This window comes from Thermobia domestica, chromosome 14 (assembly GCF_964235325.1).
Source record: "Thermobia domestica chromosome 14, izTheDome1.hap1.1, whole genome shotgun sequence".
Classification (NCBI taxonomy): Eukaryota; Metazoa; Arthropoda; class Insecta; order Zygentoma; family Lepismatidae; genus Thermobia; species Thermobia domestica.
The window spans coordinates 35,975,505-36,047,593 of record NC_137467.1 but is presented as its reverse complement, the minus strand read 5'-3'; the positions used below and the strand labels follow the sequence as shown (position 1 = coordinate 36,047,593).

General features: G+C 36.2%; 1 protein-coding gene across 2 annotated transcripts; it reads left to right on the top strand.

Moving 5' to 3' along the window:
- The first annotated feature begins 44,676 nt into the window (after window positions 1–44,676).
- LOC145669629 (uncharacterized) lies at window positions 44,677–71,398 on the top strand. 2 transcript variants are annotated; one of them, XM_081737866.1, is made up of 2 exons: window positions 44,677–45,254; window positions 69,882–71,398. In XM_081737866.1, the coding sequence occupies exons 1-2, from the start codon at window positions 44,902–44,904 to the stop codon at window positions 71,236–71,238; spliced, it is 1,710 nt and encodes a 569-aa protein (XP_081593992.1). In that variant the 5' UTR covers window positions 44,677–44,901; the 3' UTR covers window positions 71,239–71,398. The 2 variants fall into 2 exon arrangements, with proteins under 2 accessions (XP_081593992.1, XP_081593993.1); XM_081737867.1 differs by lacking the exon at window positions 69,882–71,398 and adding an exon at window positions 57,517–57,642.
- The last annotated feature ends 691 nt before the right edge of the window (window positions 71,399–72,089 follow it).

Sequence of the window (72,089 nt, the reverse complement as noted above, 5' to 3'; positions counted from 1 at the left end):
TAATATACAATTTCATTACCAACCGTCTCACCTACATATCCATTCATGACTGTTTATCGCATCCGATCTTTCTACTTACCGGAGTGCCACAAGGGTCGGTATTATCTCCTTTACTCTACCTCTTGTACGTCGCTGACATGCCCAGGCTACCTGATAACGTTCATCTTTTTCAATATGCCGATCACACGGCTTTCCTTGGACTCGGAAACACTATCCAACAGATCAATACCGTTCTCCAGCTTGCTATCGATCGTTTCAGTGCCTGGTGTAATCACTGGAGACTTACTATTAACGCAACAAAAACACAGGCCATGGTCTTTTTACCTCCACGACGCACTTCCAGAGTTCGCAGAAACCCACGTCGCTTATCTCTCCATGTTGATCAAGTGCCGCTTTAGGCCAAAAATACAGTAACGTATCTGGGAATTACCTTTGATCGCCATCTTACCTGGTCGCAACATCTAAAAACAGTCACTACTAAAGCCTATAATCGCATCAATCTTTTGAAACGTCTTACTGGTACTACCTGGGGTCTGAAGCCACACACAATCCTTAACACCTACAAAGTTTTCCTCCGACCTGTTTTGACATATGGTTTCACTGCCTGGATAGCCGCCCGAGCTCAGTACTATCATAAACTTTTCATCTTAGAACGCCACGCTTTCCGTACAGCTTACCGCATTCAGCTCCCTAGCCCTACGCAGGAACATTACCGCCATATTACTTTTCCAACTCTGAAATTTCACCTTGAAAAACTACGTCTAACATATATCTCTAAACGCTTTCAAACTCGCCACCCATTACTTCAAAATACAATGCATTATTTAGCAGTTCATCCCACACCTTACACCTACTATTATCCACCACTCTCTCTACTGTTTACATTATATCACTATACACTTCAACCACCAGACCTGACTTTGCGATTCATATCAGAATATGTTGTTCACGATCATCTTCCTCTCATCCATCCATCATTTCCCGCACAGTTATTACCTTTGTTTATTAACTTGGGCTCCCCGTGTTCTCATCAGTGCCTAGAGCAGCCCCTAGGCTGAAGAATAAGCCCATCTGTCTCACTAACATAACCTCAAGTGTTGTATTGTGTACTTCACTTCGCCTCATCCTTCATGCTTATTGGAATATTTTTGAAATGTTTTGTATTATTATTTCTATTCTTATATTTCACGCACATTTTTCAATGCACGTTTTCACGTATTTCTAATCATTGTGTTATTTTGTATATTTAACTTTGTTTTTTTCACCTCACCAAATGTTAAGGATCAAAGTTCCTTAAGTTACCATGTTTCCTTCATTTTGACAATTTGAAGTTAATAAATATTTAATGAAACACTTAGTCCAACAACAGTAACCTTAGCCTATTGTATCACTGCACCTCATTCCTAACAGAGGGCATAACCCTCTTAAAGGTGGCTAGCCCTTGTGGCTAGCAGGGGAAAAAATCGCGAAAAAGAATAAAAATCATAAAAAGGGGAGAAAACGAAGAAACCAGTAAAGGCACGCTAAAGTGATTCAAGTTATTCCGAAGGGACATAGAAGTCTGCTTGATCAAGCCTATTTGCAGGGCGAGGCCGGTCGCAAAATTCTAAGTCCGAAAACTACATCTTACAGAAAAATTCAGCGCAGCGGCTAAGTCCACACATACCTGATTGGTATTGGAGACTACCGGAGCACGTCTGATCGTCTTGGAAGGCGGAGAAGAAATGAAGACCGGAACTGATCAAGGCCGTTTTCGCCTCCTTATATAATACCTGCCCAAGGTCGACCTTGGACAGAAAACGGTGGGAGGAGGTGGAGTGGGGAGCTACAAAAGAGAGTGGAAGGAGGGAGGTGGGGGCATGCTTCGAGCAAGCTACACTAGCGCCATGATTCAACCTGGTGGAGAAATGGCTAATCCAACCGGCTGTATTTGCTACAGAAATGCTTCACTAAGAATATTTTTGATATTACACATTTATTTTATTTTATTTTGTTATTCATTTTTTTCACTTCATTGTTTGTAACTATTGTGTTACTCAAATTACAGTACGATTTATATTAATTATTTATGCATAATTTCCTCAGCCCTGAAGCCCCTTCTGTTGGCTTCAGCCGGCTAGAGGCCTATGCAACCAGGTTAACAGAAGTAAATAACCCGTTCCCCGATACAACTATCCCGAACCTCCTCCATCCCGTCAATGCCTCCACGTTCTCCCACAAGGAGTGCGGAGTTCACAATCCAGGAGTCGAAAGCCGGCCATCAGGCTTACTCGCCTTATGTAACAATATATATCTTCCGTCACCCTCCCCTAAGCTGCACCGTCAAAGTAATATGATAGAAATTATCTCAGGTTCGAAGCACATCTATGTTGAAAATTTGATCGAGATCGGTCGGGTGGTTCAAGAGATTAGGAATCACAAACATAATCACTTTCAATTTTATAATATAAATTTATTGTTATAGTATAATGATATATCGCTCAATCCTCGACGTACCGTATACCTAAGAAGGCTAAAAGTTATATTGATAAACAATTATTCAACATATAAGCATCCGTCCATGAAATCAAACTTGCGGTCAGATGCACTACGGATGCTTGAGTTTCGGAGCCAAGGCCATACCCATGAAGTCGCATCTATGGTATACGGAATTACCAATGTTGAATACTACATTTCTCTTTAGTTTTGGAAGAAGAACACTAATATGCTTAGAAATGAAATGAAGTATCTAGTTTAACGTCCCACAATTATGCACCAAGGCTAAGGGAGACGGCGATGATGAGAAATGACTGAAATTATGGAATGAAGAAAGTATTAGGAAACGGAAAACCTCTAAAAACCCACGCACACGGTGTTTGTCCACCAAGAAAGCTCATATAGCGCAAGATGACACCTGTGTGGCTTGAAAACAAGTAATATCTACAGAAAACGCGAACAACCAATTCAAAAAACGACATACTGTTGCTATATGCTACAGGAGCAGATCGATTCACACGGATTGTATAAACTACTGGGAACACATACACTCAAGCGGCATTTTCGCTGAAGCCAAAAAATTCAAGTAAGAGACGTAATGATTTTTTCCCTTCTTTTTTTCTTAAAAAAAAAAACAAGTAGTACCGGTACTTGTGCAAGATTTGCGCAAGAGTTTGGTCTTGGTCTTGGTCTTGCAACAGGATTCCTGGTCTTAGTCTAAGACTCTTGCGCTCATCACTAGTGTGATGTAAAAGTAAACGGAAACAACCGATTTTAGTGTCTGATCCATAGTTTTGAGAGTCGCTGTCGTGAGTAGTGATACCAATGCACTTTAAGTCCAAATTGAGACACCATGTCTTTGAGGGAGATGAAAACTGTTTATACAAAGTACAAAGTACAAAATGACCGAAAATAGTGCCGAATGTATAGTTTGTGGGGTTTTAAATCTTATTGGTGACTGCCGATGATATTTAAGCCGAAATGCAGCCAATTGTTTCGTATGAGTTTTGCTGTCTTAGATAACTTGAGAAACAAATCGCTGAAAAATCAAACTTCATTTTAAACTAATAACTGCAAGAGCAGGGTTAGTTTATCACAGGCGAACTTTCCCTCCAAAATATTAATTTAATTCGAATATTTGTTTTCCGTTGCTTCCAGATATTTTATAGTCTTATGTCATTTAGAAACCTAACACTCTATTTCTGTTCAGACATAACCCAGTCTGTATCTTTACAACGATTTTATACGAAAGAAAAGTCTACGAACCTATTTTGTCGTAGAATTTTGTAAACTATAATTTTCCTCATGACTATTTTCTTCGAAAAATATGATAACCCTAAATGCAAAACTCATGGCTTAAGTCAAGAGTAATTGTCAGGATATACTGAAGATATGAAAATATACATCTATACAAAAATCCTATTTGTTTGCAATTTTTGCAAAGTTTTCATTCTCTTTCTTTTTTTCGTTTTATTTTTTCATCTAAGCTTTCTAGGCTTACATCCATATGATAATCATTAGCGTCGTATTCTAGATAAACATAGGAGTATTCACAAGCATCTTTTAGGGAGTAAATTGTGCCTATGAATTATTTATTTTTATTGGGGTGAATAATTTTTCATTGAGCCTCATTTATGATTTTATGAACGCTAACTATATTGTAAAATTTCTTGGGTAGAGCAATAAAATGTACACGGGATTTGGACTTTCCCTTCACCTTCTTATTATAAAAAAGTCTTTTATGTACACAAATTATAATAAGTAATTCCTCTAATATTTAGGTAAGATTAGATAGGAGCCCGGTGACCAAGCGTCGTGGGCTTTGAGGTGAGGTACTCTCGGTGACCATGCGTCGTGAGAGGGGTGTAGGTAAGGTATCTCTCTCTCGGTGACCGTGCGTCGTGAGAAAGAGGAAAGGAACCCGGTGACCAAGCGTCGTGGGTATAAGGATGGTTACGTCTCGGTGACCAAGCGTCGTGAGAGGGAATTTAGGTGTTTCGATCAATCCGGGCCGGGAAGATTGATGTTGGTCGAGACGTGCAGTTCCTTTTTATCCTGTATTGTCGGCTTCCTTCGTTGATTCTCGTCTTTCCGACTGTTGGCGATGGTGATCGACTCCTCTTCGGGATCGTCGTTTTCTTGTTTGTGTTTATAATTAACACGTGTAGTACGCATGGCTATTGCATGGTACGGCGACGTGGGGATCCTTACAATATATTAAGAAAACAAGTTAATACGAATAATATTTTAAAATAATTAATTGTCATATTTAAAAGTTTATACACTTTTCATTGAATGCATGGGACACGTAGTCGGTTCCCACCTAACGAATAGTGGGATCTATGGTGGACAAGAACCATGCTCATGATTTGCCAATGGATTCTTCCGTTTCCTCCTACAGTCATTCTCATCATCGCCGTCTCCTTTATCCTACATGGCATAACCGTCGAACGTAAAGCTGAAGAAATGTCATTTCATTTATCTTTTCGTTCAAAAGAGATATTTTTTAGAGAGAGGTGCAATAGGTTATAGATTGATTCTGTCCAAAAAATAGGGAGAGCAGGTTGCCAAATAACCAGTTACGTATTCGACATGCAAATTAGTGTAAGAATTCATTATTTTGTGGTCGTCTTCTCTTCTACCGTTTTGGGTGCGAGAATTATCCATTTCCGTGGATTGCACTCTAGCATACTGACCAATGACATTGCTGGATCATTAAGTTTCTTCTTTTTCTGGCAATACCTAGTTATCATGTTAATAAGTATGTATGTTAAAGTCATTAAGTAATTTTTGTAGAATCGATTGAGAAATTGATGGAATTAGAGTTAATGTCTCTTTCAGTTCCAATGTTAAAAGAATCTATGGACAAACAGCTTAACGTGGCATCCAAACCATACGAACTTTCGCCGCAAAGTTGAACGCTTGTCGAAGGCAGTTGAGAAATTGGAACTGAGAGAATGTTGAGAAGTTTTGGCAGTGCTAACAGTTTCCACTTCTTGAATTTTTGGTACTGAGTAAAATATTTAAGAAGAAGATTCATGATTCTATAACATATATACTGAATATAAAATTATCCAATGGGAAATTTATTATTTTTCTGTAATATTTTTGTACGCAAGAACTTAAAGAATATGTGGAAAATGAAAAATTACTGGAGCACGAAGACAGAAGACAGTTTCGCCGTCATTCTCGATTTAACTCCCCGAGCTCCCTCGTGGATAAGCGACTTTAGCGGGAGCTCATGTGGTTAGGATCCTACACTGAGAAAAAATGTAGGTGCCGTACTTTAAAACGTTGATTACATTCGTAATTCCTGTAGTTTTTGGACTTAACGTACAACCGTATATAACATCCTGCATCAAACGTATAGCTGAAAAAGTATGTATTATACGTACTGTGTGCATAAGTGCAATGACGTCAATCGTGTGACGTCATCTGCAGTAACAAGTATATACGGAGGTGATATCTAGCTTTGTGACGTCAGGACCGTATGTAGCATGTGGGTTAATAATGACGACACACACTGACTATCAGGACGGAGCATAATTTAAGAAAGTAGGGAATATACGTTCTGTACGTATGTTTCTTGCGTTCAATCCCGAGACAGCATCTGTATTGTACTTATGTCCCGTACACATGACTAGACACAGTATACGTATTGTACGTATGTATTATACAGATTTTCCTTATGTTCCACACAGCTTGCCCAGATACAGCATACAGAATATCCGTATGCACATACAGAGTGCACATATGTAGCTTACAGACTGTCTGCATGCAGCATATAGATTATACGTATGTCGCGTACAGATTGGCCATATGTAATGTATGGATTGGATGTATATAGCTAATAGGTTGTCCATATGAAATATACGGTTTTTACCTGTATGGCATACGTATTGCCTTCTTGTAATATATGGATTGGACATATGCAGGATACCATTATTAAAGTGCAGCAACATACTGCAAAATGCATGATACCTTCTTACTGTAACGTTGTCAAATATTGTCTTACTCTGTATGAAAACAAAAATAGCTTAAAATATGGTTGATCCCCTTTGTGCTAATAATAATAAAATTAACAATACTACACTTTTCAAATCTAAGTTTGGAGCATTGAAACTGTCCAAAGAAATGTATTTACCTGCAGGGTGTCCTATAAGTTTGGACTTCCTGTTAATTCGTTGGAAAGCTACTGCAAAGCCAAGTGTTAAAAAGTGGCACAAGCGTTAATTTTGAAATTATAGGCCAAAGGAGGTTAACCATATGTTAAACTATTTTCGTTTTCATACAGAGGAAATCAATATTCATATCATATGGCTTGTAGTTAGCTAGTTGCAGCACTTCAATAATAATGCAAAATGCACAGCCATATACAATCCTATATTCAAACTCAAACAAGATTTACGTACAATAATTTCTTAAGCTGTTATCATCAATTACTTGTACGATATAAATATTATTTTAATTCCTTCTTTTCCTTAATAGTATCCTCTTCCAAAGTGCAGTTGTTACCACAAGAGGCCTGAATAGAATTTTCCGGAAATAACTTCTCTGTACATTTTAATTAACATGTAAGTTATGGTTTTTTAAATGTCGCAACAATTAAAAGTATGGTGTCAGCCGAAAACGTGTTCGCTCACAAGATAATTCCTACTCAGTACTCGCCATTAAAAATGCAACACCAAGAAGGAGAGAGGAAGTTCCCTTGCTGAGCTAATATTAAGTGTAGAATGTTCTTAAACGTCCGCTATATTCGCTGTGTGACAACGTGGTAACAGCGGAGGCGTTGTGCAGCCATCGACCAAACATATTTATCCTTCCCTGCTCTAGACATTTTGCAAATTTGCACTTTTCTGGATTCATCCTTCTTAGTGCAACATATTAAGCAACGAGCAGTTTAACAGTCTCATACATTGCTTAAAGAAAGAGCAATGATTCTCAGAATTACTCAGAATATATATATAGGGGAAACTATACAGTCGTGGGCACTCTGATAGTGATGGGCACTTTTGCCAATTATTTTCAAATAATAAGAGTCTGAGCGCCTGTAGTAAGCTATTGACGATTTTCAAATGTTGGTACGCCTTTCTTCTTTACGCTCACAGTTTGTCAATTGTCTTTCTTCTTTCGTGTGTGTGGCGGGGTGTAGAAAGGTGCGCGATGTGAAACATTGTGATGGTTGTTGACCATTTCTAAAGAATTCTTTTAATCAGATAGATGTACTGATTAAGGTTTTGTTTTATTATAAATCAATTGGAAATTGAAATTTTGTGTTTTGAGTGATTATTAAACGATAAGAACACTTCATGCTAATGAGATGTAAGTCTAAATAGAGTATTGCTCTCAAATCATGAGGTGCTCACCACTGTATTTTAATTTAATGGAACATGACAGTGATGGGCACCTAGTGCCCATAACTATATTTTACTATATGCATTTTTTTATCGTGATTTTAAGCCTAAAGTGCATTTCAGGCTGTTGTGTTTCTTGCTCGAAAATTTCATGAAATTTAAAGGTTATTTAACAGTGATGAGCCCAGTGCCCATTACTGTAAACTCACTATGCCCATCACTGTATGTTTATATTGGATTAAGCCACGGCCTCTTTTGTTATACAAGTCAGAACCTTGAATATGGCAACTGCGCAAATCGTCCTGCCACAGACTATCCACCTTCAACAGTTGGCAGTCCACAGACTATTTCTCTACCATTTTAGCGAGGATCCTCCCTTTCTCTAGACATTAATGCTGAGAATTTGGGCAGCCGGCTGTGCTGGGTGGATAGTCTGTGGAAGGCAAAAAGGCGCAGTTGCCATTTCTAGACTGGCCTGTATAACAATAAAGGCGGCCGTGATTAAGCATAACAATAGAACTAGGCTTATTTTATAGAGACCCCTTTCTGGAAAAAATGTACAAGGGAATGTATAACTATGATCTCAGTATAGGGCCCATTATAATCAGGTTACTTAAGTAGGTTTAAGTTTGTCATGTATCTGATTACATTTAATTTTAGGGAAAAGGAGGAAATCTGCACTCTTACCAATATGAAAGGAAGGTTTCGACGCTTCGACTCAGCTAGACCTAGATCATGATCCCAAAACAGAACAAGAAGGGGAAGCACTGCACAAACGTCGGTGTGCGTTGGAAGTGCGAAGCCTCTTTTTTTTCATATTGCTAAGTGTACAGTTTCTTTCCTTCAAAATTAATAACAAGGCCTATTAATATTTATCACATATGATTACATTTAAAATATAGCTACAGTCCTCGCGCTAGGAGAAACGCCAGTGACTTACGTTGTGGCCAAGTACAGTACTTACACGTGAAGTTATGGAGTATGAAATAGGCTTAAATGCTATTAAGCTGAATTCTGTGAAGTAATGGCCAGTATCTATCGGTGATTTTTGCACTGATACCTCGGATGTGATTACTCAGCACATCATTTGCCACTACTGTTAATACCGGCTTTTAAGAAACTAATCACAGCGTTTTCACTCAAGTAGCTGCCCAACTTAGTTTGCGGTGCTGAGTGAGGACTGAATTATTTCCAAGATTATTTAAATACAATTTAAATGAATCAAGTTTTCGTGATTTGACTTATGAGAAGTTTTGTGATTTACTTGGCCCGAGAAGTGTAACCAAATAAAACAGTTTACAGATAAAGCTGCAAATGGCCATGAAGAAAAATGTGAAGATTTTCGCCTTTTCTGTAAGATATCTGAAGAATTTTCTAAAGATGAAACGCTCATAAAAATCCACACAAATGATGAGTTGCCGTCAGATGAAGCCTCAAACTCACCAAGATTATAACAGAACAGCTTGAGGAAGCAAGCACTTCTCTACAAGTTGAGGTGACACCAGAAGAGCAAAACAGATCTACTGACCGGGGTAAAATGTATCCAATCAAGAAATCAGATATGCCGCTTTTTAAGGACTGTTTGGTATGGCCAGAAACGCCAAAGCGGAAAGGTCGCAATATTCAAAGATTCCTATTTGTAATAACATCAGATAAATGGAAAGAGCTGCACAAAGAGAAAAGGAAAACAAGAGAGGGAGAAAGGAGAGAGAGAGAGAGAAAAAGAGAAGTTAAACAGTCAGCACCAGCTGGGAAAGTAGAAAAAGGACACGAAGATACTCCTAGTGTTAATCTATTTTCTTCTGAACGTACAGGTATAACTGGGGCTGATGTGGAAAAATTACCTTCTGCCCCTCCGGCTAAACGAGTGCTTTTTGGCGAACTGCAAGAGAACAAAATTGAGGGAGTTCATTCTTCTTCAGCATCCAAAGAAGATTCAAACATATTGAAAGTGAGGGTGTTGGAAAAAAAGTACAGAACAATTAGAAAACCGTACTTTTTTCACTTTCTGGATTGTGTAACCAGTGTGGTGAGAGTGTAGGACCTCGTTTACCAGAAATGAACTGCAAACGCTGTGGACAGGCTTTTCATAAAGCTTGCCTTCTTGCTATGGAGAAGTCTACGGTGATTATGTATGTTATTGTATCCATTGTTTGCAGATCTTAGACGAAACTGAAAGTGACAGCGATTAGGCAAACAGAGTGCCTAATTTCATAAGTTCTTAATTTTTTATTAAAATTGTTACTATAAAACTACAAAATATCAAAACGAGATGCTGTATTATGCATTTATGTAACAAAGTAATGTATCTTGACATTATTAAATAATTTTAGAAATTTCTGCACAGGTGCCCATAACTGTAATCAAAAGTGCCCAACTCAGTCTCTGTAGGGCCCATCACTATAAAAGTGATAGTACTTTTTTTTAAAAAAAAACTATTACACGTACCTAACGTTACATTTCAGTCCGATATCATATTTATTTTAAAGCCCATACTGTAACAATATTATTTAACAAATATTAGATATATATGGCCAAACGTATAAAAGTTATAAATTAATTACTTAAAAAAATGCCTTAAGGTGCCCACGACTGTATAGTTTCCCCTATATATATATATATATATATATATATATATATATATATATATATATATAGAGAGAGAGAGAGAGAGAGAGAGAGAGAGTAATTCGGGGGAAAATGCGCATATTAAGGTATTTATTAGTACTGCTCCAAAGAGAAAAGGACAAGCCAGGTAAAAATTACGGAGAACAAACTTTGATCCTTCCTTTATTATAATATATTCACCATTGGTAGACACATGTATCATAGAGTAGGTAATAGTGATTCATAGACAAGTATATAAAGTGTGCATTTTACCAGAACATTGGGGAAAGATGCACATATACGGGGAATAAGCACACATGTACGGCTCAGAGTATGAATAAGAACGTACATTAAGAAATTCGAGCAAAGAGAAATATCTGTGCAATTGTATAATAAGTACATAAGAGAAGGAATATGTATACTAAACAAAAAAGTAAATAGACACTCTGAAAAGTAAAATTTGGCAAAATTGCATACCATTAAGGATAAAAACAAAAAAACTTTGATAATGTTACTCGTATTATTTGTTATCTAGAAATCCGTGACTTTCTTTATTTTGTTGAATATACCTAAGTATAACACGAGCACACAGATTGTGTTCTGTGACAGGGATATAGAAATGTTTATCGTGGAAATGATTTGCATGTATTGTTGAACCATGTGTTCACAACCAGAGTAGACAAATTGTTCGTAGTGCACAGTCAGAAGATTGGCGTAGAGTACATCATTGTTAAAACGTACCACAAGTAAACCACATACTGGTATCGGGAGATCGTGTAACACATTTTTCATGGCACCATTGGAGACATTGCGCACACCGAACCCAGTCACCTAAACGAACAGAATCTGGAGCGAAGTAATAACGACGACAAACACCACAATAGTTGTTTGGATCAGTCGTGGCACTACTGGAATGAGCTGCACATGAGCCGTCTGCAGAGCGTTTAGTTTGATGTGTCGTCTGCACTCCCAACTTTGAACCTTTCTTTACTTGAAGCCGTTCAGGTGTCTTGCGCTTCTTCGTGACGAGTGAAGCAAGATGACCTGAAGATGTCAGCGCTTGTGCATTTCGTGGAGATGTTCGACGTGCACCTTCTCTGGATGGGACTGGACATCTGTCAGCAAAACGTCTCATCTCATGTTCAGATGAAACAGAAGAGGTGGACTCTGGTGAAGTAACCAAACTTTCTGCTGTTGGAGGTTGAGTGAGTCTTGGTTCATGTTCAACCTGTGCTAAGCCTGTAGAATAAAAGAATACAAAAGAGTAAATACCTGAACCACAAACTAAGCACATGAAGAGCCGGCAGCATAATGTTCTATTGGACTGGCCATGATACTTTACTTAATAAATATTTCCGTTGTTAATACAAGGCAGTGAATAAAATTCTTCACGCTAACAGAAGAAACCTCCAGTTCTACGTAAGCAATACCTCACATTGAAAACTTTGTTGGGTCTGTAAATATTAAGGACAATACAAAGATTAACACAACAAAAACTTTTGCTACCAAATTACAATGAATGAAATAAATGTCATAACTTAAAGTCTATGTCTAACATCAAGATTTTACTAAATGTAGATATTGGTGAAACATATGAAACTAGATATCGAAATGGTGGAAGTGTAAAATATTGTTTCACGCATATTGGATAGGCAATGAAGAGTGCCATACCGTAACGTATTGGATGTTCGTTGGTTGATTACAATTTGACGTCCCTTGTCAGCACTGTGGCTAAATGAGACGGGGACTACTGCTTAAAGTGGCTTCTCAGAAACTTCTCAAGATAGCATCCGAGGCTTTAAGCTCCCAGCGGGATTTGAACCAGCAATCACGAACACCAAAAGCGATCACTCTAGTGGTGATTTAGATACAAGTCAAAAATACAAATAGAGCCTAGAGAATAACGTTTTATGCTACCATTACTTATTATCATAGAGTACTCACCACTAGTAGATACATCTCCAGCTTCAGTTGCAGTATCAAATGCGCTAGCTGGCAGAGCGTCTGGGTTCACTGGAAATATTCCACAGGCTCGGAATCCATTTACTGCAGCGCCAACATTAGCAGCCTTTCCCCACACTTCAGCAAACAGATTACCAAACACATGTTTAGTGATTTTTCGTCCTCTGTTCTGGCGAATGAAAGAAGCACATTGGTCGTTCCAGTACACTTTGAGAGGCTTAAATATTGCTCTATCCAGTGGCTGTAACCAATGAGTTGTGTGACTCGGCAAACATAACAACGAAATCTGATTGTCCATGCAAAATTGAATAGCTTCGATGTTGTTATAATGAGTAGTGTGTCCGTCCAACACTAACAGCACCCGACCAGAAGGTTTGTGCTCACGAAAATGTTTCAGCCAAAGTAGAAAGGTTGCATGTGTCATATAGCCCGACTCAGACATCACCACAACTGACCCAGGGGGCAGCCCATCCTGGAATTCTTCGCGCATTCTGACACCTTTGAAAATAACAAATGGCGGTATAAACGATCCACTAGCACTGATACATGCCATCACTGTCACCGTCTCTCCCTTCTCTCCAGTTGTCACTGCGTGTATTGCCCGTTTCCCTTTCGCAGCCAAGACTTTTCCCGGTTTGTGAATCAGCTGGATCCCTGTTTCGTCGCAGTTGAACACATGCGATGCTAGTAGTCGACTTCCGTCCTCATTCTCCATTTCTTTATCCAGAAGGATGTAGAACAGATTACATTCTTCCTTGCGTAAAGCATCAGATCGAGCATATGATAGTGGTTGAGCTTTGCGAACACTGACGTTTCTGTGTCGTTGTAATAATGCATATAACCAGTCATAACCAGCACTCTTCTTTGAGGAATTAAACGGATGTTTCAGTCCCTTTATTTCGCAATATTGATATGCTATTCGTTTCACATTTGCGATAGTAAGCGGAAACCCCTTACTCTCCAATGTTAATAAATGGTCCACCAACTCCTGTTCCGCAGCACCAAGGGCAACTTGACGCCCTAATTTTGGTTCATAATCTTGATTCTTCTTTAATCTATGCTGTAAAGTTCTACGTGGTATACGTATGCGAAGCTAGCTGTGTAAATTTTCATACCTTCCCGTATGGCGGTCAACGCTTCTTGAATTTGTTCCTCTCCATACGCACCTCTTTCCGTACGTCTCTTGTAATTTCTAACCATTTTTCTGAAACGACACAAAGAAGAAGAAACATGTTAAGCCAATTAACTAAAACTATGATTCACGACACATTCACATTTTACACATTCACAGTAATTTCAGTACTCATAGTGTCTTGGTTTCGCACTCAGAAGGTCATGGATTTGAACCCATCGGCATAACATACTGTCTGGTTTTCCGGGGTTCTTCTTACACTAGGTAAATGCCGGGATGATATCTTGTAAATCAGCTATGATCGACTTCCTTTCCAAATCTGTCTCTTCGTTGCTGTTACAGTAGTGAAAAAAATAGCTCGAGGTTTCTTCTGCACTTTTGCGTGAAATAAGATATGCATATATTTACTGTGATGTACCTCATCTCCCCCCCCTGGCGTCTAAGCCTGGTGATTTTTTTCATCTAACTCACAATTCACTTACCACACTGACTTCCGTTCCGCACTCTCTCATTTCCATTTTATTGATATAAATTATTTAATTGGCTTATTTGTTTTCATATTATGTAAATGGATGTTTCTCTCTGCTTTACAAATTCAAAGTTATCTATTGTTTGATTTTTTTCACACAAGCCTTTTTCTTATGTGTGATTCAACTTATATATTAACCTACCACGTACCCAGGCTACGTTCGATGTATATTTTAATACCTCGTAATTTTGTTCACATCACACTGTTGGGGCAATTTGCGCATATGCGAATTTTACCCTACACGGATCTGTGCATTTTCCCCCAAACTATAAATAAAATTTGTGGTTAGCAACACTGACACACTGGTCTTGTCACACCCATGTGCACGCCAGCGTTGCACAAGCCGGTCATTGTACTTGACGCACATGCCTCTTGATTATCACAACTACACACAGATTTCTTCTAGTAATCGTTTATACCATTTCCTAATGTTATATTAAACACTACTGAAATAAACCAATAACATTTGAAAGTCTACTTACCATCGAAATTTGTCCTGTTTGCCTGCAACAACTCCTTTATATCTTTCCCTTCAACACAACACTCACCATGTTAGTCAATATTGCCAATTCAGGATTAAACATAGTACTGCGCATTTTCCCCATAGGAACACTAGATAGTTTTAGCCAGATAGTAACTAGTAAACTCAGTCACACTCAGTACCATTAGTTGTTTGGTGTTATCCGTAAATCAGAGATCATGGTATCTCATTTCGTGTAGATTTTTGCATTTGTTTAATGCTAAAAATGTATTTTGTCGCTAATTGAACCCAGTACCATATTTATACCGACAGAACGTACCTTAGTCGCAAGGTGACATGTGTGAAACACTAAACTATTCGATTAACACCTGCGGCCTTGTCAACACTAGAGAAAGTTACAAAGTGATTAAGTAAATACGGAACATAGTTCATACAAAGTGTAGCGATGTATGAGGTCTCCTTTTCATACGATTTGGATAAAGGATACATCTGAAAATAGCAACATAGAAATATATAAAGATTTCTCTGGATAATTTGGAGTAGTACAGAATTCGAACATATATACGTTGGGAAGTCAAACATTCGTTTTTTCTTCTTTCTTTACTTCTTTCTTCGGATTTCCAATAAAATTGACTACTGAAAAGCTGAATTATAGATTCTGTATTAAAACAACACCTTCGCTAGACATCTTTAGTATACACATTGCCTTACATACATAACAATACATTAGTTATTAATGCATGTCCGAAATAATAGTGCTTCGTATAGAATTTTACTTTATCCAATCGTAATAGCACAATGATAAAGAAATATTGGAGGGATAATGTTCTTATTACAGAAAAAAAGAGTTGAAATGACTTAACACTAACAAACATTTTCTTTAAACAGAAATAATATTTTATTCTAATTTATGGAAGAAAGAAATAATTTGTAGTACAGTAGCTATCTTTATTAGGGTTATATATTCGTACAATTGGGTCTGCCTTCAGAAAGGACGTACTTTTAGCCACAACCTACACTGTTTCTTTTGACTGTCTTCCAAGCAGAATCCTGGTTTTGTTTTGATGCACGAAATAACTGAAACAAAAATCAGAAAATATTTAATATGTTACATTAAGTGTGCTGAACTTGGTTGTACTTAACAGTACAAAGTATCTTAACATTTTTGAGATTAAATGGACAAAATCTGTTCGGTTAGGTATGGACCTTTGGGTTGCACGTAGAAAAAACTTCGAAGTGTTTATTGATGCTGAACAACTCAAAATGCATTACTATCCAAAAGTAAGTGGGCACCCCAATGGTGTTAGGGGCACCATGGGGTACCTAATATCTGTATTTTTAGATATATGGAAATATATGTCTCTAAAATGTAAGGAACTAACAACTGTTTACCGAAAACCTCAACTCGGTAAGCTTTATGGATATCGAGATATGGGAAAATAAAGAGAGACACCATAGAAGTGTGGGGTTTGTGTACTAGGTGGTGAAGTTTCGGAAGCGTAATTACGAGGGCTAACAACAACCTCAAAAGTAGTTTCAATTAAATACTCTACACACACGCCCTGGTGGGGGTTTTCGGGTACCATGACATTCACAGAACTCTCATTTCTAAACATTCTAAAATATGTATTAATAACGTTTTAAAGAACATTAGAGGTGTGTGTTTACCGAAACCGCAAATCGGTACGCCTAACAGTTACCGAAATATGGTGAAATAAAAAGCGACACCATAGGTACGTGGGGCTTGCATATTAGACAGTATAATTTAGAAAATTAATTAAAATATAACTATCAAGATATTGTCAAATAAGGGGAGGATACATCCAGTTATGGGGTTTTCGTGTTAGGTGGTAAAATTTCCGAAACCGGTCATGGAAAGTTAATAAGCATCAGTAGCAAATTCATCTTAAATAATTAGGTATATCCATGGAGTTTAAGAATATAATGGGGTCTACCAAGATTAAATTTTAAAAGCTTTGGAAAATATATTTTGACATTTGTAAAGAGTATTAGAAATATGTATTTAAAAAAAACTTCCAGCAAGTACATCTAGCAGCTAGAGAGACACCATACAATAAAAGCGTATTAGATCTTAAAATTTCAGAAAACATTTATTGATCCTAACAAAAGTTAAATAAGAAGGTACTTCTATGGGTTAAGTGAGTACCTCAGACTCGTCAGTACAATTTCGATCGAAAGACTAATTCAGCTCTAAATTTTCTTCCAAGCGTTCCAAGCGTTCACCGGGCTCTAACAAAAGTGAAAATTCTTTGTCAATATCTAATATAGCAAGCGAGATATAAGAAATTACTTATTTTATGATGTAAAAATAGAGACCCACATGGATTTGTACTTTTGAGTCTTTGCTGTAAGAAGAAGAAATTTCAGAAAACAACCGTATATACCTTAATAAACAATTAAATGGGCGGGGACACGGTGGCTTAGTGGTAGAGTGCTTACCTCTGGTGTATTGGGTTCTTGGTTCGATCCGCGGCCAAGTCCGTTTGTAGTGGACATCGTATTCGTGAGTTTTCTCGGGGTATTCCCTTTCCACCCATCTTTGCACTTCATGAAGTCTGTCAACAACATTCACTTGTCTTAATCATAATCTCCCTTAGAATAAAAAACATAATCGTGGGTCACTACGCTGAAATATTTCTTTTTATTTCATTTTAAAATTAAATAGGCAGTTAAGTATGATCGTATCTCTATGGGTTAAGGAATACTCCAATAGTTTCTGCAAAAAAAAAAAAAAAAGACTAGGTAAACATCCTACCACTAAGCTACTGTGTTCCCGCCCATTGAATTCTATTAATTTATATACAGTAGTTTTCTGAAATTTTTTCTTGTAGGAAAGACCCAAAGTACAAATCCATAAAGATCTCTATTTTTACGTCAAAAAATATATAATTCCTTATGTCTTGGTTACTATCTTAGATATTGACAGTGAATTTTCATTCTTTTGCACAGCTCGATGAACCCTTGGAATTGCCTGAAGAAAACCTAGGACTGAACTAATCTTTCGATCGAAATTGTACTGAGGTACTCATTTAATGCATAGATGTACCATCTTATTTAATTTTGTTGCGACCAATAATTGTTTTCGAAATTTCAAGATCTCATACGCTTTTATTTCATTGTGTTTCTTCAGATGTTAGATGTACTAGCTGGAAGTTTTGGGTAAACACATATTTCAAATACTGTTTACAAATATCAGATTATATTTTCAAACGCTTTTAAAATTTACTTTTGGTAGACTCCATGATGTTTTAACATCCCATGAAGATATCTAATTACTTTAAGATGAAATTGCTACTGGTGTTTATTAACTTTCCATGACCGAATTCGAAAATTTTAGCATCTAAGACGGAAACCCCTTAACTGTGTTGGTCCTCCCTTTATTTGACAACATCTTGATAGCCGTTAGTCATATTTTAATCCATTTTCCGAATTGTATCGTCAAATATACAAGCCCCACATACCTATGGTGTCGCTCTTTATTTTGCCATATCTCGGTACTCATAAGGCTTATCAAGTTGCAGTTTTCAGTAAAAAACATCAGTTCTTTACATTTTAAAGAATGTATTTACATATATCTAAAATGCAGAAATTAGGTAGGCCTACCGCTTTGGAACCCCATTGGAGTACCCACTTACTTTTGCATAGCAGGGCAAAAACGCCAGTGGTTCGCACTTTAAGGTTGAAAACATACTATTTTGTCTCTTCTGTGAGCATCGCCAATCTGTCGGAGCTGTACCACAGTTGGAAAGACTCACTTATTCTTCCTATAATGACCATGTAATCAGAATTCAAAATGGAGTAGGCGTTGAAGGAAAAACAATATTTCTAAAACGCACTGTGTATCAAGAATACAATATAAAGTAGTAAGTTTAATAACTTTGCATCACTTTTAGCACTCAAGAAAGACAATAAGATCGTTTTTACATGCTTTTTAAATCAATTTCAAAAAGAAAAATGTTAACTGAATTCAAAAGTTAACTGTATATCACTTTCATGTTAAGAGTACAGTAGACATATTAAATAACTATACATCACTTTATAACTATACATCACTTTAAACACTCAAGAATGAAAATAAACGTTTGTACATACATTTTAAAAACAATCTGAGAAACAAAATAACTTAACTGAATTCAAAATTTAATTATGCATCACCTAAAGCTTAAGAATACACTATAAAATACTGAGATTAATAACAATGCATTACTGAAGAATGAAAACAAAAATATTTTAGCTACCTATATTGTATTTACATATTATTTCTCATTAACATTTTTTTTATAACTCATGATCAAGTCTAGGGATGCGCAAGAGAAAAGAATTGAGATTGTCTCTCCTCGAAATGGTGCCGCGAAAGTTATGTCTCGTCTCGAAAACTGGATACGAATTGGAAAAGCTCTGTCTCGTCTCTAATTTCGTAACAAAAATTCTGTCTCGTCTTGTCTTGTGCGCATCCCTAATCAGTTCCATAGCCAAAAACTTAATTTTGGAGGGAGTTCAATAGGGCTTTGCGATATCTGAATTTAGACATAGATAATCGATATCTACAAACTATCGAAACTTGTTCGAAATATCGAAAAATACAGAAATATCCAAATATAAACAATATCAGAAATCGATAATATAGAAATATGAAAGAGATAAAAAATATGGATATATTGATCAAAAATTTCGATATCGATGTTTTGATATTTGAAACTATCAATCGTTCGATCTAAATATCACACAGCCCTAGGCTCCAACTGTTGTCACCTTTAAAATTAATGTGAAAATTGCTGACTAATCTTCTGTAAGTACCGTAAGACGAGATTATTTTGCACTTCAGGATTAACTTTGCACAAAATACGGGAAAAGTTTTATAGTCCTCTGTCGGTAAAATGATGGACTGTAAAGAGAAAGTTTCAATTGCAACCGTAAGATAGAACATCTAACTGGATTTTGACTATAATGTTGGCGGTTAACATCAGTTCTAATTACCTGAAGGGTTTATTGTTGTAGAGGTATGGAAAGCAGTAACTGTAAACTGCAGGCCGACAAAATTTGAAAGATATCACCTACAAGAATTTTCGTCGAAGTCAAGTCAGTTTCGTAGAATACTCTGCGTATAATGGGACTTTGAGACAATAGTTGAAATTGAAGTGTGAAACGTTTTAAACTCATAGAAAATAGAACTGGGGAAAGGCTGTTTCAGCCTCTAATCGAGGCTACTTTGCACCGATCCAACGTAACCCCTCAGATAGGAAATTATTACTACTGATACCTCCTGTCGTCTAACTTTAGGAACATTTCCTACTTAGTTTGATGTCGGAATGGATTTCTTGTTGGAAAATAAATTACGAACAGCGGCGGATTCAGAAAAATAGCTTGAGAGGGACTTCACACAGAAAGACTTCCTTTATTTAGAAATGACTAGGCTTTTTGAAGGGCTTCAAGCGTAGACGCATAGGAATGACTAACATTAGATTTTTAAAAAATAAATCCTGCAATTTGGAAGGTAGGGCTGAAAGCCCCAAATCCCGTAAATCTTCCACTGATTATGGTTGGGATGATATTCTTGGATATAAAGAGCAACCAAGCAATCAGATTCGGAGATTTTTGCTGTTCTTGATTTGCCATTTTTGTGGGACATACTAAACTATCAGAATGTAGTTCCTATGTCACACAGTGGGGCGAAAACGCAAAAAGCTGGCCAAAAGTAAAAAAACGAAAGTTAGTAATATAGGATTTTTTTATGTAGTTGGCTAGAGTGATGTTAGAAGGGCCCAAATCCATAAATAGAATAGGGTTTTTACTTTATTCGACTACCTGAGCCACTCTTAAGTAGACCCTTCAGCAGATCAAATGCGTAGAGAACAATAGAAGAATTGTGACGCGTCCGTTTAAACGGTTGTAACTTTCGAACGCGTTCATAGTTTTTAAATCTGTAAAGTTTTCCTATATCGTACTGGTAAGTAGAATAAGTGTATGAAGTGAAAAATTAATAATAATGATGTAATAATTTATAATTTGAATCGCAAGTCAGGCAAAATTTTCACATTGTTTCTATATTTTATTAACTTAAAGCGTTGAAAACATTATGTGCACCCTCGTGCACCACGTTCATATTTTGTAGAATGGTAGTCTGAAAATTAATTAATGCTGTCGACAAAAAAGTAGCTGCCAAAACCTGCCAATTACGAAGCGTGTTGATCTTAATTATTGCTCATTAATGTTACAGTGACAAGCCGTTGCAGTTATCATAACCGAATCAAATACCAATAATGTGTGTCATTTAAGTAATAATACATTTCTAATAAATAAGAACGTAAGTAACAAGTAATTGTTCATCAAAATATGTGAAAAAAGTGAATGTTGTTAAAGATACATTGTGAAAATTACGAAGTATGTTCACATTCTTGTTATTCCGCCATTTTGGATCCGCCATTTTGTTTTTTCAACTTTAGTTGCAGAATCGTAATCAGCAACCCCAATAACCCCTTTATCGCCACTTTTGAGAAAATTTCTACTACTTTTTCGACTTTTGTAAATATTATTCCGCCATTTTGGATCCGCCATTTTGTTTTTTTCAACGTTAGTTGCAGAATCGTAATCAGCAACCTCAATAACCCCTTAATACTAAATTTCATTCATTCTGAATATAGTTATCGTATTTTGGCCAGCTTTGTGTGTTTTCGCCCCACTGTGTGTCGGTACCAGAAAATACATAATTTTCTTTACAAATATCGATAATTCGTACTAAGTACTGACACCGGTACCGTAAATCCAACCTCAATATTTGTAGACTGCATGCAGTTTTGTGTAGGACGTGAAATGTATAAATAGAGGAGAGAAAACATTGCACAGAAACTTTATGTTCGTATGTTGAAAATAATTTCCTGTATGTGTTGCAAAGTATCTTCAGCTATCAGGTTACTTTGCAACAAAGTTTATATCAAATGAAATGAAATCTTTGAGGTTCACGTCCCACGATTGTCGGATATGCTAAAGGTGACGATGATGATGAGAATGAATGGAATAGTAGAATGAAAAATGTGTGAGAAAACGGGAAAACCTCGAGAAAAAACACACACAGTGTTTCTCTAACACAAAGCCTATTTGGCTGGGATCGATCCAGGAACTTCACGCAGGAGAGGTGAACGTTCTACAACTGAGCTACCACGTCCCCCAAAACACAACCTCAGAATATACTTCATGTAGAGTAGAAATAACAATATGTTGTAAAAAAAAATGGCCGGTCTGAAAGGCTTGTAAGCTAAATAATACAATTGCTACTCGATTTATTACTAGCATTGTTTAATTATCTACGGTACTGAAAATCGCAACACTAATATCATTATGTTATGTCACATCCTTTGGAAACTATGCCAACTGCAAAGGAGACCTGCTTTGCTTCGTGATATCCGAAGAGTAGACGACTGAAGGCGAAAGCAGGCAAGTAGCATACAAATTTATGATGTTGAAGGCCTTATTTCTCACAAGTATGGAGAAAAGAGATAGAACCAAAAATAACAGGAAATCTTTGTTTATGTCCTACGAGTATGCTATGTAAGCTGACGGTCACAAATAAGTAATGAAAATTGATGATCTTGGAATACTATTATGTGGAATAATGAGGGAGAAAAATAATCGTTGATTAAATATGAAATTGAAAAAAATAAGAGCCTGACGCTCAAATACTTATCTATCCGACAGCCATCTTGATTCCCCTAAAATATCATGAAGTGCTTGAATGATTCTAAACCCAATAATAGTAACAGTAATTTAACAATAAACACAGAATATATAATTTACGCACCTTGAAATGTAGAAATTAATGATTGTAATCCCCAGCTTTCCAATAGACCTTTGATTTCTCCAAATGAAGATTCGGATATCTTTTTTTCTTCTCAAGCAATAATGGATTACAATAATCAGTTGCAGTCCAAAGCCAAGTTAAGCATGAATATAAAAGAATTCATTAGTAAGATGCATACAAAATCTTACGCATGCAATTACGAATCTACTTCTATTAAATTGTAAATTTAAACAAACTAAATTATACTAGAGTTATAGTGACATCAAACGTACATTAAATAAGATATACAGGGTGTCTCAAAAGTCCCTTGACATAGGGTAACTGTGTTATTATCAGAGTCACAGCAAAATGTAGGAGGGGAAACATATCCAAATATAATATTCTCAGTGTAAAGTGAAGGAATTTTTAAAATCGGATGACCCGTTTGCGCTGTACACTCTTTATGCGCCCAATGTGAAATGAAAATGCAACGTTGCCATTTACCTGGACCCACAACATAAGTGAGTTATGTTACTGTTTTTTACGCATACATGTCGATGGCCAGCCCCCATTTCAAATAGAAACTTTATTCACTTATGTTGTGGGTCCAAATAAATGACAACGTTGCATTTTCATTTAAAATTGGTGCATGAAGAGTATACAGCACAAACATCTCGTCCGATTTTTTTTTAAAAGTGTTCACTTTAGATTGAAAACATCATATTTCAAGACGTTTTTTCCTCTTACATTTTGTTGCAACTCTGATAATAACAGAGTTACCCTATGTCAAGGAGCTTTTGATACATCCTGTATACATCATCAGAAGTTCCTTTCTAAACGCTACACGGATGTGGTTTAATTGAATGTGAGATGGGTGATACACATTAGGCCTTTTGGGAGTACGTCCCACGGACGACCGTAATTTTGTGTTCAAAATTTTTATTATGAACTGGTGGGATATGTGATATATATATGGCCACGGGCTAGAAATTTCTCAGTATGTCAAATGTGCAATCAGATTTCATGCAGCTTAATTTGGTGAAAAGCTATTGCCAATTGAACGTTAAATTTACCTCTTTCTTGCAGATGTTGAACCATGCCGTTACCACGTGAGGAATGGATCGCAATAATTAAACTGTGGGGCAGGAGGAGTAAATGTGCAGTGGTTGCCGATTGCAGTCATCCACAATGTGACTCTGGGTCACATGTTTCAGTGTCATAGTAATTACTAAATTTGAGAAGACGGGCACATTGGTCGTAGCAGTTCGAACTCGAGGGCCCTTTTTCCTTCCCCATTTTCAACCGGTACATGAAAATTCGATTTTCTCCATGTTTGCCTGCGCCGATTTTGAAAATTCCATTATTAATCGATTTCTCTCGTCGAGCACTACAAGAATCAGTCAAGATCTCGCGGGCCCTTTTTTCTTCCCTAATCAGCTTAATATTTTTCAACTTAAATTTTATTTTAATTATTTATTTTCTTGTGACTCAATATTTAATTGCAATCGTTCATTGGGGAGAAATTTGGCCATTCTCAAATATATAAATATATTATTCTTAAAATATATGTATTCTCGTATTGTTAGTTTCTTCCACTATTGCAAAATTAATACCTGGAAAACCTGGAAAATTCAGGGAAATTGAGTTCAATATTTTTGTATGAACCATGCTATTTACTGTGTTTTTTGAATAGGGAGAACTGTACGAAAGGGTGTTTTGGGAATGGTATAACAGTAGGTTTCTGGGGGTGTTGTTCGAAATGAAATCAAATCTTTCGTCCCATGTTTTACGTCCCACTATTATGCCGGCTAGGCTAAAGTTGACGGGCTGTTTTTCGATGTAAGTCAGTGTTGCCAATTTTGGAAAAAGTAGCTAAATCAGGGGAATTGGACCTCCACGATAGCGTAGGGTGACCATAAAATTTTCAGTTGAAAACGGGACAATTTCTGGCAACCCTTTACTTTTAGATCTACCTTTGTTCTTATCAGTGCCTTGATATCATGCTTCCCCTCTCTCTCTTTGTTATAGAGCGGGGTCAAGCAATTCGATACGTATGAAAAAGGAAAGACACGTTGAAGTTTGTTCAACACACAATCAACTGCTTAGACCTCTGCTGCCTTTCAGGCAGTACTGCGAACTATAGAGTATGTTTAATATAGGGAATTTCAGTTCAATTTTTGCCTCTTTGTTATTATTAATTATTAATACTTTTAAAAGGAGTAAAGGTACTGGGTTTGTTGTTTACTTCTTTCATTTGCATAAAACGGGACGAATACTACTTTTTTCCATCTACTGACGGGACGGCCGGGACACGCCCCTTAAACGGGACTGTCCCGGTCAAAACGGGACGTATATTCGCCCTACGATAGTGACAAAAAATAATTTTTCCGATTGGAGACTTTTTGGGTGATTTTTAAATGACGATTTAGCTACTTACACATTTATCGACTTTTTGCTGTAAACAAAATGTTCATCTGTAGAGAAACATTAATAGTTCAAAACAGTTTTTACGTTCTTTTTTTCTGTTTGTTTGTTTCAATCAGCGCAAGTGATAAAGAATTTGGAAATACAGCGTACCCACTGTCCCACAATCCTGCATTGTTATCTGTTACCCTTGCCCTCTAACGAAGAACAACTACAAACTTGATGTCCTTTAGTTCGCAGAGTTTCCGTTTGAGACACACGTAATACATCATTACCGTCAGCAACAAGATTAGCTATAGATGCGTGAATAAAGGTGAAGTGGGTGTTTGTTATATTTGTCCTTTGGGGTCTTTTAATTAGTCTGCACTTTTTCTTTTACAAAAAATTGCTTAACGTAAGTACTGTAGTGTTAATTATTTCGGAACTAGTTTGACTCAACAATATGAACAAAAGTACCCGAAACAATCTGTAATCATCCCTGAATTCAATGATTGGTTGCGCCCTGTTTACAAAGATGTGAGTAGATTCAGCGGTGCAAATCTGTCTTCAACATTGTGGGGGACGGGTAAGACCGTTACCATAAATATTTTTTTGCGATGTCCAAAACTCTTATGAAGTTGAAAAACAATGTTATGGAGAATCAGAGTTGTCTTCAGCGTTGGGAGGCTGGAAGATTTGAGGCTTATTGTGGGGGACGTCTATTTTATCTGACGTTCCTTTGTAGCAATCGGACAATAATCATCAAATTTCTCCCAGAAAACACATTTCAAATCGGATTATTGGGGAAAATTCCCCCTCAGTTCCAAGATTGGAGGGGACCCATCATCCCCCGCGGGATTTTCGCCAGTGAGTAGAACAAATTGTTTAGTTTACATCATATAACTTTAAAACAATGCTTTATAACGACTTTTCACCCAAAATTGGAGTCGTCACCTCTTGTTTCGCAAACTTATTGTCAACATTTTGACAACACTGGTTGCGGGGAGAGCTACAATGGATGAGTCAAGTTATTTCGTCGCTTCTGCTGTGAACTTAAGTACAAGATTCCAGAAGTCACATTTTTTTGGTTCCAAATAATATGTCTGCTGGGTGAAAGCATAGACTGGAATGTGTTTCACTTCATTTGCATACAAATGTGTTGCCTTTCTTACCTTATCTTTAGTCATGAGCGCAAGAGTCTTGGTCTTGCAGTTTCTGCAAGAGTCTTGCATGCAAGACCAAGACCAAGACCAAGACCAGGAATCCCGATGCAAGACCAAGACCAAGACCAAGACCAGGAATCCCGATGCAAGACCAAGACCAAGACCAAGACCAAGACCATACCTGCAAGACCGAGACCAAGACCAAGACTCCTGCGCAAGAGTCTTGCACAAGTACCGGCTCGCTGGTAGAGCAGTCACGTGTGGTTATACGGGTCCCTGGTTTAATTCTTGCTTGCGGCATGGGAACTTTCTGGTGCGCAAGCACCGTGTGCGTGGGTTTTCTCGGGTTTTTGATCGATCCTCTTACTTCCTTCATTCCACCATTTCATTCATTTCTCATCATTATCATCTCCCTTAGCCTCAATGCATAATCGCGGGACGTTAAACTAGATATTTCGTTTCGTTTCAAAACCTATTAGCGGTGTTTTCCTTCCAAAACTAAAGAGAAATGTAATATTGAACATTGGTAATACCGTACACCATAGGTGTCGACTATATGCGCATGGCCTTGGCTCCGAGACGCAAGCATCCGTCGGAAATTTTCAATGTGTGCTCATAAAATTAATATCAAAATAACATTTTCATGATATTGACAAAACCTTATTACATGTGACCGCAAGTTTGATTTCACGGGCGGATGCTTATACGTTGAACAATTGTTTATCAATATAACTTTTAGTCTCCTTATGTATACGGCACATCAAGGATTAAGCGATATAACATTATACTACAACAATAAATTTATACTATAAAATTGCAAGTGACTGTTTTTGTGACTCCTAATCTCTGGAACCACAAGACCGATTTCGATCAAATTTTCAACATAGATGGAATTTGGGCCTAGGACTGTCTTTATCATTTCACTTTGACGGAAAGGAGGAGTTATAAATTAACAAATAAAACTTAATAACTTGAACCAAACGTGCTATCTCGATCAAAGTTTTAACATAGATGAGGTTCTAGCCTGGAATGTTATATGTTAGTTCATTTTGACGGAGCAACGTAGGAGAGGGGGGAGATACAAAAATTAATATGAATAAAAATAAAAGTGACTAAGTTTGTGACTGAATAACTCTTGAACCGATCTCAATAGAATTTTTATCATGTATGAGGTTCTTTTCTGGATACTTTTTTTATGGTAGAACCTAGGGTTGGGGGAGGGGAAGAGGGTATATATATATATATATTAAATAAATAAAACTTAACTCTTGAACCACCTGACGGAACTCGATCTTATTTTCAACATAGGTGAATATGGACCTGAGATGGTTTCTGTCATATCACTTTGATGGTGCAGTTTAGGGGAGTGGGACAGGAAAGATATTTAAAAATGATCGAAAATGACCGACATTAAAATGGAATCTATAGTTTTGGAGATCACTGAGATAAACAATGATACTTTCGGTGCTGTTTAAATCAAAATTCAGCCCCGTAGCTTGGCGGAGGGGAGAGGAGATATATAAAAATGATCGAAAATGACGAATTTTAGTGTCGAAACCATAGTCTTCGAGGTCGGTGAGTTGAATACTGAGACTTCCTATACCGTTTACGACCAAATTCAGCTTCGTAACTTGGGGGAGAGTGAGATACGTAATAATGATCAAAAATGAACAAATATTAGTGCCGAATCCATAGTTTCAGGGTCTGTGACACGAAGAGTGACACTTGTGATTCCGTTTAAATCCAAATTCAGCCCCGCAACTTGGGGAGGTGGAGGATGGGAGAGAAACATAAAAATAATCGAAAATGACCGATATTAGAAAGCGCTTTACTAATATTAAAAAAGTGATTGACTAACGAAATATATTATTATTATTTATTTAGTTTAACCCAACAAAGTGGGTACTTGATGCTAGTAATCCATATTCACAAGTGAGACTTCAAATAACTTGGAGTTTGATGCCGTTATTTTGTATTTCTAATACAGGTCAACAGTATTTATATAAATTGTGTTTACACAAAAGGCATAGACAGTTGAGTCGTTTTCAGTTTTCACTCAAATTATTCTAAAATATTAAGAGGTTTGATTATAATAGTTATTATTTTAATTTTCTCTCCCTCTTTTTTTGGTCAATATTGCTAAATATATAATCCTCTCATAATAGCTATTCTTCCATTATTGGCAGGTTATTTGTTTCAACACTCAAGTTTCGACGTTCGGTAGAATAATTCCTGCTCCCGACAAATATGCTTTTGGTGAACACTGTAGGTGTGGTTATTCTTAAGACTCTCCAGTTTCCTTACATTTTCTTGATTCCACCAGTATCATGTATCTCATCGTCATCTTCTCACTTACATTGATGTATAATCATGGGGCGTTAAACTAAAAAAAAATCTTGCAAATATCCTAGTAAAAGTGGGTTTTCTAGACTACACAAGTGGCCCCGCGTAGCGTAGTCGCTAACGCTCTCGCATTCGGTGCGAACGGTCCCGGGCTTGATTCCGGTGGGCGAAATCGGTCGAAAAAGTATCAAAAGATTTTAAGTCCAGCCATCCTGATTGAGGTTTCCTGGGTTTTCCTCATTCACACTAGGCAAATGCCGGAGTGGTACCTAACATATAGGTCGCAGGCCGTTTTCTTCCTTCCCCAATCCTTTCTTCCCTTCCTTTCCTCGGATAGTGTGCTCATCGAGGGACGTCATCCCTCATATGCGACAGGCTAACAAGGCCATTTATGCCGAAAGCCCAGAAATATAAATCCTCCACTACACAAGGAAATTTTCGCGCTGAAAACGGTTTCTTAGCAATTGTGTTAAGCAGTCCTGTAGTAAATCTGCACCAAGTAATAAATCGTCACACATAAAACGGAATGAATACACACATAACATTGATTTTGCTATCTTGAAACGTAAAATGTTTCAAAATTAAAAGATTTCTCAAAATTCAGATTCACCCATTTCATTCTCCTCTACCATTAACGAGTTACAATAGTAAGAACTGTAGTCATAAACTACATTACTTAGTACTATATTAAAGCAAGTTACACTAAAAGAATATATAATTAATGGAATATTTAACTAAGTAATAGTTAACTATTGTACTTACCCAGTCTTTTGTTTCCTTAATCTCCTCTTTTCCGTTTGTAAACAACCTCGTTTATAAACCAAGTCGCCAGCAAAAGACGTAGTTGAATGACGTCAGCCATGGCGAAAGAAAGAGTGTCTATAGGCGGCCAGGATCTTACATACAGATGGCCGTATATAACATATAGCTGAAGTATTTAACATACGTATACATATGTAAAATACGGAAGATTGTTAGATGTCAGACATCCTGCAGCCAAATGACGTAACATCTAAGCGGGTAAAAGGGTGCCTCTGTAGTATATGGATAAAGTACGCTCCGTACAAATTTCCTTAGTAAATATAACGAATCCTTGTATTTGTACAATATACCGCTGTCCGGATAATGGATTTTTCTCAGTGTACATTAAACTGTAGGTCCACCTTTCATATAGCCTAGCTGCTGAAAGAGACACTAAACTCAGAAACAAATCTAATCGGTGTATCTTACCGATCATAGAACCCTGGAGTTAGCATTAGTATGAGCCTACCACCATCAACACTCAATACATTATTTGTAATTATGAGTGTACTCCACCATATATAATTCTTGGTTAGAGGGAAGCAAACTGGGACCCATTTTTTTCGTTTGATTCTTCTAGTACATGGCGAGACAAATACGATGGTACTAAAATTATCGAGATTGCTCCACGAGAACATGGGTAATTTGGGTCAATTTTTCGATATTTTAGAGATGAAACTTAGAGAATAAATGAAGAAACATAATGTCTTAGCTTTTGTGTAAACTTTGTATTAGATGTTGCAAAATTTCATAATTATTGTTAATAATATTATTATATTTATACCGAAGTACCAGATTCCAGTTCTAAACATGAAGCAAGTAGCAAGGGTGTAAATCACCCAAAACTTGCTTCTCCCAAAATAAATAAAATTGTTAAGTACCCATGAAATAGAAGGTGTAGTGGCCATTTTTTTGAGTGGTGCGTAGTAACAGAACTTTATTTATTGAGTTGGAAGGTGGTGGGCATTAATTTAAGCAAAATATTTGTTGATTGCTGAAGAACTTGGAATCAATGGGTGTAAAGAAACGGCCACTAGAGGGATTCGCCCTCTTTCTTGGCCAGGGGTGTGGGAGCATGAATTATTCTTTATTAAACTCATAGTTAGTTAAGGAGCTGTGAAATAATCATTGTTATTATATACTAACAAAAAAAATCAAAAAATAAAGATATTAAACAACAATAACATTAATAATATATCAATAATAACAAACTAGTAATGAAAGGTGCACATAGAAAAGATAACAAAAGGTGCGGAAAAAAACTGAAACTAATGAATAACGTAGAAAATGCATAAATGGATAAATGATGATGAGTGAGGTGCTCGTAACGCCACAACACAACATATTGATGTTAGTTCAAGCAAATGCAGATTAATCTTCTGTCCTGGGGCGTCTCAGGACTGATGAGAAACATGGGGTAAGCCCAAATTAGTGTTGTAGAGAGACAAGTGCTATGATGGAAAAAGATGTGGCAGGTGTTGACGGATAAGTTGGTGACGGAAAAAGATGGCATGGTGGTGATCTGCTGGAAGGGTGCGGTTGTATATGGAAAGCAAAACTTTGAGTGGTGTATAGCAGTATTTAGATTGAGATTCTTGTTGTAAATCAGTAAATATGGTGTCAAGAAAGATATCTTTACGATCATGGAGACTGGTAGTTATGAACTTATGACGCAATTGTGCTATGTGTTGAACAAGCGGAGGAAAGGTAATTTTTTCATACAAGTCAATATTATGATACGGAAGTTTGATCCTAAGCGGTAGCGGTTCTTTGCTTTGAGGACAAGTTTCTGAAGGTGGGGTGTCCATCGCAACTTATCGTCAAAAATGATTCCTAAGTATGTTACAGTTTTAGCTGGCTGAAGAAAGTGGTCTCCCACACGTATCTGTAGTAAATTTGGATTTCGTCTAACTTTGCTGCGGCATTTAGGAGGTATAATAACAAGTGATTGTGTTTTGTCGTCATTAACTGAAAATCTCCATTTACTACACCAATTCAGAAAGCTAGTAATTGTTGTCTGTAAGTTTGTATTAATCTGCTGTATCGTGTTTCCTAGTGTAAGAAAAGCTGTATCATCAGCATATTGAAAGAGATAAGTGTTCGGTGATGGAGATGGTAAATCGGAAGCATAGAGTATGTACAAAAGAGGAGATAGACTAGATCCTTGCGGTACTCCTGTGTATGGGAAGATTGGATGTCATAATGAGTTGTTTATGCTGACATAGGCTATTCGATTGAGTAGAAAAGAAAATATGACTCGGAGGTATGTAACAGGAAGACCCAGTTTAAGAAGTTTATAAAATAATCCATAATGCCAAATCCGATCAAAAGCTTTTTCCAGATCCATTAAAACGAGACAGGACGGAAGAGACTTATTATAATGATTGGTAATAATGGTAGTTAGAGGAAGTAGTTGATCATTTATGCTATAATGAGGTCGAAATCCAGTTTGGTGGAGAGGTAGAAGCTGTAGATCCATAATGTATGGGTGTAAACGAGATACGAGTATTTTTTGAAAGACTTTACCTAACGTGGAAGTTAACTGGATTGGACGATAGGACTGTACGGAATGCGGTGGTTTGTTGGGTTTCAGAAACATACAGACTTTAGATACCTTCCAATCAAGAGGATAGAAACCAGTTCTAAGCATAAATGTATATATCGATTCTAGAAATATGAAAAAAATTGACCGAACATTCCTTAAGTAATCTGTAAGTTATTTGGTCAAAGCCTGGGGCAGTACTATGTTTACGCTTGATGATGAACTGTATCTCCGCGGAGGTGATTTCACGAGTCAAAGGATTATCCGCTTCTAAAGTGTGCTGGATGGAAGGTTGAAGTAATTGTGCAATTGCCTCTTCAGAAACTGTAGGGCTGAATTGGTGTGTGCAAGGTGGGGGTGTAAATACTGACTGAAGATGTGTGGCTAAAGCGTCTGCTTTATCTTGATCTGTATCTAGAGATTGATTATCCTGTATGAGAGGATAAGATGAACTAACTGTCTGTCCAGTTAGAAGATTAAATTTTTTCCAGTATTTCGTGGGATGTGACTCTGTATTCAATTGATTGCATGCTTTGCTCCAGGTAAGCCGTTTATGAGCAACAATATAGTTATGAACTGTCCTTTGCCCTCGTCTTGCTTGAGTCAAATACTCTGGATTCCGTGTTTGTTCGTATTTTCGAAAGTAAGTGCGAGACTTTTTGACAAGAGCCAAGTACTGCAGAGGTAGCATAGGTTGGTATGTTTTGCCTCGATGTGTAGGTATGTTTTTGTTGGTGCTACTGGTGATAGCTGTGTTAATGCTATGGACGGTATTATTAAGATCGGTCTCTGATGTCGGTGGTACAAAGGAGGCAAGAGCAACATCTATATCAGTACGAAACTTATCCCATTTCGCCTTGTCGTATAACATGATTGTTCTCATAGTTGATTCAGATAGTTGTCGTCTCTGATGATTGATAACGACTTTCACCGGAAGATGGTCGCTGCCGATACAATCTAGTACATGTATATTACATTTATCGACCATAGAGGCAGTGTTAATAACAACATCGGGTGTAGTCTGACTGCTTGGTCGCGTATGTTTGGGCAATTGATGGACATGTCCATTTAAATTAAGAGTTATATGATCGAAAATCTCAGCTTTATCACGGGCAGAGCGACTGTGAATATTAACGTCGGCTAGTATGACAAGATGTTTAAAGTGATGAAACAAATAGGTGAAGAAGGCAAGAGGAATGATATGACCTGGTCGAACGTATATTGTAGCTACTGTTAAAATAAGGTGAGGAAGATAAACTGTTGTCACTAGGTGTTCCGGTAACTGCATATGCTGCGGAACCGAGGTGCATCTATAAGTAAATTTATTACGAACTCCAATTGCAGCGCCATCTTGGGCTCGTGCGTTATTGTCTGCATAATCGCAGCGAAGAAATTGATAGCGAGGAAATCTGACATAAGTAGAAGGTTTGAGTGCAGTCTCATTTAGTACAAATAAATCGATATTTTCCTCAAGCAGTAACTGCTGAAATAGTATTCGGTGTTGCGCTAAAGAACGAATGTTCAGAAAAAGAAGTGTCAGAGCCATATTCATACACAAAATTACGGAGTTAAACTGCAGTGTCTCGGGGAGCAATATGGAAGTGAACGTACGGTCCAAAATATGTAGCATACAAGTTAACTTGAAATATAGCGGAGGATGCTGCAATAACATGATCTAATATAAGTTGACGTTGGAATGGGAAAATATTTTGTAATATGAGTGTTATGTAGCGGAGGAAGTTTTCCACAATAAGAGGAGAGGTGATAGACTGTGACAAAGGCACGTTAGAATCTATGGTACGTAGCGGTACCGTCATCTCCGGGTGGTCAGAAGTTGGATTCAGTTTCCCTTTACATTTATAACTATAAGTTGGGTGCTTGTCACTGGAACAGGTCGAGCATAGAGGTGGTTTTCCCGATTTAGGACACTCTTTAGTATCATGGTTGCCAGCACAGTAGCCGCATTTTACGACATTTGGACACTTAGCCGTTATATGTTGGTTGTACACCTGGCACCTTTCACATCTAATTGGAAGAGGGAGGCTTGTTCGGGAAGGTTCCACCCTATGACGTTTCTTAAATATGTATGCGCCATCTTGTAACAAGGCATCTATGGAGGATTGAGAAGTAGTCAGAACTCTCACCATATATGTTGGACCGTTAATATTACTGATACGTATATATTTGGTCACTTCAATTCCCTCTGCTTTTAGCTCCTCAAGCACCTCATCATCTGTGATTTCAGGTAAAACTCCGCGAATAACTACGGACATCATTGGTGTTCTCGAAGGTGGAGGAGTTTGCTAGATTTTGTCAGGAAGCTTAGACAGTTGTGCAGCTTTGCCAAAAATCTCGTAACTTGCCTTATTACGGAGAGTAATGCCAAAATTTTCGTCCTGAGATTTAATAATAACACCACCCCTGGTAAAAACTACCTGTTGGATACTGGCCCTTGGAAGATACTTGATAATCTGATTAAAGATATGGCGGGTGTTACTGTACTTTGGGTCGAAGTTAGTTAGAAGAAAAGATTGCAATTTAAGACGAGCAAGGGTGGCTGCATATGACGGTTGTAATCCAACAGTAAATGTGCTAGGATCCCCAGCGGCCGTCTGCATTGGTTCCGATTCTTCCGACTTGCGAATATAAGTAGGACAGCGAGATCTGGAACGCTTATCAGCCGAGTCTAAACTACCCTCCGAGAGCTGACGAGTACGTCGATTCGTTCGAGGATCGCGTTTGGCATCAGCCACGGCTTTAGGTGTTGGACGTTGAACTAATCCCGGTAGCTTATGCATGGTGCGATAAAAATATGCACAGCATAAAGTGATGTAAACAACACCCCGCTCAGATAGTGCTACAGGTAGCCCTAATAAAGGGACAAAAGAGTTGGCCAAACTGTGATTACAAGCAATGACCTTCAAAATTTAAGATAAACCCTCCAGAAGATGAAGATCCTCTGTCAATCTCCTATGTAGGGTATCTGCGCTGATCTCACAAGTACGTTTGCAATACTTGATCACTGCTTAGCACAGTAACTAACTCAAGAGGAGTTAGGTTCGTAGTAAGTATCAGGAAACAATTTTTTTTTATTTTTTTTTTTTTACTGTAATAGGGTTAGGGATTTGGTAGGTGGTGCTTTATTCATCAATTTGTAATTCCAAAACAAGAAATGTTTTTGCAGTATGTCTCCTAACCCTAGCCATTAGAGGGTTACGCCCTCTCTTTGGCACAGTATTTACGACATTGACGGATTAAATCATGTAGGATGGTCTAAGAGTAGTTTTATAAACAAACAGTGCTGAAAAATTACAATAAACAAAATATTAGATAATTGAATAAAGAGAAATGTGCATACAAAAAAAGCAACAAACATCTAAATGGTGCAGGTATAAACAGGAAAAAAAAAACTTTGGTATAGAAACATTGTGTAGTGCTTTTATGAAATAAAGATGATGATGTAAAATGAAATGCAGTGCATACACGCCACAGTCACAAACACAGTGTTAGGTATACGAATGCAGGTTAGTTCTTCTGTCTCGGGGCGACTCGAGACTGATGGAAACAAGGGGGCAGCCCAAGGTTAATATGGAAATCAGACATTGTGCTACAATGGAAACAAATGAGGAAGATGATCGGGTATATGATATATATTAAAGATGTCGTGTTCTTCGGCTGTAGGATGTGTGGTTTCTAGATATAACGTGAGAAGAATATTTAACGCTGAATGTAAATATTTATACGGCGCGTCAGTTTCCGCATCAGCTTGTAGAGTATCGAGAAGTAATGGATGGGAGGCTGATAGGCGGCATAGTATGTATTTCAAACGAAGGTCGGCAATATGTTGAATAAGGTGAGGGAAATTGATATGTTCATATGTCAGGAAGTTCGGATATGGTAACTTTATACGATATGCAAGTCGGATGGCATGGCGTTCCAATATCGATAAACGGTCGTAGAACTTTGTTGGAGCATTGCACCAAGCAATGTGACCAAACGTTAAGATAGGCCTAAGGAACATTTTATATGTATTTAGTAGCAATGGGGCGTTTAATCCCCAAGTAGTTCCAGTTAGCCGACGTAGAAGATTGAGCCGTGTATTAGCCTTTTGTGATATTTTTTCAAGATGAGCCTTCCAGTTGAGTTTTGTGTCGAACACAACCCCGAGATATGTTGCCGTAGATGTTGTTTGCAGAGAATGTTCATTAAGCGTGACTTTGAGGTTTCGCGGATTGCGATGAACCTTGGAGCGGCGTTTCGGAGGTAAAAAGACTAACGCTTGTGTTTTATCGCTATTGATAGTAAGTTTCCAGGTTTTACACCATTGCATAAATTCACTGAGAGTGGATTGTAATCTCATGCTAATCTGATGCATAGTTTTGCCAAGAGCAAGAAAGGCCGTGTCATCGGCATATTGAAATAAATACACGTTTTGCATAGGTTTAGGTATATCAGAGGCATACAGTATATATAAGAGTGGACTGAGAGCAGAGCCCTGTGGAACGCCACAATACGGAAAAATGGGATGTGAGATGGCAGATCCTATGTAGACATATCCTATTCGATTTGTTAAAAATGAATATATGAATCGTAAGTAGCAAATAGGGAGGTTTAGTTTCTGTAATTTTTGTATAAGCCCATAATGCCACACTTTATCAAAAGCCTTTTCAAGGTCCATTAATACAAGGCAAGATGGAAAGGCCTTGTTATATTGGTTTGTTATTAGTGTAGACAGTCGAAGTAACTGGTCGTTAATTGAAAACCCTGGTCGAAAACCTGCTTGGTGTATGGGCAGTAAGTTATGTTCTTGAATATGTAAATGGAGCCTATGGACAAGAATTTTCTCAAACAGTTTACTGAACACTGTTGTCAGTTGTATAGGGCGATAAGAAGACACAGCGTGCGCTGGTTTATGAGGCTTAAGAAACATGCAAATCTTTGATACCTTCCAATCCATTGGGTAAAAGCCGGTGCGCAAAATGAAGTTATAGAGAGCGACAAGTAGTGTAAGTAAAGTGAGTGGAGCTTCTTTTAGAAGTCGATAGGAAACTTGATCGATGCCTGGTGCAGTGTTTCGTTTCTTACGAAGTGCGCGTTGAAGTTCTTGAGTACTGATAGGTGCTGTAAGAGGATGGTCGTTGTCTATGACGTGTGAGAGTGATGGTTGAAGAGCTGGGATAGTACACAAATCTGCGCGGTTATGAGAAATATATGACATTGCAGGCGTAAAGACCGTTTGTAATTGTGTTGCGAATGCGTTAGCCTTATTTTGGTCGGTAAAAAGAGGGACATCATTGTCCAATAGCGGGTACGATAGTTTAGTGCTTTTTCCTGTGAGTCTATGAAAGGTTTTCCAATATCGGTTTGGTGAGGCTTCATCGGTTAGTTTATTACATGCGCTGATCCAATTGCGACGTTTATATGCTATGAGATAATTTGTAACAGTTCTTTGCCATTGTCTGTGTTGACGGAGACATTCTTGGTTGCCGGTTCGTTTATATTCTCGAAATTCTTGGCGTGATTTTTGTATTAGAGAAAGATATTGTGGAGGCAATTTTGGCTTAGATGGATAAATTTTCTCCACAGGAATAGCTTGTTGAGCACCAATATGTAAAGCATCTGTGATGTGGTTTACAACATTGTACATTGCAGTTTCTGAAGTTGGTGGTTGAAAAGTGGAAACACTGTTATTTACGGTCTGGCGAAATAGAGGCCAATCAGCTTTATCATAACGGTGGATAAGTTGTGGTTCTAGCTTTTGTAAAGATGGCCGAGTCTTCTTTATGGTTAGTTTGATTGGGCAGTGATCGCTTCCAATCGTATCAAGAACCTTCAACTCGCAGTCATTTATAAGTGCGAGAGACGTAATCACTACATCCGGGGTTGTTTGGCTGGCTGGTCGAGTAGGACCAGGGAGATTATGAATGTGAAGTTGTAGTGTAGTTGAAACAAAGTCTATAAACCGTTGTTTCTCCCTTGCACTTCTGCTATGAATATTTATATCAGCCATGATGATTATGTTTTTAAAGTTATGGGCTATATAATCGAAAAAGGTGAAAGGTATTGGGTGGCCAGGCCGTATATATATGGTAGCTACATTAACAGTAAAAGAAGGGTAGTATATAGAGAATAAGAGATGTTCAGGAAGTTTCGCAAATACAGTAGGATTGTATTGTCTATAAGGACGTTTGGGAGAAAAGCCAATCAACACCCCTCCTTGAGCGCGTGCTCGTACATCGTGGTAGTCGCAGCGTTGAAGTTGGTAACCAGAAAGTCGTGCAGAAGACGCTGGTTTTAAAGCTGTTTCGTTGAGAGCTACGATATCAATTTTTTCTTCTAACAGAAGAGGTTCTAGAAGTACTTTGTGTTGTTGAAATGATCTGATGTTAACGAATAGTAAAGTAAGGGCCATAATGTATACTGCCATATTGGTTTTAGACTTCTGTCTCTAGAGGTGCGATATGGAAGTGAACGAAAGATCCTGAATATGTGGCAGTGAAGTTAAGATTGAACAAAGATTTAGCTGTTGATATGGCTATACGGAGAATGTGCTCTCGTTGGAAAGGAAAAACATTTTGTAGTACTATGGTGATATAACGAAGAAGATCTTCGACAGTGAGAGGTTGAGCAACAGATTGTGAGGGTGGTGTGGTTTTGTCAAAACTTTGTACTGGCACTGTCAGTTCTGGACGTTCCGGTTGTGCCTGTGGTTTTCCCTTACAGCGGTAGCTGTATGTTGGATGATTTTCTTTGCAAGTAGAGCAATGTGGTTGTTGCTGCTGATTTTTGCAAGCTTTTGTGTCGTGAGATTCACCACAGTAGCCACATTTAGATGGATTTGGGCACTGGCGAGTAAAGTGTGAGTTATAAGTTTGGCATTTCTCACACCGAATTGGCAAAGGTCCTGGTGTCTTGGACGGCTCGACTCTATGGAGTTTCTTATAGATAGGAGCTCCATGTGCTAACAAATAGTCAAGTGTTGTCTGATCTTGGGACAAAACCCGTACCATGTAAGTAGGACCATTGTTATTTTTAATACGTATGCATTTGTTGACCTCAATGCCTTCTAGTTTGAGTTCTTCAAGAACTTCTTCATCGCTGATTTCAGGTATTACTCCACGGATAACAACGGAAAACATGGGTGGTTTTCGTGGAGGAGGCGGTTGTTTTGTCTTCCGATCAGCTTGTTTGGTTAATTTAGCCGTTTTCCCAAAGATCTCGTATGACGCTTTGTTCCGAAGTGTGATACCAAAGTTCGGGTCTTTTGAGCGGATGATAAAGCCATTTCTAGTTTTAACAATATTCTCTATACTGGCTCTAGGTAGATACTTGTTGATTTGTAGGAATATCATTTTAGGATGAGTATATTTGGTGTCAAAATCGGTGAGCAAAAAAGAAAAGATTGGTTCTTTAGCTGCATAGAAATTTGAACCTGAGCCAGAAGCAGTGTCCATTGCCGAGTCGATGTTAGTTGCTACAGGAGACCGAGATCTGTCACGAGGTCGTTTGCTTGAATGAGCGGAGTCACCAGAATCAGTTCGATCTCTGGGCCTAGTTGCTCGCGAACTGGTTTGACTGCCCCATGAAAGGTGCCTGGTACGACCGGAACGAGACAAAGTTTCACGGTCTAGTGGAGATGAACCAGGAGCCGGTGGCCCCACGTACGGGGGTAGGTTCTTGTGCATCGGTCTAAAGACCAGCACAACCTATCCGTGTAATGAAGCGATGATAAAGTGATGACAAAGATGATAATGATGATAATAATATTCCAAAAATATAAGCGACCCTCCGAAAGTGTCAACTTTCGTCAGTCCTCTAAATAGCGTATGTCTGTTTATGCTCACAAGTGCGTATGCTACACCTGGTCCTAGCTAACAGATTAACTGCTATAAGAGAGGCTGGGTTCTGCTCAAAGGTAAAGATGCGATGTCAGGAAACAACTCCCACACTTCGACTCCAATTCACCTATTACAATGGTTTAACGGCATTTATTTGGAATATCATTGTTAGGAAATACAAATACTATAAAATATGTGTAGTTAGAGTAAATTTTTAAATACAAATTTTGCTGGCAATAATTTGTGGAAATATTGTTCAATATCTGCATACTTATTTATCCGGCATCGCAAACACACTTATTACTACAATGTGCTACCATCTGTCGAGTGAATTTAAACTATAACCGCAGAGTCGTTTTGACAAATGATTAGCGTCATGCTAAACGCCCGACTTCTGCAGGAAGCATATGTAAGTCGAACGCTTTAGTATGGTACTAATCACATGTCAAAAGGACTCTGCATATGGCCCTAAGAATTTAAAAAAATACGATCTCGCAATCAATCTGATAAGGTACTTTACAGATGGTATTTTTTCTTTTTTATTTAACTACATACGTGTACAAAATAGGTGGGATTATGCGTACAAATATGGAACTTTCCTTTTTTTCTTTAGTATTACAAACGAAAAACATTCTTTTTATTTATTCTACAAAGATGTTGTCACTTGCCCCTCAGGCGAATTTTTGGACGCTGGGAACGTCTAAAATATTTGAGAAGACATAGACCTTTTATTTAACCCTGGAATACACAGGCAAAAAAAGTTTACGTGAATACACTGGTGTGGTGCCAGCGCACCCCATATAATTAAACGCTAATAAAATTATAATACACAAACTTAAACATATTTATTTCACTTTATCACTTACAAGAATACACAATAGTAGTTTGTATGCATTTTCGAACAGATACAGCTATTCCCTACTGCACGAAACGCAGACTTCTTTTCTGTGCTCAGCACAAACAGCCATTTTCATCTGATACAAAAATATTGAGTCTTTCTGTCCTTATTCCTAGGGTACATTCGACATCATGCTTGCTTCGTAAGACTAGGTGTTGAGCCAATTACATGTGATGGTTATTCTTCAATACCAAGGCTATTTCTGATACCAGTAGACAAATCAGTGAGAAGATTCTTCTTAAGGCGCTACAGCATGCAGGGTCTAGCTAACTGCATCCCCAGTTCTTTTGGAAACTCCGAACAGGTGGTTGAGAACTCCATCTATGACTGTTTTTCACTAATATAGAGTCTCTCCTTATGGCTGGATCATTTATGATGTTACCCCCCCCCCCCCGTGTCATTTGTGTCACTTGCACTAATTTCATTATCGACTTCCGATTGTACTTCAATATTGTGATCGGACTCACTGAAATTACCTTCAGAATCAGAATCTTTTTCTTCTAATGTGTTTAGTACAAAGTCTGTAAACTTGCTTGAACCTGCACTCACTTTCGCCATCATGCAATTTAACAAATTTGCGCGCAAAGTATCTAAAACAAATTTCGTCAAAAATGAATTTCACCTACGTAATTACACAGGTGGGATGCTCCAGAACCCCACCCTTGAATACATTATCTTCTGAAACGAGACAATTTACGAAACATTTTAAAAACCATTCCGTTAACATTGTATAAAACGTTTCAAATACATTTTCAGTAATGTTTGGAAATCGTACAGGAATCATTTTCTGGAAAACTTCTCTAACGGCGTATAAAATATTTCTACAACTTTCTTGGGTATATTCAGAGAATGTTTTTAGTATTATGTGGAAAATGTTTTCAACAACATATGGAATATATTTCCTTAAGGGAAGTAGGATACATTTTCTAAAGGAAAATGGTGGCACGTTTTAGAAACGTTTTGAAAATATTTCATTGCTGTGTGGGCTGCTGCTTTGTTTATAATCCTAGCGAGCACAGCACTGGAATTTATGTACGCCGATAGTTTTGATCGCGTAATGAACTACAACCACTTATTATATATAGGTTAGGCATGCAACTGAACATATCAACAATGACATGAAATAATTATAAAATTGCATGAAAACTTACCATAATCCAGCAAACGGAATCCACTGCTGGGCGGACGTCTTGCGGTTCACCTGATGCACTCTGGGTAGGAATGACTCCTGCCTCCTACCTTCCACAGTATGAACTAGACGTAAAATTCTGGTAATTTCAACATGAAAAATATCATATCTAAATTACGTAGTTCTGTTTTCTTCTGTTTTAATATTTGTTTTACTTTCAACAATGGCCTACTGTTGGAAAAAGGTTGGTTGAATTCAACTATTATTCCAACGTAAAATGATGTTGGGCCAACACTGGGGCTTGGTTGGTTGCTCGTAACGGCGTAAAGAACACTGGACCAACGTTCCTGTTGTCACCAAAAATCAATTCAACCATATTTTAACGTTGGCCCAGCCATTTTGGTTACATGGGCTATAACCATCCGACACCAATCGAATTTAACCCGTTTTTTCCCGGTGTTCCAATATTGGAACAATTTTAGACATAACGCAAATACCTGATCAGCTGGCTACAATGTACCGTGATTAGTTGGAAACGTACCAACTGCATTCACAAGGGATGGAATGAAGAGGTGATGTACTTATTTCCTGCTCTATTAGCTTTTGCACCTCGCGGTGGTGACGTCATTGTCAACGAAATTTTTACATACACCATGGAGGAAAGAAAGTAAGAAAATATTCTTTTAGTTTTATAATTTTGTCCGTTTATTGTCTCAGATACCTTGATTAATAATTGTTTCAAGTCATATTAAAGATTTATAAAGAAAGTAATAATTATAACTTGTACAGTGTAATCTAAAGTACAATGTTCCAATAATGGAACACCAGGAACGAATGGGTCCATTATTTTCATTATTATAAAATTTCATTTCTGTCTCACAACTTGGAATCTATATTACTCTTTTATTAAAATATAAATGATTTTTGCTTTCCGTACAATTTCTCAGCTTATATTTACTTTGTTTCCAGCTACGGCGCAACCTCTCATATCATTCTAAAAGTATCGAAAATATCTCATAATATTATTTGGTTGTTATTTTATACTATTTGCACTATATACATATTATAAATTATTTTCTGAAAAGGTATGGAGCATTGATGTATGTGGATGTATAATTCTTCACTGAACTACTTAGTATCACGCATGTATTTGGTGCACTGAGTCCGAGGTTCAATTCCCTTTGTAGTAGGATTGTACATTCTACGGAGATACCTGATGGTTTTATGATTTTTTAATTTAACAAAAAAAAAAAAAAACACTTCCCTTCAAAACTAGACTTAGAGCTTAACATGGGATTTGAATAACGTATGCTCTTGCTGGGAATCGAATTTGGGTATCTTGCACCAAATGCGACAATTTTAACCATGTAGTCATAAGAGATTGTTATTAATATTATTATTATTATTATTATTATTATTATTATTATTATTATTATTATTATTATTATTATTATTATTATTATTATTATTGTGTAAGAATTCATTTTTTATTTGCGCTGTGTATGTGTGAACCTCGAGAATATCTGGTACAGTTTCAGCCATACGTTGGATGAGATGTAATTACACCTAAAGACACTGGCTTGGGAGAATACGTTGTAATACAGTTGACAAATTGAAATCCAAAAGATGTAACTATATTGATTTTGCATATATCTGCAAATTTAACGTGTTAATATTTTATTCCTATACCTCCCTATAAGAACTATAAGATAAATAGTTTAGAATCATTAAAAAATATTTATATTCATATTCTGTAGTAAACATTTATATTTTATACTGTTCGTCCTGTATTTCATACTATAATATTGGTACAAAGTACATTTGCAAAATAAAAATATGCAAATTGATCGGTTGTTTTATAACGATATTTCTATCTAGAAAAAGTAGAGGTATAGAGGGGTGTCCTATTTGTAGGATAAATAACATATATAACAAACATTACTGTCACGTTCGTTCATAATGTCAGAGTTTAGGAAAAAATCTCACTGGTACCGTTCGTTCCTGGTGTTCCAATATTGGAACAAATACTACTGGTCCCGTTCGTTCCTGGTGTTCCAATATTGGAACATGCCCAAACCGCCGAATTAATTACGAAAAGTGGCAGAATTTAATATTAATCGTACAAATAGAAGCCTCTCATTCAGAAAAACACAAAGTTTCAGAAAATTTCGAAAGTAAAAAAATTCGGTCAAAAACGGGTTAAACACCGTTTGCGGCATTTGCTTATGGGGGAAAATATAAATGAAATCCCTCTTTCAAATGAAGTTCCTATCGCGCAAGAACATGATGGAGATTTCTTGACATCGAAATTATTAGAAGGAATTCTACCAGATATGACGCAACCCTTGGCAATGATTGAAGGCGAAACCGAAATCGTAAATATCTTTGTATCAGATGACAGAACATCTACCGAATTGCCGGCTATTGAACAACAGACAGATTGCTCAGTGGAAGGGTTTCGATTTCTTGCTGGATACATCGCTCATCTAGGAAGATTGATTGATTGAGTGATTTTTAGTTTAGCGTCCCTTTCAGCAGCGAGACTATATGAGACGTGGACCTACTGATTAACGTGGAATCCGAACCACATGAGCTCCCGCCGGGAATCGAACCCGGGTCTCCCACGCCAAAGGCGCGTACGCTAACCGCTTAGCCACGGAGGAGCTCTCATGTAGGAAGAAAATACGACACATCAATGGGTACACTATGTAGAGATGTACTTCCTTCCATACCCGGTACAGCATCTGAAGTTTGGATCGTGTTTCTGTCGCGTGGTGGTCCCCTCGTTCCAGGAATGTATATCAAAAATGAAGGGTTTTGAACTTATTTTCAATGACATTAATGGTACCAGCAAAATGTCCGGTGAAAAAAAAAAACATTGTAAAAAGACTAACCGCGAAAATAAGTGAAAAGTGTCCTGATGTGAATGAACATTTAATTAAAATATATGTAAGAACTACGATGTTCATTCGCATAAAATACATGAATAATAGAATTAAAATTCTAAAATCAACAAATGCCCATAAAAGAAAATCTCGACTAGGCATGCCTCAGCCACAGTGAGGCCTACAACTAAGCAGAAAAAGGCACGTAGGTTTATTATTTAAAATTATTTATTATTGTTTATTTCCTGTGCAAACCTTGTCTTGTGTTGCTTGTGGCTGTACGCTTTGCTTGTCTTCTCTACACTTTCTCGCCTTCATAGCTGCTCCTGCAGTGACGTCATTTCTCCAGCGAATCAGCGTCCCTTTACCGATATAACCGAACTTTATACATTCTATTAACCTTGAATCACTTTACGAAAGAAATACGCAACCGCAGAAGAAGAAGATTGGAAAAATAAAGTTACTTTTCTGAAAGTTCTCGTAAATAATTTCATTAAAACACTGGCAAACAATATAAGGGAACTATAAGAACAGTGTTAAATTCTTATATCATTTGAATTCACAATGGCTGGTGAGGCGTCTGTTAAGTTGGAATTGATGTGTAAAGAAGAAATTGTTTATGACTTACCTCAGGAAGATCCACTCGAAGGGAAAGGTTGGACATACGAACTGATGACTGACAACAAAGAGTTAATATTATCTAGAACGGAAGGAGACCAAACAATGGACAAGGGTACAGCTTTGGATGTGAAAGTGACCGTTGATATGCTTAAATCAGAATTTGCAGAATCAGATCCTGCATTAAAAAGTAATATAGAAACGCTAAGAAAAATAGTGGTTCAGGAGACTTGCGCGTCGTACTCTAATGACTCCCAACAATTAACCACAAAAAATTTAAATTCAGTTCGGCCAGAAAGGTAATGTTCAATTTTTCATATACTAATTGGTTCAGATTGATATTACGGTTACATGGGTTTGGAAAATTGGTTAAAAGAAATGCTTCACAAGAAGTATTTAATGTGGGTGATATCTCGAAGTAAGTAAAGCGAGCCATACACTACGAGATCAATCCTAGGAAATATCTTAGGATTTATCTTCGGAAAAATGTTATGACGTATCTGGTAGGAAATCCTACCCTTTTTGTGCCATACACGTAAAGAGTTTTCCTGTCTGACCGAATGACGTTTATCAACATTGTGAAATAGTTCTATTTAATAGAAGTACAAAGTTGAAGAATTACTATGCTAACCATACTGCACATCCCACTGTATTAATACCAGGCGCTATATTATTAAATTGGATACCTCTAAAAAATGTCAGAAGGGTGCTGCTACACTTTTGGCGCACCACATTGTAAAAGATTTACAAATAAAATTTAATACTTTGCATGAAAAGACATATTTATATGGATTAAATTTCTGCAAACAACAGAATTAAATACAAAGTAATACAGCTGTATTTTATGTTTACAATTATAGGGTTGCTAGTGTAAAATCATTATAAATGTTTTAACGACGTATAAAATAGGTTAGAGACAATGTTTAGCAGAAAGGGTCCAGCTAATTTTTCTAAGAAATGTTACAATTTCGGTAGTTTCTATTTACATTAATTTAGTATAGGCTGGTTCAGGTTAATTACGGTTATGTTATGTTAGATTGTATTAGTATATGGCTCCAGTTAATTTTGAAAAAGTAATAGAATTTCGCTTACTTCTATTAATATTACGTTAGTTTAAGTTAGTTAATTTCATTAGGTTAGATTTTGTTAGGTCTAAGTACTTGAATCTTCCATTTCTCCTGTAAATTTTGTATGTTTTGCCTACTTCTGAATGCCTTCTGCGAAACATTTACCTAAGTGAGTGCATATGAAAGATGAGCGGTGATACTATTTTCCACTTTATTTGTGTATAGTTTACAGAAGCTATAGTTTATGTTTACAAGTGGAGGGGTACTACCACGATACCATGACAATTACTATTCAAACTCGTATCATTGCCGAAACCCACTCGTTTTCAATATATTCACTGACGCGCCTTCTTCCTTCGATTGCACCCCCTGACTGATGCTCGGGCCCGGCTTCGCCCTGCACTGACTCGGTTAGATATGATATCCCGCATTCTTACTTTCCGGAGGCCACCTAGCACAACTTGGTTTGCGTTTCTTGCACTATAGTTTTTCTATTATATATCCGGCCCCCGTATTTGTACGCAAATCGTAAGGGAATTGTAGTTTATCATCTATTGCTTTTGGTGGCTCCCTTGAGGGACTTTATCTATGCTATGTGAATAATTTTAATGTCGGTCAACGCAAATTATTTAGGAAAAAGTAAGGCGCGCTATATACTATAGGATGGGTCCTAGGAAATCTCTTACGATTTGTCCTAGAGAAAATCTCAACGTGTATGGCATCAGATCGCATGTCATTTCCTGTGTTCTGAACGATCCTATGAGATATCTCTTGTTTAGAGCACACTCTATTTCGGAAAGAAAATTCGTAAGATTTCGATTTAAGCGACATCAGGTGAGAGAAAGTGAAAACATAACTGATGAAGTATCTTCTGATCGTGCAGGTTTACTTTAGGTGTACCACTCGAAATAATTGTTGAAAAAATATATTTTATCACTGTTTCCTAAATGATTTGCGTTGGCAGACATGAACCTTATTCACATAGCATAGATAAAATTCCTCAAGTGGACCATGAAAAGCAATTGTTGTTAAACTACAATTTTTCTGCGATTTGCGTACAAATACGGGGGCCGGATATATAGTATAAAAACTATAGTGCTAAAAACGCAAACCAAGTTGTACTAGGTGGCCTCTGGAAAGTACGAATGCTATCTAACCCTAGTCAGAACAGGGCGAAGCCGGGGCCCGAGCGTCAGTCAAGGGATGCGAGCGAAGGAAGCAGGCGCGTCTGTGAATGTAGTGAAAACGAGTGGGTTTCGGCAATGATACGAGTTTGAATAGCAATTGTCACGGTATCGTGGTAGTAGCGCTCCACTTGTAAACATAAACTTTAGATTCTGTAAACTATACAGAAATAAACCGATGGTGGAAAATAGTATCACCGGTGATCTTCATATGTACTCAGATAGGTAAATGTTTCGCCGAAGGTGTCCAGAAGTAGGCAAAAGATACAAAATTTATAGGAGAAATGGAAGATGGAAGTATTTAGACCTAAAACAACCTAACCACATCTAACCTAATGAAATTAACAAACTTAAACTAACCTAATATCAATAGAAGTAAGCAAAATTCTATTACTTTTTGAAAATTAGCTGGAGCCATTTACTAATAAACTCTAACGTAACAACCGCAACTAAGCCGAACCAGCCTAAACTAAACTGATGTAAATAGCAACTACCGAAATTGTAACATTTCTTAGAAGAATTAGCTGGACCCTTTCTGCTAAACATTGTCTCTAACCTATTTTATCCGTCGTCGTTAAACATTTATAATCATTTTACACTAGTAACCCTACAATTGTAAACATAAAATGCAGCTGTATATCTTTGTATTTAATTATGTTGTTTGCAGAAATTCGAACCTTATAAATGTCTTTTCATGCAAAGTATTAAATTGTATTTGTAAATCTTCTAAATTTTATTTGTAAATGTGGTGCGCCAAAAGTATACCAGCACCCTTCTGACATTTTTTAAGAGGTATCCCATATAACAATATTGCGCCATTTATTAATATAAGTGGGATGTGCAGTATGGTTAGAATAGTAATTCTTCAACTTTGTACTTTTATTAAATAGAACTATTTCACAATGTTGATAAACGTCATTCGGTCAGACAGGAAAACTTTTCACGTGTAGGGCACAAAAAGTGTAGGGTTTTCTACAAGATATGTCATAACATTTTTCATAAGATAAATCCTAAGATATTTCCTAGGATTGATCTCGTACTGTATAGCACGCCTTATAAACTATAATTTTTCAACAATTATTTCGAGTGGTACACCTAAAGTAAACCTGCACGATTAGAAGATACCTCATCAGTTGTGTTTTCACTTTCTCTCACCTGATGTCGCTTAAATCGAAATCTTACGAATTTTCTTTCCAAAACAGAGCGTGCTCTAAACAAGAGAAATCTCATAGGATTGATCAGAACACAGGAAATGACATGCGATCTGATGCCATACACGTTGAGATTTTGACTCTAGGACAAATCGTAAGAGATTTCTTAGGATCTATCCTACAGTATATAGCCCCTATATCCTACAGTATACAGTATAGAGTCTAAATCTACAATTTGGAAATGGCGTGGCACACATACAGTAGTTGTATACCAAATAATAACAAGAAATCGATTTTTCTTTGTCAAGATATAAAGCAAGATATAAGGAAGTCTATTTTTTTAAGATATAAACTACTACTCATACACATCTTATGTAGTTTATACATACTTCTTAAAAAAAATGATTCTTTTATTATTGATTACACATTACTCACTAATTGTTGCACATATTTAAAATATAGGTGCTCGACGATATTGTTTTATTTATATAGAGACTTTTGTAAAATATGAAATCGCGAGAATGATATTCATCCTAAAATTTTCCAAATTAAACGTGGAATGTATTATGTTGGAACAAAAACTATGAACGTTTGTAATTTTACTCAGGATTTAGTTCATTTGGGTCTAGCCTCATTTCTCCGGAGGGTTTAGAACGACATTAGCAAAATATAGGATCACTTTAGGGGCTTAGTAAACGTACATGATATATGAATTATTGTACAAACAACTATAACGAGCATGCGCTAGATGGACAGTAAATAGAAGATTGCTATGCAGATTAGGGCATTACGCAAAATGTTGGTAAACGAGGATAGCGGAAAATACTGTATTTAGGATAAGTTTACATGTCTTGCGTGTTGAGTGTGTACTTGAACGTTCCTAAGTTTTTTATAGGTAACATTCTGAAATGCTTTCTTTGCTTGCGTATTTGTGTTCCGAAGTACCACAATACATTAGGGACGTAATTTCTTAATTATGTGGATTCCTTCATTCCCAAACATTTTTCTAGTCCTGTGTCATGATTTGACACATTGAATTTTGATAGTCCATTTCGTTTACAGTGGTTACTAGATACCGTAACACGCGGTTAATCTGCACATCGGTCGTTAGTTTGCACGAAATATGAAAAGTGTTTCATGGTCCTCTGTCGGTACAACCATGAACTGTAAACAGGGAATTTCAACTACGCTGTAAGATAGAACATGTAACTGTATTTTGGCTATAATGTTCGGGGTTAGCATCAGTTCTAATTACCAGGAGGGTTTTTTGCAGTAGTATGGAAATCAGTTACTGTAAAAACAGCCTAAATTTAAAAGAATTTCTGTTAAAGTTAAGTTAGTTTCGTAGAATACTAGTGCGTATAATTCGACTTTGATGCAATTGTTGAAATTGAAATGTGAAACGTTTCATACGTGGGGTTCCTTTCAACAACATCCAAAAAAGTATGTTGAACATACGTTTCTGTGCAATGTTTTCATTTAGTATTTAAACATTTTACACTTTACACAAAACTGCATTCATTTTATTAACATTGATATTATAATGATGGTATCGGTATCAGTACTTACTTTGAATTATCGATATTTGTCAAGGAAATTATGTATTTTCTGGTACCAACTCTGAAACCTCATTCTAATAGTTTAAAATATGTCCCACAAAAGTGCCAGCTGACGAACAGAAAAAATCATTTTTGTAAACTGATTTGATTTGGTTATTCCTTTTGTCCAAGAATATGATCCGAACACTAATCAGTTTAAGATTTACGGGGTTTGTAACTTTCAGGCTGAAACCCAGCCAAAATTGCATGATTTTTTTTAAACGGCAAGTCTGCAATTAGACTCAAACAGTGACTTTAATCGGTTCTTACAGGTTTAGTCACTTCCTGGAACTGTTTCTGCGTGAGTCACTTGTTGGAATTGTTCGTGCCTTTGGTGTGACGGCTTAGTACAGAGATTGGTGGTAGTTCATATTTTTTCCACTGTGTCTCTGTACACTCATATGGCAGTTTGTTACTGTGACTTCACATGTTCTGTCTGCTTGTATGTGTGTGCTGTTGCTGGTGGAATGCGGTGAGCGTGTTATTGAATTTTTGTTTCAGAGAATTTGAACTTTTCGTTTTTAAATAAGTTTGTATTTGATTCGGATACTAACTCATATCGCTTTTCAGCAATGTGGTTTAGTTGAGTTAGAGAAAGCCTGTGATGGTTGTGGTCGAACTCTGAAGATATTCCCGACGTATGGTAAAAGTGGGCGTTTATTGGTTAGTCTTGTTTGGTATAATAACAAGTTTGCTCGCTTTAATAAATCGACGTCTGTGCAGAAACGAACATTTTTCAGTAATGTGTATTTGAGTATTGCGCATGCGTTCCTGCCATTTTACTTTTACCGGAATCAGAAGCTATGAGTTCGTTACTCATGAGTGTTCTGGTATGGCGAAACGGCGAGTCCTTTCGTTTTTTAATTAATATTATTTTTATTCTTGATTTGCTTTGCATTTGAGTATTTGGCAAAGTATTTATTTTGCTGCTGGTTGTTCCATTATCTTGGGGAAATGAAATTTATTTTTCCTTGTCATGCTCCATTGATTTATAATTAGTGATAAGTGTTTTTTTAATTTTTGTCCTTCTTACGTTAGCTTTATAGTAGTGGTTTGACTAAATATTTTTTTGGATATTTTTATGGTACTTGAGTAGGATATGGGTGGGGTGGTAGTCCCCATATAGATAACAATATTGATAGTCACCACTTCACCTGGATTGATTAAGAATGGTGTTTAGTAACATTTTGGCCCTTGTCTTTAGAGTATAATTCTTAACATTGTACATTATTTTGACTCGGACAGTAACTATAACCGATTCAACTGATCCGGTTCCGGGAGCAAACTGGAGCATTTTGGGAATCATTCCTAAATTGCTTCCGACACCGGATCAGATAAATCGTTGTAGTCACTGTTTGAGTCAAAGTAAAGGTTTGCCTAAAAATCTATTGCTAGTGATTCCTACGTGTATAAGCTGCAAGCCCAGTCCCCAAATATCTAGTGATTTTTTCTAAAATAATTTTTAAATGAAGCGCCTCATACTACTTTTCTGGATCTGCCACTGTTCATTATTTGTTTTCTAACAAGCAATCCGTTCCAGCATCTACCTAAATAGGAAATTTACCTAAATTTAAAACACAGGAGGCTCCAGTGGTAATAATTTCCTATCTAAGCGGTATTTTGCACTGGTGCAAATTAACCCCTAGTAAAGGGTTAAACGCCTTCTCTCAGTTTTACTTTTTTATGACTTTAGAACGTTTCACATTTCAATTTTAACTACTGCATATAAGTCCCATTATACATGGTAGTATTCTACGGAACTAATTAAACTTCGACGGAAATTCTATAGGTGATATCTGTTAAATTTTATCATCCTTTACAGTGACTTTGTAGCCTTTAGCTCTACTAGAACAAACTTTCCCGGTAATTTGAACTGAATTAACCGCAAACATTATAGCCGAAATACAGTTACATGTTCTATCTTACGGCGGCAATTGAAACTTCCTCTCTACTGTTCATGGTTTTACCGACAGAGTACTGTGAATCTCTTTTCAAATTTTGTGCAAAGTAACCCCGTCTTATGTTACTTCAACGTAGTTTTATGCAAGATATCATAGTTTTGATTAAACGGTAGGTTATATACCATTATTTGGTTTACTTTAACTTGGGAAAAGGAAGTGTTAAAGATGTGATTAACTAACTCTGTATCTTTCGCTGTCATCACGTTAAGAGGATGAAGCTCGATTCGTATACTAATTTATAAAAGCTAGTTAATATACACTTATAACTAACATTATGGAGTAGGGTACTATAGACATAAAAGACTCCAAAATATTAGGAAGAGTAGAGATGAGAAAATGATCAAATAGGGCCGCTATCACTATCGAATCCATAGTCTTCTAGCGCAGTAGATGTTTCTCATTGGTATTTATTTTGTTTAATTTTTATAATAATAGTTATTATAATTTTGATAAAGAATTAGAAATGTACCGGAAAAGACATTAAAATCGCAAGATTGTTGCTCCTCTTATTTATTCTTATCAGTTTCTTATTTCAAAATTTTTTGTATGCACATTTTTTGCCTGAAGCTAGTGCTATTTCGCCTGGCGCATGGTAAAATAGAAGTTTGTACAGTACTATAATATGAATTTTTACCTAATACTACGGAAAAAAATTCGTAATGTGTATCATTTGTTTAACATAACATAAAAAAGATATAGCAAAAAATATATATTAATAATCATAACCTATAGAGTAATCGTGGGCAATACATAGTGATTTCGTTATGTATAAAAATATTTATAACAATCTTTAAAACATTCAACACTCGAAATCGAAAATGACATCAATAATCATTACATTTTGGAAACACGTCTCAAATAAATAAAAAAGTAAGAAATTGTTTGATTCATATCTAGGCCCATTCTTTCTGTAAGGCCCTCGAAAATTTTAGTCATTTCACTTGTCTTTTAAATGTGATTTCAAATTATAACCCCTATAGTGGAAAGCAGACCGGACGCCATTAATAGTTCCAAATTCTAAACATGTTACAAATGAAATGATTGGGTATAATTGTATACCTCTTACCTAGGACATTATTGTCCGTTCCTAGATTGTAGAAAATGATAACTAATTGTTTCACTCATCGGGTAGCGATAACGTGAATTGAATTGGAACACCTCCACCTTAGTTCCTCAGAGCGCGTAAATGAGAAGTCAAAATTTAGAGTAGGAAAAAATAGAAGAAATTGATGACTTTAGTTTCTCTTATCTACGGACATAATTGTATGTTTTATATTGTATCATGTAGCAACAAATGTTTCCCTCGGTTATTACGGATAAGACAATTTCAAATTATATCCTTTGTGTTGAGAAACGGAAAAACTATTATTATGAACCACAAGTTTGATAATATTTAAAGAATATGGATTTGAAATATTTTCCCGACTTGTTTCGGATTTGTACCTTTTTATTTGCAGCTATTCTACAACCAACTTTACGGAATAAATAATTTATTTATTTTCATTTTTAGTAGTTAACTGTAACAAATTAGGAGTTTGTGCTTAATACAATTTAGAAATTTCTAAGAATATCTTTAGCTGGAAACTACAAAGAAAGTTGTATTCTTTGTACTGTATTGTATTGTATTGTTGAAAGTTGTATTTTTATTTACAGCAATTGGAGGTTTAATTATGCAGTTGTGCTTTGAAAGTTCTCCAGAAAGAACTGTCCAATATATATCGTTGTATAGCATATTTACAAAGCTAATCCCGAGAAATATGGTTGTATTTTTGAAAATTTACTACTCAGACCAGATGTGATTTATGCTTTGTAAGCCCGAATCCGGCCAGCGGGCTAATCATTTTATATATTAAGAAGAAGGTGTTCTAGTTTTTATTACTTTTACTTTAATGTTACTTAATTATGCACCAAGGCAGACGGTAATGAGAGCAATGAATGAACGGTGGAGTGAAAAAAGTGGGAGGAAACGTCAGAATACCGCGAAAACCCAGGTACACGTTTTTATTCTTCAACTACAAAACCCGCTTGACGGAAGCTAAACAAACTAGCAGAGCTTTATCACTCAGCCAACGTGTCTCCAGTAAAAGTAAAATAGTACCACTTTACAGCTCTCCTACAATACGTATGTTATACTGATATTAATTTATTTTGCAATTCAGAATTTAACTAAAATATGATATATATAAGAACATGCTACTCGAAACTATAGGCACAATAGATTTTGTCTCTTTTTTCCCTCTAACTTCTGCGCTTAAGACGGGTAATTAATTAATGTAACTGATTGTAAAATTAATTTTTAGCACTTTTACGTCGGGAATCGAACTCGGGACCACGTGCACCGATGGCACGCGCTAGCAATTCGAACAACGGCGAAGGCTTTTTTCAAATGCACAAACTGTCCTATGTCAAGACTAGTGATGGACAAATACCCGGGAAGATTCCCAAAAATGAGAATTTTTTGGGAATTAATGAACAATCACAAATAAAATGCATTCTATTTCTATATACCAGTTCAAAGTTAAAATCGTTTTTATATCACAGTATATTATTACAGTTGTCCCAAGAGGAGTCTTTAAAATGTATATTCTGAAGGATGTTACGTTATTTTATTAAATTTAGAGAGTACGCATAAATGGATATTTATTTACAATATGTTCTACGAAAGAAAATGTGTTTCAAAAATGGTATAGAAAGTCCACGTACTTTTAAACCACTAAAAAGTTTAAATTTACATGTAAATGGATTTTCTATACTTGACTCTACTACTGATATAAACATATTAAATTTTACATGTTATAAACAAATTAGGTTGGGTAACTACCAGAAGACTCCTGTCCCACAATTTTCTCAACATTTAGGCATAAATATGTATGTTCACAATATTTGCAAGAAAAATTCTTCTCTTTATAATTTTGCATGTAATATTGCCACACGACATTTCTCTCTGCCCATTTCTCGAAATGTCATGCTTTAATTCACATGTAAGTGAACTCCGAATACCTCTTCAAAAATTCAAGCCAGAGACAGGAGACAGACCGACGTCTTTTACTAACATTGTTTCAGGGTTTATTAATAGTGCTATATCTCTATTTCTATGTAATTCTACATTATTTTACAAAATGTTTCTTTTTCATCATTTGTAAATTAGTACTTTGCTATTTTGGCTATTGTTTATGTTTGGTGGAGCATCATATGCGCCTACTTTTCGCGATATTCTATTCTGACACGGTTGTTTTATGGCTTCATATGTTAAATTACGTTACCAACATTAAATTCAGACGGCATTGCCGAGCGAGCTTTAGCGAGTGAAGTCGGGATAGAGCCCCGCAGGGCTCTTGGTTTTCTATCTTCGTTACCAGCAATTCATTTCCTTTTCTCACATAAATCATTTCCTCTTACACTTACGGTTTGTGCAAATTCCCTACCGCCCTAAAAAATTGTGTTCGATACTTTCTTGAGTACTTCAACATCACTATCAACTTTTTTGTTCCGTAAATTGTCCTACGTTTTGCTAGTTTTTGGCCCCTATACTAAACAATTACCCTACTTTTTAGTTCAAATGGAAATGGATCTTAAGAAAATCATATTATTAGTTATATAAAGTACAGTCAAATAATTGTAGATTTTTTAACTAGCCAATTCTTTAAAAACTAGAAGTAAGTCATATTAAAATAAAGTAATTAGTAATATTGTTCTTATAATTTGGAAGATAAAGTAAAGAAATGGAAATAAATACCTTCCCGGGATTTTATAGGCCAGGAAGATAACCCTGGGATATTCAGGGTCTCAAATGAGAAAGTAAGAAATTGTTTGATTCATATCTAGACCCATGCTTTCTGTAAGGCCGTCGAAAATTTTAGTCATTTCACTTGTCTTTTAAATGGTGTGATTTCAAATTATAACCCCTATGGTGAAAAGCAAAACGCACGCCATTAATAGATCCAAATTCTAAACATGTTACAAATAAAACGATTGGGTATAATTGTATAGCTCTTACCTAGAATATTATTATCCCGTCCTAGATTGTAGAAAATGATAACTAATTATTTCACTCATCGAGCAGCGATAATGTGATTTGAAGTGAAAGAACTCCAACTTAGTCCCTCAGAGCGCGTAAATGAGAGGTCAAAATTTAGAGTAGGTATAAAAATAGAAGAAATGGGTGATTTTATTATCTCTTATCTACAGACATAATTGTATGTTTTATATTGTATCATATAGCAACAAATGTGTTTCCCTCAGTTATTACGCATAAGACAATCTCAAATTATATCCTTTGCGTTGAGAAGCGGAAAAAGTATTATTACCTACCACAAGTTTGATAATATTTCAAGAAAAAGGATTGGAAATATTTTCCTGACTTCGGATTTCCTTGTTTCAGATTTGTACCTTTTACTTTTCAGCTATTCTATAACCAACTTTACGGAATAAATAATTTATTTATTTTCATTTTCATTTTTAGTAGTTAACTGTAACAAATTAGGAGTGTGATTTCTACAATTTAGAATTTCGTTAGAATATCTTTAGCTGGAAACTACAAAGAAATTTTCAACTCGTTCTATTTCAAGCGCTTTCCAATTCGATTTTTTTTTGTGGTGCTCTGAGCCTATCGTAGAGGTATATATTTGACATACTGCTACTCCTAGTATAAGAGGCAAGTAACTCGTCAGTATTTTTTTCAAACGAAGAAGGAAGTATTAATGTCCGTACTGACAAACAATGAAATAAATTTTGATCGTAGCATTAAACTTGTTTCAAACTTGATCAGAACGGCTCCTACTCTGCAGATGGTATAATTTGAGACCGTTTCATTTCTTTTAGGTGAGTGAAATGAATTGAGATCTTATTCGAGAATATAGACGAATGTAAGAATAACCCAGGAACGAACTTTGAAAAATTTCCCAACCATTCTATTTGAAACATGTTGCGAAATTTATCAGCGATTGCCAGTTATTTTGCTTCTAATTGCAGAGAATGTAATTTAAGATCAAGATATTTCTTAATATTTGATTGAAATAAATTTTGTTACTTTGCTTTTAGATTTTAGGCAAGTGAGAATGGCCCAAGATTCAAGTCCTGCAGGATTTTGTATTTTTTATTTAAGAAAAGCTTTGGAATAGAAGATTAAGAATAGATTTATCATTACAAAATAACTATGCAAAGTATGTTTTTTGACAAAATAGAATCTTAGTACCTTTAAAAATGTGCCCAACGTCGGCTTCTTCTTTTTAGTTTTCCTCTAAAGGGAAGTGGTCATTATGACTGCTAATCGATTTCTGAGTAACGTTAGTTTCAGTTTTTGTTAAGGGGCAGCAGCATTTTATCAGATAATGTTCTCGCAGTACTTTTGAGAACTGTATTTTATAATGGATTTTCGTTCTTATATATAGAACTCGTGTAGCCTAACATCATCATTATTATTTAAATTCATTTCAGAACGATGTTAAGTCAAATTTCGTTTTGGGTTAATAAGATATACTCATAAAATGCCAGCGAAGCGTTATTTATTTATTTATTTATAAATTAGCCCTGTACAGTCCAGATTAGGAATAGCAGCATTATACTATACTGTCTAAGCTGAATTTCATTCTGGATTGCAGGTTTACATTAGGAAAGCACGATCATGGCTATGAATCCAAGGTTTTATGAGAGAAATATATAAACTGCTTTAAGAAAAACTATTGTCCACTTTTATTATATTTCTTACACGGTGGAATACATTCCATGATCCAATCGAAAGTGCAGGAACGTGAGAGTACAAGGAACCAAGACTGCCGAGAAGGTTGTGATTTATATATATCTTTTTTTTATGTATTTTGTGTTTCCACGTATATTTCCCTTTTTTTTAGTTTGAACCTTTTCTCAATTTTTAAAAGTTTTTTTTTCACACTATTTTCGATTGAATTCCACCAAGATATGAGTTTTCTACCATTTTGTCAGTACTTGCGTGTATTGATAGCTTTTATCATACTTCATACTGCCTTTTTTTAAACAGTTCCATATTTTTTCACTTAAAGATGTAAACGCTGAGCTATTCCATATAAAATCAGGCAGTTTACGAGTGAAGCTTCAAAATTTAGAGTTAAATTTTACGTTTCAAGTAGTATTACCAGTTGGCGAAAAGAAGTGGAAGGCTGAGATTTTTTCGAAGTCAGTTTTGAAATTAAAGATACTGATAATTTACCAGCAAAATATTCCGTGCTTGACATTTGTTTGATTAGCACTTGCAGAGAGCTCAAAGCTCATAGGATACTAGCAAGTAGCAACATGGCACTTGCAACATAGATATTTTCTATTTTGTATGCAAGTAGTATGAGAATCGTCAAAGTAATTTAAATGATATTTTTATAACTTGTTTATGGTAATCAACAATTTGTTAATCAACTAATTTATTTTTTAACTGAGTGTGACGTGAAAAGTCACGAAATATCAAAACTGTATGCAAGGTGGCAATAATATCATGATAGGACAGCACATGATTTGGGTACTACTTTCGTAGTGTCATCATTAGCTCAGCTGCGGAACTATTTCTAAACAAGCAAACGGAGTGAAATGAATTGTATATACTCAGTCAGAAATGTCCAGTATATGCTGTATTCGCATCAATAGTAATTGTATTTAAGCGCAGAACTAAACTTTAACAAACTTGAAACCAGAAACTTAATGAAACGACAAAATGATCTTACCTTCCTCCAGACACTATTATGTTTGGACCTTGAATTTACCATGAAACCATTGCCTCCAAGAGTTTTAGAAAAACACAAATCTTTAGAGATAAGGTTGGTAGCTACTCCTTACATTTCTTATACGGTACAGCTTCTATACACTATTCATACAGTATACGGTACAGCTTCTACACCATATTCATCTTACCTTCTTCTTTCAACATAGGTACCATAGTGAGTTATCAAAATTGGCAGAAGGCAATTTTATATACACATCCAGGATAACAATGCTACCAACTTGAAATGTGCAAAATATAGCTACAGAACCAAATATTTAAACATGTACAAATTTTAGCATGAATTCCAAATTGAAAAGTTGAATATAATATAATTCAAAGATAGAGTAGTCACATAGATTGATTATTTTATATCTGTGGAATCAAACTTCAGAAAAACGATCATGTGGCATTTCATTATATGGGACCCAGAAGCCGTTGATTGTAGGGAGCGTAAACCCATGGCCGATAGGTTACTTCGGCGTTTGGTCTACCATGCAGTAATATGTTAGTCATATTTTATGTTTAATCTTCTAGTATAAAAATTAGGATCCATGATCTGTAAAAATTTCCATCGTTTCTTTGTGTAATTCTCTTTTACCTTTCTTAATTTTAATAGTCGGAATGTATTATTTCAATTTTTCCTTTTGTGGTTAATTTTCACCATGTTCTGCATTTTCTTTTGATGATTGTTTTTAGCTACATTACTAATGGAATTTTTAGAATGAATTCTTAAATGTTCACCTATTTGTTTTTAATCCAATTTTTTATTACTTGTCCTAGTCAGCTAACCATTAACATTTAAGGAGGCTGGCGTTCTAAGAAATAGTAACTCCTTAATCCAGGTGAATTGTTTCAGTGTATGTCTTATAGCTGGACACCGACCATGACACGCAAGGATATTTCTCCAATTGGAGCAAGAAAGAATTAATATTTCGGCATCACTTAGAGAAGCACTAGATAGATAGGATAAATTACATTCACGTTGAGTTCTAAGAGTTGAAAATTAATGCAAACAAAATGAATATAATAATGTGCATCATGTTGAGACAGAGAAAGATGGACAAAACCACAACATTTTAACTCTTAAGCATACACAGTCTGGATTTCTCTCCTGTCACATCTTTCTGTTTGGGTTTTTCTCTTTCCTTACGGCATAAAACGCTTTTAGAATCAATAGCGAACATAATTTACAATGTTTAATTCATGGAAAAACAAACTGTAGGCGAATGGAACGGAGAATATTTAGAATGAGTCTCACAAGCTGTCCAAATAGAGGAACAATCTAAGGCGTATGTTCAAAACAGCCATATAACTGCACACTGCCATATAGTTGCCCACGGTTCCATTTCAATTTTTAATTTTATTTACGGTTTTTAGATGTCTATGGCTAAACATGTGGCTTCAGAAAGAAAACCTTGGATCTGTAGATCAAGATCAGGCAAATGTTAATCCACCATCTTCAGAACTTACTGTTGCGTCTACATATATGTAGGATTAATCGAGGTCTTGCATTGAGAAAAGCTAATCTATCCGATAGAAGCACTTCAAATTTGGTATTGGCGCACAATGTTGCGTATAACATGGACCGAAAAAAATAAATGAGCAAGGACTAAGGGACGCTAATGAAGGACAACAGATCATGAAAATAATAGTAAAAAAAAAAAAAGAAAAAGCATGCTTTTCTACCTTATTCGGCACTCCGATTTTATCACCATGCTGATAGCGGGAAATGCAATAGCAATTCCAGGAGAACGAAGACCAAGGATATAGTATGTAGACAGTTACGAAGAAGAGGCGTTATCAAATTTTAAAACTGATCTTCCATGGTAGAAAAAAAAGTTCATAATTTCCATGTTGCCCACCTACCTATGGCAGGGGGGAACAGGAAGGAACCGATGATTTGAAGAGTGATCTCCCAAATTTACGATATTCACACTACTTGCTTAAGGATGATTAGAAAGTTCATTTCATAAATCTACGAAGCCAGTTCTACCTCTACAAAGAGATGTTTTCACCAATAATCCATGCGGGAACGACATTTCGTAGCTTTGTTAGGTAATGTTCGTGCAGTGTAAATAAAACTACGAAAATAATATGCGCAAGCTCTCGCAGGAATACATCGGAACTATGTCGTGTTATTTTTTAAAATAACACGCGTTCAAATATCGCGTGGTACAAGCTATATTTTACTCTCAAAACATATTGTTTTGTTATTAATAATTTTTTTTCCTGCATTTCTTGTAGATATCTTAATTTTTTTTTACCAGTGGTTAGTGGAGGCTAGTTTTGGTCAAATATCTTTTCACTTCTATTTCTTTCTTTTGACTCCATGGGTTATTCCTGTGGCCGTGAAATCATGTTTTTTGTCGTTGTTAGAATCTTGTAAATATAATCGTAACGTTCATATTGATTTTCACCTTTTTCCCAAACGTTTTTACATCCCTCTCTCTCTCTCTCTCTGTCACTTGTTTATTCCGTTTATCCCAGCTTTGCTACGGCAAATCACGATTTCTTACGTACCTACGTTTTGTCATAAACCGAAGCTGGGGAAAACTGTAGACAAAGCGTAGATATCGTAAAAATGGAAAAGTGAGCAAATGATCAAATTAAGCTCAGATATTAAAAAACTAAAATTATCTTGCGGCGCAAATCACAAAACCTGGTTAAAGTGTATAGAAAATCTAATAATACTGAATGTAATTCATAAAAATTAAAAGAACATCAAAAGGTTAAAAATGCACAAGTAACTTTTACTGTATATGTTTACGACCGCTTCGACTTCTTTATTTCCACCTTTATCTTATTTTTTCTTTTAATACAGATGGCCTTATGGCACAATTGATAAATTAAGATTTCACGTACTCACAATAATCTTCGACCGGTCAACTCCTTCAGGGGCGTTGCAGGTATAACAATCTCAGACGTTCCACGTCGGATAATCCCAAGGATCCGCTGGAGTCCTCTGCTGATAGTAATAAGCGATCGTCCAAGCCGGCACAATTTTTCCTTCCTTTTCAATGTTTTGGAGCCAGAGTTTGTCTCACAAAACTGAAATTAGAAACGAATGTTAAGGTGCTAACACATATGTACTAGTCACTTCACTACTGATTTCTGCACGATATTAGAAAAAATATTTTACACGAAGGAGTACGCAAATATCGTACAATCACTGATGATAAACTAAAAAAAATCGACTCTCACGTATGCAAACGGCAATTTAGCTTGCAAAGCTCAATCCGTACAAGGGGAGAACTCATAAGAGTATAACGTGTGTTTACTTTAGAACAATGCACCCCACTCGCCTTCGTGTGTGCCCTTCTGAGCGACGACCAGGCGTTCGTGCAAAGCACTCAAGGTTCTTTTAGCAAACCAAAACTTGTATATGGTCAGCCGGGAAAATCCCGATTTTCACTCCTAGCATCGGGACCGGAATTATCGTCCTATTAGCTTTTAGTTATAGCAGTGCGTAGATGGAGGGTGATTGTCCCGAAAGTCAGATATAAAGAAACAGTCACCAGAAATGCAGCACTCACGTGACCAGTGTCCTCCTCCATATACGAAGCTTCGTTAATAAAGTTTAAAATTAACATATTCCAAAACTGGTGTCGAATCTGGCGTAATATCACGACTATTTTTTTTAACTGTATACATCTCAAATACGGAAGTAGTTCAAATTTACTATTACATCCAATTTCATTACTTATTTTATTAGAGGAAGAGTGCTAAAATCTATCACGTTGCAGTTGCTTGTAATCGATTCTGCATTCAAATAGTATGTTCATTTTTTTCCGTTGAAATTCAATTCCAACTGGACATGGTTAAAATTAGCCGTCTCCGGTTTCAACATTTATCGCTATAAAACGAAAATAATAACAGGTATGTAGCAGCTGTTGTTTTGTAAGTGATTTGTAATCCTGTTATCGGATTTTCATAGAGAAAAACTGTATAAGCTGTCGAGCAGCTCTTCTGCGATCGGGTCAGCGTCCCAACTTTACGTTCTGTCTTCTTCCTTAGCTATCTATTCAGATTAGAAGTGCTTCAAATTAACAAGTTTTTTTCAACATTTATCTCTATAGAAATGAAAGAATAACGGATAACTAGTAATAGATATTTGAGATAGATTCCTTCTTCGATCTTGTTAATACATGGGAACATATTGTTACAGATGTACTACCTCATGTTTGAATATTGAATTCGCATAATTTGGAAGTCGATTGTGAAACGATATTCACATGTTTAATTTGGGTATTGTATAAAATGTTTAATAAACCCCACCAGGTTGATACTTTTAACCATGCATAAAAAAGTTGTAGCTACGTAACAGATATTTGGCAGAAGTTACGTGAATGATTAATAAAAAAAATGTGACACCTTCACACTTTCTTTTTTACTGGCATGAATTTTAACCTTTATCCTGATTTGAAATATTATTTTAGTACTAGGCACTGCTGTTATTTGTTCGTTTTCGAGCCAATATTGTATGTTTTAACCAGTACAAGATTTTACCATTCCGACATTTACGTCGGTAGATTCACACATTCCGCTAACACCGTATCAGTTGTTCATAAACACAGATATTTTACGAATTTTGTAACTTTTTGAACTTCTTCATTATAGTTACCTTAGTGTAAACATAATGTTCAGCCGGTATTGTATATGTTGGTGATTCTACCTACCTGCACAATTGTGTAGGTCAGTGCTGAAAGAGTTAAAGATGGTTATTAACAATCAGGAAAAAGACGTTAAATTTTGAATAACTTACGTAGCGTGAGATGAACGAAAAGAAACTTTACGTGCTATATATTTAGTTAACAACTACAATAAAAAACATCACATTTTTACACAAATAATGAAATCGATATGTCTACGATAGGCGGGTCACGTCGCTTGCGTCACTAATATGCTTGTGAACTGTAAAACTTTTGTGAAATTTTGGTGTGTCAAAAAGGAAAAGATAATACTATAGGATACGATACTCTAAGAATGGGCTATAAAGATGGAAGTTGGCATGCTTTAGTGTAGGATGATACCCAGTGGAGAAGTTAAATTTATGAGGTGTGGGACTTCGGGTTTGGTTAATCACTGGGTGAATGAGTTTCGCATATTCTTGAATTTATACTAAAATTTAAAGTGAAATATATATTTTACTTTTTAAGCTATTACCGCTAAAAGTACACATTGAAAATTACTATGAAAACTTCAAATGAAGGTCACGTTTCTTGCAATTGAGTTACTCTTTCGGCCTTCATTCACAATTTCGGGAACGTATGTTCAGTACGTTGTACTTTTTTGTAACCAGCGAAACAAACACCTGATCACGAGGGTGCTACCTCTGCAACAAAGTGTGCAGAAAACCATGCTTAACTTCAACTTTGAAATTTCACAGATAGTACAGTAAATACAACCAGAACCAAGCTTATGCTTATTGTCCCTGGTTCAGGATTTGTGCAGGAACTTGATTTTAATTCGTACTTTATTGAGATGCGGACTAGTTTCAACACGCATTTATGCGAATAAAACATATTTTGACTGAAATAGTATAAACAAAATGTATACTTTCTTCGAAATGCGATGGTAAAGTCGGGAAAAGATTTTCTTGAAAATGTATTTCATATGTTAATTATTATTATTATTTTGTTGTTTTTACGTTGTGTTTATAAATGTCCAGTGTTCGTTACAATATTAGTCATATAGTATTACGTAATTCTATTCCATCAAGTGTATGTTTAAAGAAGTTATATTATGTAAGATGCCGTTAAAGGTACGTAGATATACTTAGTGAAGAGTGTCCGTAAGTGTTCTTCCCTTGCTATTGTATTGTAGTAGCGCGGGAATGAAACAGGAAATATCACAGTGAATTATCGAGGAAAAAATTGTGATTCTTCGATATTTTTTCCCAAGTAGGTAGATATACTTCTCCATATAAGTAAATTGCTCCATATAAGTCAAGAAAAACGTTCGGAAATGATAAAGGCGTTGTTTGAATGAGAAATGATGAAAATACTTTGTTTCGAAGTAATTTTTTAAAGTCGTATACAACAAGTTTTTTTGCTGTTTTTGGCGTTGCTCTTGTTAAAACATCTAAAGAAGTCTATAAGTTGATTTGAAGTTCACAGCTTAATTTCACAACATCCCCTTGAAATTGTAGTTTTTCTACATTTTTTTATGCTAGCAAAATTGTGATCACTTGAGTGCATCAGACAAAGCGTGATGAAGTTCTGTAAATTGCATATTCATTTTATATCATATGGTAAATTTATGTATTATGAAATCTGCGCAAAGTTGTCCGTTTTCATCTCGTAAGTCGTAGATAACATGCTCACTGGTATAGAGTAAAGATTTTTCATGATAAATTTCACCTCCCAAGCATAATCCACTCATCAGATACTCTGCTTTTAGCGTAAGATTTATAGCTTTTCTTTTATTCGTAGGGTATTCATTCTGGAGTCAGTAACGTAAGAAAAGATAAAAAGTTTTCTAAATGAGATACATCATACATGTCTGGCTAATTCCAGACATGTAAAATTTAATTTCAATTGATTAAGCCATTTCTGTTGTTAATACAAGATTAGGTCGATGTCAATTTTTTTGTACTGAGGTATAATATGCAGATTGTTCGTCTTCTCACTCTTGAATGTTGTAATTCCGAGAACATTGCTGCTCGCTACAATTTTTTTAAAAGTAATAAAGCTATTGTGCCAACTGTCCTTTCTCTAACAGGAGAGACCAGTTAGATTATAAGAGTTGACGTACAAATTTAATCCTCTTCCCGTCTTTATGATTCCCATTTGAATGAACGTAACGTAATAAAATGCCACTTAAATGTAGACGCTCAACATATTAAATTATTTATTTCAGACCGTTCAGCAGCCTGTATTTTATAATGTGATGCATAACAAAAATTTCTTCAATTTTTCGGTATTCAGAGTGTAGCATTTATCTTCGTACGCCCTATTTACTTTTAAAGTGAAAAACAATAACGACTTGAATGTTTCACGATGCTAATAACACTCGAGAGGCATTGTTTGCAAAAACCCTGTAATAGGAAGATTCCAAACCCAATATATATTTCGATTTGTGTGAATGACATTACACCAGGTTATGATAAATTTAAATTCTATCTTTACACCAGAAAGATAAAAGCACTATTAATAATCTAGGAGTAACGAAGGTTTTAATGGTTGTCCACATTATCTTAACGTGGAATTCTGGAATCGTTATATCATGTATTTCAAATGAGTAGATAAAAATTACAAGAAATTGAAAACTCTATGCTTCTCAAAACTTTTTATTTAATAAGAAAGTATCAGATGTAACTACGTAGCTACATATCAATATACGCAAAATTTTACTATCTCAAGGTATCAGACTATATAAAATCGCAAATAGAAATTTGTATAGTTAAGGAAATCACGTATCTTGTGCAAAATTTTAAAAGTTGTTATATCGTCCCTTTGTTTCTTTGTAATCATAGCGACAGTTTTTTGTAGCTGCAATTGCAACAAGTTCTTCCGATTTTTAAATTTTCTGACACAAAAAGTAATGATATATAATTAATGTTAGTGACAACGGGTCTCCATTTTCACTTATAATAATGAAATGTTTATTCCACATAGCACAAAATAAGTATTTTGGTATGTACCAGGTTAACTCGGATATCGTATATATCGTGACGGACATAAGTCTTTGACCAGGTAATGGCAACTGCTTTGAAACAAATGCAGCTTATGAGAATTAGGTGTTTCATATCTGTATTTTCATGTGCACAAGAAACATACTTCTGGGTCATGATCGCAGTGGTTCATGGTGAGTGGTGGGTCGTAGTGTGTCATGATGGTGGTGGGTCGCAGTGGGTGATATGCTGTTGACCCCCGACCGACTGACCAACCGATTCAATAAACAACTCCAAATGTGGCACTTCCCGGAATATCCGTACAGATTCTGGAAAAGTTCCAAACAATATGTAATGGTTACATTTTAGGTTAAGATATTGCTAGTCTACTGTTTCATCTTTGAATAGAATTGCGATTTGCCGTGGCTTTTTTCTACATATTTTTTCGTGAGAAAACGTTAATGAGCAATAGAAAATACAACTTTTTCGATTCGGATCGGTTTGGGTTAACAGCTTGAAAATAAAATCCTTTAATGTCCAACGATTATGCCTGTTAGGTTAAGGAAGACTATGATTAAAGCAAGTGAATTATGATAGACAAACTGGTGAATTGAGAAAGTGGGAGTATCCCGAGAAAACCCACGAGCACGATGTCAGTCTCAACCTTGCTTGCCTTGGGAACGAACCACGCACCCCACACATCAGATTGTTTATTAGACTGGGTCTCACTTTCGATTCCCGATGGGAAAGCCTTTTAAATATTAAATGTCCTCTGTGTTCGTGTCCAGGTCGTTCAAGGTTATTGGAAACACCTGGAAAACAAGAATAACCAAATATAATAGAGATAAGTTACGGAGATACTTTGGGACTTTTTAAAATTTAATATTGAATTCACTGTACTACACTATGTTATCTTGAGCAAAATCAGTGATTAATGGTTAATAAAAAATTGGAATCGTAAACGTTTGCAATTCGCTACATAGCAACTCTTACATAAAAGAGCAATTCGCAACTCTTACTTAAAAGAGCGGTCTTAGGGTAGTGGCTTGATCATTCGCTTTGTGTGTTAGAGGTCCGCGGTTCGATTCTCTTCGATGATATTCAGAAAAAAATATAATTTAGAATGTTAGTATTTCTGATGTATAATAAAATGAAGAATTGTCAATTTCTCTTGTTCTTACAAGTTAGAGTTGAAAGGACTTCTTTCACAGGGAAAACTAATTACATGACGTCACAATCTCGATTCCTACTGTCTGAAAACTTCGCTTGTTTCGAAAACAATTCATGAATACAAATGCGTCATCCTTCAGGTCTATGAGACAAGATTGCCTGAATTGTTACTAACTGTTCTTCTACTCTCACTAGAAACAATAATAATGTTTTCCTTCTCCATTTTCAACTCGTTCCATATATTCGTTCAAGAAAATTTGATAAATAGTAACTATTGTTTTTGGTATGTTTTGATGATATTTCAATATAACGCAACCATAATCCAACGTCTTTTACCCAAATAAAGGTTGTTACTTCGAAAGGGTATCGTGATGAAGACAAATCCTACTTAGCTTCTGTTAAGGCATCCGAAGTTTCGAATTTCATATTGTCCAGTAGCTGACACCGTTTTCCTCTCTTTGCAAAGTATCTCTTATAACTCAATTCCTCCTTATAGTGTGTCCAAAGAATTTATTTTCATTCTCGTAATTTCAGTATGCTTTTTTGCATCGCAGTAGGACGCAATATTGAGGTATCAGATATTCAGTAATAATAATAATAATAATAATATAGATAAGAAATTCCGTACGAGGACACATTGTATTAAGCCTGTAAAATCACCCGTAGCGTTAGCCAGAAGTTACAATGTAGTCGGGATTAAAGAGAAGTGTCAGGACTATCAGGACATACCCTCTCCATACGTCCCTACAACTAGCTAAATGTTATAACGGAAAGTTTCTAGACAAATTTCGTGTAGAAAGTAGGGATTCTGAATTCACAAGACCCGTAAGAAAATTTGTTTTTAAGTAATGGTTAGGCCGGCTAAGCTACACAAGACGTCGATGATGAGAACGAAAGAAATATTGGAATAAAGAAAGTGGGAGGAAGCGGAACACGGAAAAAACCGAAACACACTGTTTGTTCAGCACAATGCTCACTAGGGGGGAGTTGGGTGAAACAGGTTGAACCATTAAATTACAACACTTCAGCAATAATAATAATAATGGAATTAAATGTTTTAAAGTTACACTAAAATTTTGCAAAACTTACTTAAACGTAGAGGTTTCGGGGAAGGAGTTCCGTACCTTCGTGAGACATTTCTCAGCTACTCAAATTTAATCGAAAATTTTCCTCTAAAGTTTCCTGTAGAAAATATTCTATTGTACGTTTTGAGGAAAATAACTGTAATAAAAAGAACTGAATATCATTGAAAACTAAGGGTTATAATAAACTAACATGTGCAGTTTGCAGATGTAATTCTATAAGCTTCACTACAAAAATATATACACAGACCATAATTCAGTGAGCATTGAAATACAGGGTAACAAAATAATATATAAGATTCAGTCTACAGAGCAATTGTTACCTAAAGAGTAGCATATACTCTTTCGAGAGTCGAGATGAGACGAGGAATGTTTAGGATACTTTTCGTCTCGTCTCGATTCTCATCTCCAAAGCGTGACGATATTGTGAGTTAGGCTTGTCCCGTCTCGAATTAAAATGTTAAGCCTCATCCCGATTTTGTTCGGTATGTTTTAGAATCGAGATGAGAAATTCCCCTTCTAATAGGCAACATTACACAAAACCGAAATATCTTTTTTGGCTAATATCTCGTTCTGCTTGTAATGGTATGACCTGTGCGATAATAAGTTTTTATTGTTTAAATATTTCACGAGATTATTATTGTTACTAGTATTATTCCTGAAAATTTGATAGTTCAAGCATTGAAACAAACGAGTATTTAAATATTTGAATGCAATAAAACTGTGTCATTGCCGATCAATCGCAATCAAAATTCCTAAAGTAGACAAAAAAAAAAGTTGCTGGACGTGTATTTGGTAGAAGAACCTCCAGATTACTGGTCAAGCGTCTAGACCACTGAACCGCGAACACTACGCTGTAAACGATTCGTCTTTAGTCTGGTTACGTTAAGTCTCTCTGCCTCAGCTTGTAAAGTTTTAAGTTACTTTTTTCTTCGTTCCAAAACGTCTTTCGTTTTCCACTTATGATGATATAACTGAATAAACTTCGGTACAGTTTTTAATAAGTTGAGTTGTTCTTAAACCTTTGGTTCCCAACTTTGTTTTTTCTTCACACGAAACTGCAGATATGACAGATTTAATTCTGATACTCACCCTTTGTTTCAAAGGAGTCGCCATTACATGATCAAAGACTTATGACCGCCACGATATAAATGATTGTTCAATTTGATATAATGAAAAAAAAACTACAGCCTCTTATTTTGAAAGTAGAGAGATATGGAGACTTCTCAGTCTTAATCCATTTCATATTTCTACAATATTTCATGTAATAAAACAAATTGAGCGTAATTTTATCATGAAATATAGCGAATAATTACTTTTTTTGCTACTTAATCATTATCTTCAATCACATTTCGTTGTTTTTTGAATATGTTGCAGGCCCGATAACGTATTTGCTTCCCACGGAGAAGAGAATACGTTTACTATATTAAAGAAAGCCATTTCTCATTCAGATGAAGAATCGCATACTTCGACGCAGTTTGGCAAAAAATTTCATCGATCACGTTTGTCAAGACGTATGCTGACACAGGAAAGTGAAAAGCGTCATACGTACCAAAACAGTGATAAACGCTTTAGTCAAAGTTCAAATTTGTCAAGCGGTAAGATAGTTCATATAGGTGAGAAAACCCACATCTGCGGAGTATGTGAAAAAGAATTTCGTGTATGTTCAAGTTTGGCTAAGCACATGTTAATCCATACAGGAGAAATACATCACACATGTGAAGTGTGTGGTTTTGGATTTAAACATCGTTCAAGTTTGGTTACACACATGTTAGGCCACACAGGAGAAAAAGCTCATATTTGCCAAGAGTGTGGTAAGTCATTTAATCGACGTTCAAGTTTGGCTACACACATGTTACTCCACACAGGAAAAGAACATTACACATGCCAAGAGTGTGCTAAGGCATTTAGTCTACGTTCATCTTTGGCTAGACACATTTTAATCCACACAGGAGAAAAACCTTACATATGCCAAGAGTGTGGTAGGGCATTTAATCTACGTTCAAGTTTGGCTACACACATGGTAATCCACACTGGAGAAAAAGCTCATATTTGCCAAGAGTGTCGTAGGGCATTTAATCATCGTTCAAGTTTGGCTACACACATGTTCCTCCATACAGGAGAAAGATATCACACTTGCCAAGCGTGTGCTAAGGCATTTAATCACCGTTCAAGTTTGGTTAGACACATGTTAATACACACAGGAGAAAAACATCTCACTTGTCAAGAGTGTGGTAAGGCATTTAATCAACGTTCAACTTTGGCTAGGCACATTTTAATCCACACAGGAGAAAGAAATCATTACATATGCCAAGAGTGTGGTAAGTCATTTAATCGACGTTCAACTTTGGCTACACACATGTTAGTCCACACAGGAGAAAAACCATACATCTGCCAAGAGTGTGCTAAGGCATTTAATCACCGTTCAAGTTTGGCTACACACATGTTAATCCACACAGGGGAAAAGCATCACACATGCCAAGAGTGTGGTAAGTCATTTAATCGACGTTCAAATTTGGCTACACACATGTTAATCCACACAGGAGAAGAACATTACACATGCCAAGAGTGTGTTAAGGCATTTAGTCACCGTTCAAGTTTGGTTAGACATATGTTAATCCACACAGGAGAAAAACATCACACTTGTCAAGAGTATGGTAAGGCATTTAATCAACGTTCAAGTTTGGCTACACACATGTTAACCCACACAGGGGAAAAGCATCACACATGCTAAGAGTGTGGTAAGTCATTTAATCGACGTTCAACTTTGGCTACACACATGTTAATCCATACATGGGAAGAACATTACACATGCCAAGAGTGTGCTAAGGCATTTAGTGTACGTTCATCTTTGGCTAGACTCATTGTAATCCACACAGGGGAAAAAGCTTACATATGCCAAGAGTGTGGTAAGATTTAATCACCGTTCAAGTTGGGCTGAACACATGTTAATCCACACAGGAGAAAAACATCACACTTGCCAAGAGTGTGGTAAGGCATTTAATCACCGTTCAAGTTTGCTTAGACACATGTTAAACCACACAGGAGAAAAACATCACACTTGTCAAGAGTGTGGGAAGGCATTTATGCGACGTTTTCGTTTGGCTAGACATATGTTAATCCACACAGGAGAAAAGCATCACACTTGCGAAGAGTGTGGTTAGGCATTTAATCAACGTTAAAATTTGGTTAGACACATTTTAATCCACACAGGACAATAATCACTATTGCGGAGAGTGTAGGAAAGAATTTACTGGCAATTCACATTTAGCAAATGGCAATATTAAAAGACACATTTCAATAACTAAACACATGCAAATGGTGGTGAGTAGGATTTAGTTTGAAATCACCTTTGGCAAGACATGTAACTAGACATAGGCTATAGAAAGGGATGTGACGCACTCACAAGATGTTAAGTTTTGAAAAAAAAATCTTAAATTCACGATAAATATCGTACAAAACGTCTGCAATACTATTAAATATTAAAGGAAACAATAAGTCCTTCAAATGATATACCTCTTCTTTGTAAAGGAATGTGTTTTGAAAGACAAGTTTTAAGTTCGTAATTTGGAGGCAGATATTACG

Coding starts and splice junctions, on each gene's coding strand:
- LOC145669629 (XM_081737866.1), top strand. CDS start 44,902: ATGGCTGGTGAGGCGTCTGTTAAGTTGGAATTGATGTGTAAAGAAGAA. Junction 45,255..69,881: donor AATTCAGTTCGGCCAGAAAG/GTAATGTTCAAT, acceptor AATATGTTGCAG/GCCCGATAACGTATTTGCTT.